General features: G+C 56.8%; 3 protein-coding genes across 3 annotated transcripts; all 3 read right to left on the reverse strand.

Moving 5' to 3' along the window:
* Positions 1-8,966: 8,966 nt before the first annotated feature.
* SRXN1 (sulfiredoxin 1) lies at positions 8,967-11,201 on the reverse strand. The gene is made up of 2 exons (XM_084646247.1): positions 10,797-11,201; positions 8,967-9,782 (listed from the first exon to the last, which is right to left on the reverse strand). Exons 1-2 carry the CDS (start codon positions 11,025-11,027, stop codon positions 9,579-9,581), a joined length of 435 nt encoding a protein of 144 aa, XP_084502373.1. The 5' UTR covers positions 11,028-11,201; the 3' UTR covers positions 8,967-9,578.
* Positions 11,202-20,405: 9,204 nt separating this feature from the next.
* On the reverse strand, positions 20,406-31,202 carry SCRT2 (scratch family transcriptional repressor 2). Its single transcript, XM_084646341.1, has 2 exons — positions 30,838-31,202; positions 20,406-21,658 (listed from the first exon to the last, which is right to left on the reverse strand). The coding sequence occupies exons 1-2, from the start codon at positions 30,977-30,979 to the stop codon at positions 20,952-20,954; spliced, it is 849 nt and encodes a 282-aa protein (XP_084502467.1). The 5' UTR covers positions 30,980-31,202; the 3' UTR covers positions 20,406-20,951.
* A 31,603-nt stretch (positions 31,203-62,805) lies between these two features.
* Positions 62,806-65,396, reverse strand: SLC52A3 (solute carrier family 52 member 3; the record flags this gene model as incomplete). The annotated part of the gene is made up of 3 exons (XM_084646399.1): positions 62,806-63,018; positions 63,231-63,354; positions 64,360-65,396. The coding sequence occupies 3 exons, from the start codon at positions 65,394-65,396 to the stop codon at positions 62,806-62,808; spliced, it is 1,374 nt and encodes a 457-aa protein (XP_084502525.1).
* Positions 65,397-69,732: the final 4,336 nt, after the last annotated feature.

The following is a 69,732-nucleotide window of genomic DNA, read 5'->3' on the forward strand; positions in this document are numbered from 1 at the left end:
CTCCTCCATCCATCCCCATCCACACCATCTTCTCCCCCACGTACCCCTCCAATCATCCCTACCCACACCGTCTTCTCCTCCATCCATCCCCATCCACACCATCTTCTCCCCCACGTATCCCTCCAATCATCCCCATCCAGACCGTCTTCTCCTCCATCCATCCCCATCCACACCATCCTCTCCCCCACGTACCCCTCCAATCATCTCCAGCTGCACCGTCTTCTCCCCCACGTACCCCTCGCGCCCACCCCTATCTGCCAAGGCAGGTCACTGCTGACATGATGCACCTCAGTGCTGACCCGCAGCACTCCCTGTAAGTCCAGATGGATGGGCCCGTTCTAGCGCTCTGTCTGTCTGTCTGCCTGCACCCAGCTGGGTGGTATCTGTTGGGGTCACAACGCAACAGTGAAAAGCAGCAGTTGCCACTGAAGGGACCATGTCCACCCTCTCTCCATGACCCGCTCGCTTTACCCCCCGGGTCCCTTTGCAGCCAGCCCCACCGAGCAGGGACGTCCATCTCTCCTGAACGGGGCAACGGGGGCAGGAGGCTGAGCTCAGCCAGTGCATCCCCCTGGCAGCCCAAGTGCAGACATGGTCTGTTTGCAGAGGCAGATGGGACCGTGGAAGAGCAGGATTCGGCAGCAGGTCGTTTCAAGCCCAGCTGCTCCCTGGGGTTAGCTGGAGGAGGAAGCTCTGGGGGAGGTGCATGTGTGGGCTGGAGGATGGCTGGGGCTAGGGGATTTGTGCAGCTTTGTTTCATCCCTGCCAGTGGAGTTACAGCTTCATTGGGCTCCATTTCAGCCAAATCCTGATGGTAAGGGGCATAAATCCAAAGAAGGATTCTGGGACGAACTGGGGTTGCTGGATCGGGGTGAAGCCAGCCCCCGGGGGCCCACACACCCAGTGTCTGGAGTGAAAGTGATCGCCCCAGAGGTGCTGAGTGGTGGGAGCAGCAGTGTCCCTCCTGGTGAACCCTCTGCCTCTCTCGGAGGAGTGACCAGGTGCGGGAGGTGGAGCTGCGGGCAGGATTCCTTTGAAAGTCTCCCTCTGCAGCCACCGAAGGAGCCGCCACCTCCTTCCCTCTCTCTAACAAGAGGAAACTTTTTAGCACGCCACAATTCTTCAGAGAAATTTATGGCCCACGAGGGAGTGGCCTGCCAGGGCCCTTCTCTGCCCGAATGGCTGCAGCGCTTCCTCCGAGGGGCCGAGAGCTGCTTTGATGCCACGCAGGCAGGCCTGCAGCTCGAGCGCCAGATATTCGGCTCCTTCCCCTGCAGACGCACACAGGCCCTGCACCCCATCCACCCCTTCCCTTCCCTTCCCCTCCGACGGCTGCTTACGGAAATGGCTCACTCGCAAGCAGGCTGCTGGTGGCAGCCGGTGGGAGCCCCCGAGGCAGCGTGGCACAGGCTTGTGGAGGCAGTCCACCCATGCCCGGCGAGCCAAAGGCCCATCTAGCTAGCGTGGTGAGGGGCAATATGGCAGCTAGGCAGGCAGCAAATCATCTCCCTCCCCACACGCCCGCAGCTCAGAGGGCACTGCACGGAGCTCACTCTGTAGTAAAAGATCCCTTAAAATCTAGGTAAACTGGATTAACTCCTCCTCTGGAATCGCCTCCTTTTATTCTTTCTGTAGCCCCCCCCCCCCGCAAATCAGCCTTGTTAGACAGGCTCTTCCCAGAGGAGTATTGTCTAGTGGTCAGAGCAGGGGCCCGGGGCCCAGGACATCTGGCTTCTATTCCCAGCTTTGGCGAGTCAGGGTGCCCTCTCTGTGCTGCGGTTTCGATACAGTCTCCATCGGAGGGTATCGTGACGCCTGGGGGGTGTTTCTGGAAGGCTTTCTACCCCTGGCCTGGGGTGTGCAGAAGTGGAATGTGGGGTTTGCAGAACCCACCTTTAACTGACTTCCCTACAGTCCCCTAGTTGGAGGGCAGGATGTCTCAGCCCCTGGGGTGCAACCCAAAGTGGGTCCCCAGAAGGTGTCAAAGGGGCATGAGGCTGGCTGGGCTGCACTCCCCACTCCGGGGGTTGTGCCCTGGTGCCCAGGGTGGCAGCACTGCTCAGATTTGGCCTAGCTACTCCTCTTTCATGATGGCGGGGTGGGGGCAAATAGGAGTGAGTGGTGCTGTGACCCTCGGTGCCTAGGTTGCAATGCCACTGGAACAGATTTGGCCCACCCGGCTGCCCCTTCAGACCAAGGCCTGAGCAGCACTGTAATTCCCTCCCTGCCCCAGCCCCAGCCAGAGCTCGCAATGCCCAGAGCAGAGAGCTGAGTCCTGCCTGCCCCATGGGACAGGAGCTGGGAGGGAGCAATAGGTACCACATTCTCCGGGAAGCACCAGCCGCCAATGTACCCTTCACCCTGCAGCCAGACAACACTCTGTCTTCCATATTCCCTGTCCTGCCCCCTGTCAGCTCCCACCGATGTACCCCTTGCCCACAGCCAGGCAACTCCCCCTACATCAGAGAACCCATCCTGGCCCCAGCCCCGCAGGTCTTCTCCCACTGTGCCCCTAGCCCCTTCTGCCCCGATCTCCTTTCCCCAGCTTCCCTGTTTTCCCGCCAGGAACCCAAATCCCCTCCACCCCTTTACCGTCTGCTCCTCATGGGCTGTGGGTGGGGGTTGTATGTTTTTTGGGGAGCTATTGGCTGGCTGCACTGCCTGCAGACTTCTCTGCCCCCCATTCCTTCCCCAGCCCCCCCATTGCACCCCATGCCTCCTGTCCCCATTCCTTCCCCAGCCCTCCCATTGCACCCCATGCCTCCTGTCCCCATTCCTTCCCCAGCCCCACCATTGCACCCCATGCCTCCTGTCCCCATTCCTTCCCCAGCCCTCCCATTGCACCCCCATGCCTCCTGCCCCCATTCCTTCCCTAGCCCTCCATTGCACCCCCATGCCTTCTGCCCCCCATTCCTTCCTCAGCTCCCAGACTCCCAGCTCCATTCTCACTATACCTCCAGACCCCCTGATCTCCCCATTTCATCTCCAGGCCTCCAGATCCCCCCTTATCCTCTGTCCTTCCTTGGCAGTGAGTGGGGTTTGTGTTTTGGGGGGTGTCTTGGCTCACCACCCCTCCCCCAGTTGACATTGGGGGTTACACATCTGATCTGGAGCATCTGGAATCTTAGCTCTAAGCTCCCCCTTCAGTGGACCCCTGCTGGGTGGGAGCACTGGGTCTGGTGGCATCTGCGGGGGATCGTTAGAGGCCATCAAGGTTTACAAATGGGTCCTGAGCCCATAGAGGTTAAGACACTCTGTTCTCGGGCCTGCCTGCTCTGCCATCAGCATTGCTGCCAGAGCTGGAGTTAGCCTCATAACCCTTACTTAGACCTGTGAATTCTCTATTGTCATTTCTTTATCCTCCCCTCCGTCCACCAGCACCACAGACAAGAGCAGGATGAGTTTGGCTGCCCATTTCCAGGACAGTTAGTTTTAATGTATTTCCATTTAGTGTTTGAAATGTGTCTTTTAGGGTCCCTTTTGCAGGTGCAATTGTGCCACTAATGAGCGGAGCTTCCCGCGACTGGATATTCTTGGGGCAAAGAGGTGTGTAAGCTTCCAGAAATGGAGAGACGCATAAGGCCAAATTCAATCCCTTACCTAGGGCTCAAAGCAGGTGCGGAATAAGAGCTGTGCCTGCAGTTACACTGAGTGGAATAAAAACCATCAGCTTGTCCTGCCATGTGAACGGTCCCCAGCTGTGTTCAGGAAGAAGTTTCCACCCATGACTGCTCAATTAGGTGCATCATGGGCGGCTCATGCCTTCCTTGGAAGCCCCCCGCAGGGACCACTCTCAAGCCAGGCTACCGGATGAGACGGGCCATTTCTCTGTTCCGCTCTAGCGGTCCCTATGCTCCTAGCCCTTGTGCTTCCACAGGGGTCCCCGGTTTCTCTGCCGGGGATTCCTAGGACTTGGCAGGCTCTGTGGCCAAAGGGAGAAGCAGCATTGCCCTCTCCTGGCCTCCAGCTGTTCCTAGACCTCTGCAGGGTCGAGGCTCCTCCAGTTTTTACCAGGCTCACTGTGCTTGGCTGAGAAGGAAAATTCGCCAGGCAAGGGGAAGGAGGGGCAGGCTGAGGGAGGCTGAGCGGATACTGAGCGGGAGAGCAGAGTAGCCTGGGAGGTGATGTTTGGAACGCTCACCCCGAAGCTCTTTAGGGGGTGTGTGGGGGGCGGGGGGTAGCGGTTAGTGCATCCAGGCTGGGCTCCATTTAACCCCACTCTGCCTGCAGTGTTGGGAGAGTCGCTGAGTCCCAGCTCTGTGTGGTGGAGGAGAGACTCGCCGGGCCCCTGAGGGGATGGGCACCAAGGGGTTTCAGATCCTCAGGGACCAGAATTTATAGACGTAGCACATTAGCAGCGTCTTTAGGGCTGGCTGAGGACACCCTATGGGAGCAATGGGGCCCAGCGGAGAACTGAGCGCAGCTAGGGGTGTTCCAGGGCCGGCTCTGTGCTGGGGGAGGACAGAACACGCCGCACTGAGTGCACCCCACGGCAGCGGAGTGCCATCCGGCCCTTAACGAAGGGAGTCCCCCAGCGCAGCTGGGACGCGCCCCCAAGGTCACGCACGCAGTGTCAATGGCCAGAACCCAGGAGTCCTGGGGCCGGTCTATCTAAGGTACTTCTGTAGCCCCTGTTACCATGGTCTCCACGCACTCCACAAGCATCCAGGTATTTCTCCTCCCAGCACCCCAGCCGGGCAGGGCAGGGCTTTATCCCCACAGTACAGATGGGAGCTGAGGCCCCAAGAGGCTCTGTGACATGCCCAAGGTTGCGCAGGCAGTCTGGGGTGGAGTAGGATAGTGAAGCTGGGTTTCCCAATGCCCAGGCTTGTGCCCTAATCACTGGGCTACCCTCCCTCCCCAGAGGAGACGAGTGCTGCCAGCCAGGCATCCGATCAGTTCCTTTGGGTGCCGGGGGCAGCAGGTCGGAGCTGGGTCCCGGGGCACAGCTTGTTCTAGGGGTGGGGGCAGCTCAGCCTGGGAAAGCCCGGAGTGGGACAGGGCAGGAGGTGATTGCTCACTCCCCAGGAGACATGAGAAAATGGGGTCATTTGTGCCCACTGAGCAAAGATCTGGCCCCGGGCGGGAAGATAAATACAAGCAACCCAAGGCCCTGCTGCTCCTGCCATTAGTGGGCTGACAACGGGGTAAGGCTGCCATCTGCTGTCTGCTCTGGACGGCAGCAGAATCTCATACCCCATCTATACATGGACCTGTGTACACCTACTGCATAGACACCCCTGTACCCCCCTGCCTCGGCTCACACCTACCGCACAGAGACGCCCCTGTACCCCCCTGCCTCGGCTCACACCTACCGCACAGAGACGCCCCTGTACACGCCTGCCCCGGCTCACACCTACCGCACAGAGACGCCCCTGTACCCCCCTGCCCCGGCTCACACCTACCGCACAGAGACGCCCCTGTACACGCCTGCCTCGGCTCACACCTACCGCACGGAGACGCCCCTGTACCCCCCTGCCTCGGCTCACACCTACCGCACGGAGACGCCCCTGTACCCCCCTGCCCCGGCTCACGCCTACCGCACGGAGACGCCCCTGTACCCCCCTGCCTCGGCTCACGCCTACCGCACGGAGACGCCCCTGTACCCCCCTGCCCCGGCTCACGCCTACCGCACGGAGACGCCCCTGTACCCCCCTGCCCCGGCTCACGCCTACCGCACGGAGACGCCCCTGTACCCCCCTGCCCCGGCTCACGCCTACCGCACGGAGACGCCCCTGTACCCCCCTGCCCCGGCTCACGCCTACCGCACGGAGACGCCCCTGTACCCCCCTGCCCCGGCTCACGCCTACCGCACGGAGACGCCCCTGTACCCCCCTGCCCCGGCTCACGCCTACCGCACAGAGACGCCCCTGTACACGCCTGCCCCGGCTCACGCCTACCGCACAGAGACGCCCCTGTACCCCCCTGCCCCGGCTCACACCTACCGCACGGAGACGCCCCTGTACCCCCCTGCCTCGGCTCACACCTACCGCACGGAGACGCCCCTGTACCCCCCTGCCCCGGCTCACGCCTACCGCACGGAGACGCCCCTGTACCCCCCTGCCTCGGCTCACGCCTACCGCACGGAGACGCCCCTGTACCCCCCTGCCCCGGCTCACGCCTACCGCACGGAGACGCCCCTGTACCCCCCTGCCCCGGCTCACGCCTACCGCACGGAGACGCCCCTGTACCCCCCTGCCTCGGCTCACACCTACCGCACGGAGACGCCCCTGTACGCGCCTGCCTCGGCTCACGCCTACCGCACGGAGACGCCCCTGTACGCGCCTGCCCCGGCTCACGCCTACCGCACGGAGACGCCCCTGTACCCCCCTGCCCCGGCTCACGCCTACCGCACGGAGACGCCCCTGTACCCCCCTGCCCCGGCTCACACCTACCGCACGGAGACGCCCCTGTACCCCCCTGCCCCGGCTCACACCTACCGCACGGAGACGCCCCTGTACCCCCCTGCCTCGGCTCACACCTACCGCACGGAGACGCCCCTGTACCCCCCTGCCCCGGCTCACACCTACCGCACGGAGACGCCCCTGTACCCCCCTGCCCCGGCTCACACCTACCGCACGGAGACGCCCCTGTACCCCCCTGCCCCGGCTCACACCTACCGCACGGAGACGCCCCTGTACCCCCCTGCCCCGGCTCACACCTACCGCACGGAGACGCCCCTGTACCCCCCTGCCCCGGCTCACACCTACCGCACGGAGACGCCCCTGTACCCCCCTGCCTCGGCTCACACCTACCGCACGGAGACGCCCCTGTACCCCCCTGCCTCGGCTCACACCTACCGCACGGAGACGCCCCTGTACCCCCCTGCCCCGGCTCACGCCTACCGCACGGAGACGCCCCTGTACCCCCCTGCCCCGGCTCACGCCTACCGCACGGAGACGCCCCTGTACCCCCCTGCCTCGGCTCACGCCTACCGCACGGAGACGCCCCTGTACGCGCCTGCCCCGGCTCACGCCTACCGCACGGAGACGCCCCTGTACCCCCCTGCCTCGGCTCACGCCTACCGCACAGAGACGCCCCTGTACCCCCCTGCCCCGGCTCACACCTACCGCACGGAGACGCCCCTGTACCCCCCTGCCTCGGCTCACACCTACCGCACGGAGACGCCCCTGTACGCGCCTGCCTCGGCTCACGCCTACCGCACGGAGACGCCCCTGTACCCCCCTGCCCCGGCTCACGCCTACCGCACGGAGACGCCCCTGTACCCCCCTGCCCCGGCTCACACCTACCGCACGGAGACGCCCCTGTACGCGCCTGCCCCGGCTCACGCCTACCGCACGGAGACGCCCCTGTACCCCCCTGCCTCGGCTCACGCCTACCGCACGGAGACGCCCCTGTACCCCCCTGCCCCGGCTCACGCCTACCGCACGGAGACGCCCCTGTACCCCCCTGCCTCGGCTCACGCCTACCGCACGGAGACGCCCCTGTACCCCCCTGCCTCGGCTCACACCTACCGCACGGAGACGCCCCTGTACGCGCCTGCCTCGGCTCACGCCTACCGCACGGAGACGCCCCTGTACCCCCCTGCCCCGGCTCACGCCTACCGCACGGAGACGCCCCTGTACCCCCCTGCCCCGGCTCACACCTACCGCACGGAGACGCCCCTGTACGCGCCTGCCCCGGCTCACGCCTACCGCACGGAGACGCCCCTGTACCCCCCTGCCTCGGCTCACGCCTACCGCACGGAGACGCCCCTGTACCCCCCTGCCCCGGCTCACGCCTACCGCACGGAGACGCCCCTGTACCCCCCTGCCTCGGCTCACGCCTACCGCACGGAGACGCCCCTGTACCCCCCTGCCCCGGCTCACACCTACCGCACGGAGACGCCCCTGTACACGCCTGCCTCGGCTCACGCCTACCGCACGGAGACGCCCCTGTACCCCCCTGCCCCGGCTCACGCCTACCGCACGGAGACGCCCCTGTACCCCCCTGCCTCGGCTCACGCCTACCGCACGGAGACGCCCCTGTACCCCCCTGCCTCGGCTCACGCCTACCGCACGGAGACGCCCCTGTACCCCCCTGCCCCGGCTCACGCCTACCGCACGGAGACGCCCCTGTACCCCCCTGCCCCGGCTCACACCTACCGCACGGAGACGCCCCTGTACCCCCCTGCCCCGGCTCACGCCTACCGCACGGAGACGCCCCTGTACGCGCCTGCCTCGGCTCACGCCTACCGCACGGAGACGCCCCTGTACCCCCCTGCCCCGGCTCACGCCTACCGCACAGAGACGCCCCTGTACCCCCCTGCCCCGGCTCACGCCTACCGCACAGAGACGCCCCTGTACGCGCCTGCCCCGGCTCACACCTACCGCACAGAGACGCCCCTGTACCCCCCTGCCCCGGCTCACGCCTACCGCACAGAGACGCCCCTGTACCCCCCTGCCCCGGCTCACGCCTACCGCACAGAGACGCCCCTGTACGCGCCTGCCCCGGCTCACACCTACCGCACAGAGACGCCCCTGTACCCCCCTGCCCCGGCTCACACCTACCGCACGGAGACGCCCCTGTACCCCCCTGCCCCGGCTCACACCTACCGCACAGAGACGCCCCTGTACGCGCCTGCCTCGGCTCACACCTACCGCACGGAGACGCCCCTGTACGCGCCTGCCCCGGCTCACGCCTACCGCACGGAGACGCCCCTGTACCCCCCTGCCCCGGCTCACGCCTACCGCACGGAGACGCCCCTGTACCCCCCTGCCCCGGCTCACGCCTACCGCACGGAGACGCCCCTGTACCCCCCTGTCTCGGCTCACATCTACTGCTGACACCTGAAAGTCCGCACACCTGCCCAGGTTCAAGCCTCGGGCATATGCTGCACCTGTGCTGTGTGATTCTTGCACAACGGGCAGCGTTCTCTGCCGGCTCCTGGACACATCGCCACACGGTGACACACTGGATCCCATTCAGTTTTATTACATAAATAGGTTAAAAGAGTTTCCCCCTGCAATAAAATAAATCCCAAGTCTCCCCCACAGCCCCTCCTTTCCCAGCTGAGTGCTGGGACATTCCTGACCTCCCCTCCTTTCCCATAATATCTGGGCTCTGGGGTCAGAGCCCAAGCCCTGTGTGGCCTTGCTCCTTGCCGTCCCATTGAGTGTGGGAAGCGAGGCTCCCTCACGCTTATGATCGATAGACACTCCTGCAGCTGCAACCCCGTCCCATCTCACCTGCAGCCGGGAGCATGGCCTCTGCATAGAGGCATTTCTGCCCAGCCTGCTTCATGGTCCCTGTTAGATCTCAGCCCCTGGGGCGACCAGCAGCAAAGACATGCAGAAAACCATCCAGGGCTTAGCTCCCGTTGCAAGACAGGTGTCCCAGCTGCTTCAGCCTGGGACATCCCAGGTGGCAGGTGCAGAGTCCCTGGAGCCTGGCAAAGGGCTCCCCCTGCAGGTGAGGTTGGGTGTGGAGGGGTCAAGCGGGCAGCTCCCATTCCTGGGGTTGATAGCAGATCTCTGATATAAGGTAGGCGGCTCTGGGCTCCAGGAGTCAGGCTGCCTAGCGAACAGCTCCCGCCGCTGGTCTGTTGCAGAAGGTCTGTTCTGACCAGTGAGCAGCTCCTAGTGCAGGTCAGGGGTGGAGGCGCCCAGGTAGGTGCGAAGGTCGCTGATGTTCGACGGGATGATTTTGGAAGGAATGGTCTCCCTGTTCAGCCGCTTGTATGCTGCATAGCGGTGACACCCCCCGAAGGAATAGAAATAATCCCCCCCTTGGCTGCCTTTGATCCAGAGGATGTCTATGGGAGGCACCTTGTCTTCTTCCTCCTGGGGAGCAGAGAGAGAGCTCGAGAAATGATGTCATAGAATCATAGAATATCAGGGTTGGAAGGGACCTCAGGAGGTCATCTAGTCCAACCCCCTGCTCAAAGCAGGACCAATCCCCAATTAAATCATCCCAGCCAGGGCTTTGTCAAGCCTGACCTTAAAAACTTCTAAGGAAGGAGATTCTACCACCTCCCTAGGTAACGCATTCCAGTGTTTCACCACCCTTCTAGTAAAAAAGTTTTTCCTAATATCCAACCTAAATCTCCCCCACTGCAACTTGAGACCATTACTCCTCATTCTGTCATCTGCTACCATTGAGAACAGTCTAGAGCCATCCTCTTTGTAACCCCCTTTCAGGTAGTTGAAAGCAGCTATCAAATCCCCCCTCATTCTTTTCTTCTGCAGACTAAACAATCCCAGCTCCCTCAGCCTCTCCTCATGAGTCATATGTTCCAGTCCCCTAATCATTTTTGTTGTCCTTCGCTGGACTCTCTCCAATTTATCCACATCCTTCTTGTAGTGTGGGGCCCAAAACTGGACACAGTACTCCAGATGAGGCCTCACCAATGTCGAATAGAGGGGGACGATCACGTCCCTCGATCTGCTCGCTATGCCCCTACTTATACATCCCAAAATGCCATTGGCCTTCTTGGCAACAAGGGCACGCTGCTGACTCATGTCAAACAGCAGCAGGGAGTTAGCCCCCTCCAACCCATCGTCCAGGGTCTAAAGACTCATCCCCTCAACACCTGGTCACCCCCGCTGAGAGCTCCCCCACAGCAGTGCCTGCTCAAGGCACGTGCTGACGTTACACTGCTGGCAGTGTTGGTGTAACCCCGTGTCACCAGCACACTCTCAGCGTGAACGCAGGAAGAGCAGTCACAAGCCACTGTGCCCCTGCAGCGCATCACTCGGCCCAACTCTGGCACCACTGGCATGGCCACCCCGGCGTAACCTGGGTTTAGCAGGTGGCCCCGTTCTCAGCAGCCCCAGGATGTGTGACCCTGGTGTTACCTGGATGGTTTTCATGAGGCTCGTCACCTTGCTCTCCTGCAGGACCGAGGGGATGGGTCTGATGAGCACCCTCATGGGGACATTGTGTATGGTGGGGATGTTGTCGGAGTGGATGCTTCTGTTCCCCTGGTCTTCTTCCGCTGGGCCCGTGCTAGCCATCGCTGTGGCCCAGCCCCTGTCAAGAGCCCCTTGGAGCACGCGCCACTGCCCACCTGCCCTCACCCGCAGCATCCACTGCTGCCCCAGAGCCCCACGGAGCGCTGCCGGGAGGCCTTACGCTCAGGCTTGGATTGCACCGTTTGGAATTGCAGGGCAGTGCAGAGGAATCTGTTCCCCCAGCCCAGCTCCACCTCGTCTGGGTCACCGCCCCCGGGTGGATTTCTCAATTGCACAAAGCTTTCACTCTGTGCTTTCAGCCTGGGGCTGGGTTTTGGGTCACCTCCCCCCACCGCTGTGTGTGAGGTGGAGAGGCTGTTTCCGGCAGGGCGAGGGCGGCTGAGTCACAGTGAGTTTGCAGTGTGCAGTGTGCTTCGCCCTCGCCCACGGGGCAGCTGGGAAGCCAGTTCAATCATCGCACCCCTGGAGGCAGGACCTGCCTTCCTCCGCCGACTCAGAATGAACCGGTAGAACGGAGTCCGGGCATCCCACGAGGAGTCCGGGGGATGGGGCCGGCCGAGGGCCTGTCTGCTCAGTATGGACCTTAAAGATCCTAGGCTGCAAGACCCAAGAGCCCGGTGTCTTTAACCAAATCATTATCTCCTTGCCTCAGCCTGGCCTTTGCCCACACCTGCCCTCCACCCCAGAGGTGGCTGCCTCTCAATGTCTCGGTTTGGGATTGTCCAGCCCCACATGCACATAAACCTCTGCTCCCAGGGTGATCACTGCCCTTAGCCAGGGAGCTCCTTGCAGCAGGGGCTGTGCAGTGTGTCGGGGAAGTGCCTGGCACGCAGCCAGTGCTACTGTAAATAACTAACCGTACGGAATGACCGTGGGCCCCAGGACTTCCTGAAAGCAGCTGGCAGTCGGGACATGCGCCTGCCATGACAGTTACGGCAGGGTCAGCGGCTGCGGTAGTGGCCGCTGGCTGGGTGGTTATAGACAGGAGCCTGTCAGTCTACAGCCCCCCGCTCTCAGCTCACTGCCCTGTCGCTTTAGGGATCTCTGGTCTGGCCGGCTGCCTCTTACCTGAACTTTTAGGCTCCTGAGGTTTCCTGTGGGTGGATCGCTAGGAGGAGGCCTGTAGAACTACTGTCCTGTTTGCTGTGCAGGGACGCTAAAGATCCCCCGCCACTTTCGTCCTGAGCCAGAATTTTGTCCCTGGCTGAACTTTTCCTTCCCCTGCTGCATCAGCTGTTTCCATTCTCCACCCCAGAGGTGGCCGCATTCCAGTGGCACTGAATGACTCGAGGACCCCTGAGGACGGACGGGGCGGCATTAAAACAATACAAGAATATGGGATTGAGCAGCAAGGCATGAACGTCGATGTCCCAGTCGGTTTATATGTGAGGTTGGAGTAACAAGCGAGGGCACCACACTGAGATCTACCTACAGCCTGGGTCCAAATAACGGCACTGGCCCAATCACAGCTCAGTCCTTTGTTGGGTCATCGCCCTAATCCTCTTCTTGTAAGACATCCGCCCAAACGGTGCTCAGCGGGGGCAGGCCCAGGAGGGGGGATGAGTCTGCCGTCCCCTCCCGCTCACGCCTGAAGGAAAGGTGGTGCCCAGCCCCTTGTCATTACTCCTTGTAACTGGCACAGGTGAGAACAAAGCTGATCGAGGGCTGGTGGGCGTGGCCGATGAACCAAGCCAAGTAGCAGAGGTGACTACCTAGCAAGGCGGGTGTGAGTGCAAGCAGATGAGATGCATTTTGGTTTTGATCCTAAAGATGCATACACATTTAGATAGCAAATTGAGCACAGGCCTTGTGCTCCTGGCAAGTCTTGGTGTCACAAGCGGGTGCACACGCAGTGGAGACACTGCGGTTCATTCGGCAGAGACTCCAGAGCCCACGGAAGGTACGTCTACACTGCAAAAACAAAAAGTCCCACAGCAGCAAGTCTCAGCCTGGCTCAGCTGATTCAGGCTCAAGCTACGGGGCTAAAATGAGCAGTGTAGACCTTCGGGCTCAGGCTGGAGCCCAGGGTCTGAGACCTGCCCCCTCGCTGGGCTTCAGAGCCTGGGTTCCAGCCCAAGCCCGAACATCTACATCGACGGGCCACGAGTCTTTTTTTGCAATGAAGACATAGCCAGTTGGGGCTCCAGCCCGCTGGTTCCAGCCAGCTGGGAAACCAAGCAAGGATGAACCTGTCTTGCCACATTGCGTTTAGGAAAGTCAAACATTCCCCTACCCATTTGCATTGAACTCGGGTGGGGATTGATAGAGGCACGGTCTGAACACAGGTCTAGGTGCTAGCATCTCCTGGGGTCTAATTCCCAGCTCTGACACTGACTTGCTGGAGTAGCATTGTGCAAATCACTCACCTCCCTGTCTTGTTACCCACCTGTAAAATGGAGATGGTCCCTACTTCCTGGTTGTGGTTACATGTTTGGCTGAATGTGTGTGTTCTCTCTGTGTGCTGCCCCAGTTCTGTGCAGACAGCTGACACAGGAGACCTCGAGTGAACCACTCAATGACCACAAGATCCGTTAAGGAATGAAGGAGCCCGGCCAGGTTTATTGTCGATGAAGCACAGTAATAGCACCTGGCAGACTCTACAAGGATACTAAGATGTGTGTGCCCATGATAATGGATGCAGCTCAGTCAATGGTGGGACTTTCCACTGCTCCCTTGTCTGGCCAAAGATACTTCCTCTGAGATACATCTTTATACCTTGATACAAACAAATTACCTCCTGTCATCCTGACCTTATTTTTTAGGAGGGGTCGATGTGTTCCTCCTATTCTTGGGGAATATTTTGTACCATCCTTGATATCAGGATGTTCTGGTACCACTTGATATCGGGATGTGTTTGCATGAGTACTCTGTACTTAGCCCTTCTTTGGAAGGTGTATTTCTGCAATATTAGTCCTGTTCTTGCCAGATTTTGTGAGCAGGTCCTGCCTTATGCCAGGCCTCTGATACAAGGGCTTATGTCTTAGGCTCTTTTCCTACTACACCGATCATGGAGGTGTTTGGAGGATCCATTTGTAAATGCCTGGAAGATGCTTTGAAGATGAAAAGTGCAGGAGCTGGCTGTCTTATTACCCAGAGTGGAGATACCTGCTTACCTCCTGCCCAATGAATTCCATGCCCTTATTAAGGTATTTAATTACTGCTCTTTATTTATGATTGTATTTATTATTAGTGCCCTGAGGTCCCAGTCAGTATCTGGGCCCCATTAGATTACATAAACACACAGGAAGATGTGATCCTTGTCCTGCTTATTTAAGAAGATCAGTGATCTATGGATGATTGGAGAAATGGACACATCCAAAATATGGACAGTTTTACATGCACGTTTATATATTTTAAAAATAGAGGAAAACAAAAGGCCCTTCAGCCTGCCCGGAAGGGTGCATGGAGGCTCACAGATCAAAAGACGAAATCCTTTCCCCAAAAGGTCCTTGGGCAACACATCGGAAGGCAGGCCAAAGCAAGAGTAAGTGGCTGTGAAAGGTGGTCCTGTGCCAAGCTGGGTGAATAGTTAAAAATCCCCTGCCCCCAAACTGGATTTGCAAATACTTTCATGGCTGAAAGCACTGTCCTCATTTAGCTGTGATTTGTGGGGTTGTATTATCGACTCTTTCTGAGCATTTGGACGGCTGCAAGGTATTCACAGAAAGAGTCCCAAGTCCCAAGAGTTTCATGAATTTTAGCAGCCATGATGACTCATCTGCAAAATCATAGCCTGATTCAGAGTTCTCCTAATTAAGATGTTTCCCAGCCAGCCAGCCATCAGGAAGCAGAAAGAATACATTTTGATTCCAGTGACTCACCACATCATTAGTGAATTGCCAGAGGCAAAGTTCACCGACAACTTAGGCCTGGTCTACAGCTAAAACGTAGGTCGCCCTAGCTTTGTCACTCAGGGTTGTGAAAAATTTTGCACCCCGTGCAATGGAGTTAGGTTGACCCTGGACTCAGCGAGGTCAATGGAAGAATTCGTCCATCGCTTTAGCTACTGCCTCTCAGGGGCGGGTGAACCACATTGCTGGAACCCCCCTTCCGTCCACGTACATAGTGTCTACGCTGCAGGGCCTTAGCTGTGCCGCTGTAGCTTCAGTGCTGTAGACCCACCTTGAGAGGCTGCAGATGATTCGCTAACTCTTCGGAGCACATTTGCAAATAACAAAGCCACTCAAAGAGCTGGGATTGCAGGTGGTTTGCTCGACACAGAGGAGAGCGGCTGTGAATGAGGTTTATTCCCCAGGAGCCGGCTCCAGCGTTTGTGAGGGCAGCAGCCAATGGAAAAGCCCAGACAACTGAAATGTTCAGGTTTCAAACCTGCCTTCTGAATGTTTAATGAGGGCCCGGGCTCCTTCCCTGGGATTTTTTGGCATGCGTTTGAAGATCTCGAGATCCCTGTGGGGCTGACTCTGGAAGCGTTTTGACTGGAGTGCTGCTATTTAAGACTTCACTTCTCTTTATTTTCAGGTCAGCGCTCTGCTGCTGCTCCCAGCCTCGCGGGCTCTTTCATGAGCGGGGTGGCATTAACATAAATCTATTGCTCACCCCAGCGTGAGCTTGCCGGGGCTGCTGCTTGCAGAATTTCCAGCTCCCAGAAAAAGGAACTCAGAGGAGCAGCAACAGAAGCCACAAGGACACCTGATTGCTCTCCTTGCAGTGTGTATGGTGACACCCATTGTTTCATGTTCTCTGTGTATATAAATCTCCCCACTGTATTTTCCACTGCATGCATCCGATGAAGTGAGCTGTAGCTCACGAAAGCTTATGCTCAAATAAATGTGTTAGTCTCTAAGGTGCCACAAGTCCTCCTGTTCTTTTTGTGGATACAGACTAACGCGGCTGCTACTCTGAAAAAAGGACAGCAAAGATTCCACTGTCGACACCAGGAGAGCAGCCCGTGACTGAGCTGTAGGTCACACCAGGTCCCTGTTGCTCCCTTTCTGCTTTTTGCAGGCGCCTTGGCTTATGCCCCATCTGTGCAATGAATTTGCAGAGGCAGGAGGAGAGAGCCTGCGTCTGGTTGCACCCAGGAAGCGCCCGCTTGAGGAGCACTTTAGATCAGCACATATTGGCAGAAGCAAGAGCAGGATAAGGCAGAGGGCTGCGAGATGGGGGCATTGCCGTGTCAGGCTGGAGAAAAGTGCAGGGAAGCCAGGGACAAACCCATGAGGGACCTTTCACTTGCTCTGTGCCCATCCCACTCCCTTGTCCTGTGCCCCTGCTCACAGAGCGCTGCCCTGCCTCACTCCAGCTGCCCGCGCTCTCACTCCAGTCACAAGACACCGAGCGCCCCCAACACCCATTGACTTCAGTGGGTTGCTCGGGGCTAAGGAGGAGGGAGAGGCCTGTTTTGGTGCATTGTAGGGATTTTATATCTTCCTCTGAAGATACAGACATTGGCTGCACTCAGATACCAGATGGACAATTGGCTTGTTCTGCTACAGCCATTCTCATGCTTCTGCAAGGGGCAGGAGATGAGCGAATGGGGCCTTCAAAGGGCTGATGCACGTGTGTGCCTCAAAGGAATGCAGGAGAGCCAGGTGCCTCTCGGACCTTTCCCTTGTGTTTTTTGTTTATTTACCTGTTTTGTTTTTGAGATTCTAAAGCTGCCTGCAGATAAGTCAATTCATGTGTGGTCTTTGGCTCAGATACGCTTGTAACCGGAAGGGATTCTTGCTATCTATTGCACAGTATATGAAGAGTGGATTTTTAATTTCCTCTTCGTTCTGCAGGAAAAAAATTAATCAAAGGAATATCTCATAAATGAAAAGTAGCCCTGGCAGGTGTCTTGCTGCTTCTCAGGACAGCATAAAAGATCCTGGATCAGCAGTGGTTGAGCAGGGAAGTGACAGCTGATGCCCGAGGTATTTACAGGGACGGTTTACTAAACAAATCACTTGTCCTTGGACCTGTGGGTTCAAATGTGATGCACTTCAGGCCTTGTGACAGGTGTGTTACATTTTTCTACTAGTTTCCCCAGCTTTAGCCTGCAACCACCGCTCAGCCATACATACAGATCTCCAGAGACATGTGTCTGAGTAGCAGAAGTCCCTTTAATATCCCTGAATTGCATTACAAGTAATACTGCAGGTGGCCGGTTCTCGGTAGACATGTCTCACTGTGTTCTGCCAAATACAAAACCTGGCAGAAAAATCAATCGTGCACGGAAAATTATTGCTGTCAGATTTCCTATATACAATATAAACACAGAGCAGGGACTGGCCCTCCTGTCTGTCCCCAGTGCAATCAAACCAGGGGGGCTGGCTCACTCACAGCTCCAATGGATAAACCCTGAAAGAAGGTGCTCCACCTTCTGTCCCCAGAGGAAGGTAAGTTATGACAACTGTGTTTCCACCAGGGAAGGGCCCATCAGAGAAGAATACCCACAGTGTGTGTGTGATGCAGTGCTCGTGTAAATGCACGTGTGTATGTAGGCATGAATCAAAGTGTGTGAATGGCACTGCATGAGGATGTGTGAGTGGGAGAGTGAAACTCTGCATGTCTACCAGGGTGTGTAGGTGTGTAGAGGATGTGAGTAGCACGCAGTTCACATCTGAGGTTATGGGCTCAGGCGCGGCCGCGTGTGTGTGATTAGCTGAGGGGGCGTGAGGGCAGGTAGGATTGTGCCTGTGAGGTTGGGCACCTGGTGCTTATGTGCAACTATGCAGGTGTGCGGAGCTGCTTGTGCAATCAAGGTGCGCATGCATGAGCGGGTGGCTGGTGTCCTGTGAGGCGAGGGGCACAGAAAAGACTGCAGACATGACAGCAGATGTGAGAACACGTGTGTACAAAGAAACGTGGGAGGCTGTGTACTGTGAGAAGGGCATGGGTACATGTGTGTGCGTTCCTACATACGTGAGGCTCTAAGAGCTGGGCATGTTGGCATGCCCCTGTTGTGGCTGAGCCCTGGTCTCTTGGACCAATGCCCTCTGACACAGACAGCGTGGTGACTGACAGTCTGTCACAGGCTCAGTATGTGAGGTAGGAAACAGGAAGTGTTGTGGTGGCAGCCACCTGCCCCAGGGGCATTGCCTGTGATGGGGAGGAGGCACGGCATGCCCGTAGATGGTGCAGTCAGTTGTGATGGGGAAAGGTTGGAGCACACGGGAATGGCAAAGAGTGCTCTCCACTTGGAAAGTTGCATAGAAATGACTGTTTTATTCCCTGCGCAGCCTGGAACCCTGGCAAAGGGCAGGGGAACCTTCTTTGGCATTGTGGAAGATGAGGGAGAACAGCTTTGCCTTGACCAGCCTGCTCCCAACTGGCAGAGTGCAGAATCCCTTTCCAAGTGGCAATGCAGAGCTGTGGCAGGCTAGCTTTAGTTTCTCCCACCAGCTAAAAGTCTGGGGTTGGCCTCCCCGTCCCTCAGTCTGGGAATAAGGGAATTCCCCCAGGTCACCGAATGCCCCACATCTCTTCCACTCCGAACTCTCGCCCTGGGAACAGCACAGATCTGCATGGAACCTTCAGACCCTCAAAGGACACATGCAAAGGGGCCCGCAGGGTCTGGTGCGGCCCCTTCTGTCATGACAAATAAATAGCCGAAAGCATAAATTATAAATAATATAAATTAGAGCATTTAAATAGACCCCCCCCCGAACTTTACAGTAGCACTGGTTCTCTCCCCTTTCACTGGCCTCTGCCAAAGGGAACTCCAGCTCTGTGACGGAGGGAGAGGTGGTTGGGGAGGGACTGTTCTAGCCCCTGAATATCCCAGTCTGTCTGAATCAGCAGGATGCACCATTGATCGGGCAGTGCGGGAAGCCCATTGGGACACAGGGGGCTCGGAGCACGGTCCACAGCGAGACGCCTTACTGTAACGTGGACTGAAGCCCTCCCTCCCCCCACAGTTTGAGTCAGATTGGGTCAGGGTGCCACCCTCTCAGGCTTGGCCGCCAGCACAACGGCCCAGCTCGGTGTGGCCACCTCTCAGCACCAACCCGCAGCGTGACACTGCAGCCTCAGGGGGAGCGTCGGGATGGGTGAGGAGCGGGGCCGGCCCTTCCCAAACTCAGACTGGGACTTAACACCCTGTCACATCTCGTCTGGCAGGAGAAGGCCATCAAACCTGAGTCTGCAGGGAGAAGCGTAGGTAGCGATTTGGATAGCAGGGGAATCTGGCTTTGACATCACGGACCAGCTCACAAAACCCATGCTTAAGGACTTTTCCCTTGGGCATGTTGGCTGGGGTTTTAGGAGGTTTTTCTGCCTTCCTCTGGGGCATTGAAGGGAGACCAACTGGGCATACCCAACAGGATAGATAGTTCTGGCTATGGCATGTGGGCCGTGGGCACTGGTGGAGCTTAATCCTTCCTGGCGTCTTGTCCGACATTGCCGTGAGATTTGGGATGGATGGAAACCGCAGAAGCGTTAAGTTTTGCTCCCGTTTCTCTCACTGTAAGGGTCTCCCACCATAAAGCACTGGATTGTGACAGCTGCACAACTCCCCGGAGAGTCGGTAACTCACTCGAACAAGGGAAACTCTCTGCCTCCCAGAATGGCCCTCCAGTTGCTGGGTATGTGTTTGCAGGATTGCCAATCCCCCAAATCCTGAGATGTGTTTTAAAAATCACGAGATTGGTTTTAAAGCCTCCTGAATTTGGGGTTTTCTTTAATTTACCTTCTGGTTTTTGAACATCTAGGGGACGCTCAGGTTAGGGTTCTAAACTTTTCTCTGCACCAATAAGGGCTAGAATCTTCCTATATGTTTTAAATGAAAGCTGAGATTCTGACATATTCCCCTGACTCCAGGAGCTGGGGCTTGCCCCAACACCTGAACTGCCAAATGGGCACTCGCTCCTAGAGCCAGGGGATGGTGAGATTTTCTATCAGTCCCATGGCTGCGGCGGGAGGGAATTTGCCCTGGCTGGCTCGCCCTGCAGCCCTCCTGTCAGTCACAGAGCAGAGCACCTCCAGAGAGGCGCTCCGAGGGTAGCACAGACAAGCCAACAAGGACAGAACTCAGAGACATATGCACATAGGCTCACCCCCTTCCACCGGCCCAACAGCCGCACAGACACCCCTCTCCCTCACAGGCCCAACAGTCACACCAACATCCTTCCACTTCACAAGCCCAACAGTCGCACAAACACCTCTCCCCCCTCATAGGCTTGTCAGTCGCACAGAATTACCCCCTTCCACAGGCCTGTCACTCATGCAGCACCCCTCCTGTCCACAAGACTGCCCTCCCAGAAGCCTGTCCGTTACATAGACTCCCCCATGCCCCAGCCTGTCAGTTGACTCCCCCACCCCCTCCCCACAGGTCTGTCAGTCGCACTGACGCCCCTCCCCCAGGCCTGTCAGTCGCACAGAACCCACATGCGTCCTGGCTGACCCCCTCGCCTGCCTTGTTCCCTTGTCAATACTTTTACAATTTCACAGCTGATGCATTTTGAACCCAGTGAGTTTAGCTCCTGAGGGAGAAGATGACAAGTTTCGTTTCTCCCCAGTCGATTCCGGCAGGGAGAAGAAGCAGCACTAAATAAATACAGCAATAAATTAAATAAATACACAAGGAGCTTCCCGAGGTCCCTTGGCCTGAAAAGGAGCTAGGAGCGAATCCCACGGGGAGGAACTTTGACTCGCCAGCAAAGCAGCTCCAGAGACAGTCCTGCCCCGATTCCCCTGGCCAGCCAGGAGCTGTTGTTTCCACCAGCCGCGAGGGGAAGAGATGGGAGTGGGGGGATGAGGGTTGGAGGGTGGGAAACGGGTGAGCTGTGGAACTGGCGGTTGGCACCATTTGAGATTTCCATCCAGAAACATCACCTGGTCGGTGAAGGAAAATTCCTGGGACCCCCCAGCCCCACATGCCCTCTCCACGGCGGGAAGCAAGTCCTTCCTGGGAAAACTCATCCTTCCAGCAAACACGGCTGGCCCGAGCTGCAAAAGTCCCTGCTGCATCTTGCGCTCTGAGTAGCCCTGATTCCGCTGGTGGGAGAGTGGCGGGGAGGGGACCCCCTTCCTCCCAAATGTCGGTGGCTTCTCGTCTGCCCCGGCCTTTCCTCTCCCCTCCCCGGGGGACAGGGCTCAGTTCTCTATGGCACAGCTGCGTTCGGAGCCCTTGAAGCAGGCCGACTCGCAGTGCTTGTTGAGGTACGACTTGAGGGCGAAGGTCTTCTCGCACTGCTTGCACTTGAAGTGCTTGAAGGCCGAGTGGGTCTGCATGTGGGCCCGCAGGTTGGAGCGGTCGGCGAAGGCCTTGCCGCAGTGGGAGCAGCCGAAGGGCTTCTCGCCCGTGTGTGAGCGCATGTGGCCCTGCAGCAGCCAGGGCCGGCTGAAGGCCTTGCCGCACACGTCGCACTTGTGTTTCAGGTTGTGGGTCAGGATGTGCATGGCCAGGGCGGGCATGGAGACGTAGGCCTTGCCGCAGGTGGGGCACTTCCTGGCCATCTTGCTGTCCAGGCTGCGGTGGGTCTGCTTGTGCCGGCTGAGGTTGGAGGAGGTGGCGTAGGTCTTGCCGCACTCATTACACGAGTGGCGGTGGGTCCCGCGCCGCTGGCTCTCGCTACGTCGCCTGGAGCGGCCGTCAGTGATGAAGAAAGCATCCATGGAGTAGCTGTCTGTGACTGCAGCTTCGCCATTGAAGTAGCGGGCAGAGAGGCTCGACTGGGGACTCTCAGGATCGCTGTACTCCTCGTGAGCTGGGGCGTAGACCGGGTCTGCAGACACCAGCTGAAACCTTTGTTTCTTGTCAGGCTCATAGTCGGAGGGCGTGAGGCAATGTTGGCTGTACCCTGCAGGAGACAAACACAGATGGAGATCACCATCTACCAGGGCTTCTCCTTCCCTATTTGTATGTCCCAGCCCTTTCCTAACTGTCCCATCCCCATGAGACCTGGACTTCCCTGGGGCAGCCTTTACCACACTGCAGACTTGCAAGAAAAGTGTAGGTGGGTTTTGGATGGAGGTGGGCAAGCCAAAAGAGCCAAGTCTGGGTGCTCCTGGACTTCTGATGAGGGTTCAGAATCTGACCCTGCACCCAAACTTGGTCCTGGCCCGCAGTCTCTGTGGCGAGCCAAATGAGAACCTTCGCCCCGGGGGAGCTGACAGCACTGGAGAGTGCTGAAAACTAGATGAGGAGTCAGAGTCAATATCTGAGGGGGATCCACTCCTGAATCCTGACAAGGACTTGGGGAGTGACTGGACCCACAGACGCTTTCCCAGCATTCCCCTCTTGCCTGTTGCAAGGTGGAGTAGGACGTGGGAGGTTTAGTCCAAGCTGTATGGCTGTCCATGCAGAACTGACCTGATTAGCAGAGCTCAGTGTAAAGGGCCTTGCTCTCATATGGAGTGCCCAGTAGCCAAGGCCACATTGGCCCTGTTCTGAGATTGGGGTTTTATTCCAAACCGAAATCTGGTTCACCATAACATTTGCTAACATCTGCGAATCTGTGGGTGCAGCTGGGCCTGGCAGAGTGCGCTATTCGTCTCCTGGCCTGAGAGACAGGAGTCCTTGGGCCACAGTCCCGGAGTCTGACCCAGTCTGTCTCGATGTGCAGCCACCCTGTTCCCATTAGACCTCACGCAGGGCACCATTCCTCAGTCCTGACCCAGCCTCCGTCTATTATCTCTCCTGGCCACACACCACCCAACCAGCTGCTGAGAGAGCCACAAGGAAAGAATCCTAGGCCCGGCCCCTGGTCCATTCACTCCACCTGCCCTTTGAATCCAGACTGCAACCAGCCCCTTTTGGGTTCCATCACTTCCCAGGCCATTAGACAGCTGCTGATGCTTAATTCCTCATTGCTCCACTGTGGCAGACACTCGCAATGAGCTGTGCAGTCTCTCAGTGTCCTCTCCCCCTCCAGAAACCTGGGGAAAACTGGACAAGCCCAAAGTGAATGATCAGGAAGGGGCTTGGGACAGAACACAGAGGCCACCCTGTCTTGCCCTCCATCCCCAGCCATTTCCCCTGGAAACACAGGCCCAGCTTGCTCTCAGCGATATCAGTGAGCGAGCAACCTCTAAATGTAGGAGCATCTGTAGGACGGCTTGTTGGTTGTGGAGCTGTTTTCACGGCGCATCCCTCAAGAGAATACCAGATTATCGGTTTGACTCTCGCCAGGTGCTTTACTGACAGGGGGAGACTAGAGAGACACAGCGGCACAGAGCCCGAGAGCATGACTCTCCTGGCGACACAAAGGGGGGATGGATGTTGGAGGTTGGGCTTGACTGACAGCAAAGGTGAGAAGACAGAAACGCAGCTGTAAGGAAGCTGCAGGCAGTGAACAAAAGACCAGATGCTCCTGGCAACAAGCAAGACACATGAACCCCCTTAAAAGGAAAGCTAGTAGGGAAAGAACCGGGCTCAGGGATCTGGAAACTCCAGGAGGCTTGCCCTCCCACTTGGAAGAGTCAAAGAGTCTCTAGTGGAACTGCTGGAAATCAAAGCCACCCACCTGGAGGGACTTCAGCTCTGAAATGGTTCTAGCTTTCTGTGCTGGATACCTGTCAGTGGGAATCCAATGGAGCAAACCTGCCTTGCCTCTCAGGGGGTTCTCCCTGCAGCATGCAGGGTGCATGCAAACATTGATCCTGGCTCAGTCAGGGTCCATGGTTAGGTGGACTCCCTCCTGCCCTGTGCTGATCTCAAACCCACAGAGCGATTTCTGCAGGGTCTGGTGTGCTTGTTCACAGGGAAACATTGCCACTGCAGTGCCATGCTCTGCTTCTGTGCCCCATTGGCAGGGATCCAGGGGGGTCCACCCGCCAAGTGAGAGGAGAGGATCAGGACCATACAGTGCCTGGAAAGGTAAAACTCTCTAATGAGGTGATTCATGAGAGGGATATTTTTGATGCACTTAGCAGCCTTCTGCAGTGTATATTTCATGGTGCATCTTTAACTTAGTGGTCTCAGCCTTTTCCAGACCGGTCCCTCATGTTAACAACAGAACAAGTTTGGGGACCCCCTTATCTCCCTAGCTATTGAGAAATGGAGGGTGGTTTTGACTCTCAGCTTGAGAACCCAGGATCTGACTACAAACTCTACCCATCTGTAGGAGGCAAACCTCTCTCTGCAACCTGGATATAAACACCAGTGCCTCCAGGCCATGCATCCCGGGTTTATTATAACTGGGACCTAACAAAACAGCCCCACAGACACATGGTGTGAAACTGTAACACTCTGTGCAATAGACATCACCTGACGACTTAGTGTATTTTGTTGGTTTGATGATCTTTGACCTCTCTGAGCTGATAGAATAGCTGATCTTTTGGGGACTTGGGATGATGTTTAGCTGTCGACTAATGATTGACACGTCCACTTAAAATACTGAGGGCTGAATCCATCACAGGAAGCTGTGCAGCGGTGCACCCACAAAGCCTCCTATTTGTGCATGCAAAACACACGTGCCCCTCTGAACACGCAATGGGCTGGCTCACATGTGGCTGGTGCAGGTGGCCCTGACTCAAAAGCCTTTGGAAGTGTGACTTCTACAGCTCATCCACTGCAACACAGTACGTGAGGCATTGAGTTGCTTCTGGCTATCCCATCTCTGAAATGAACATCCCGGGTCTGATGAGGCTGGGTTAGGTGCCGCTGTGCAAACCCCCCAGCACATGCATTCTCACCCCTGTCGGTACGATTCACTGGCCCGATAAAGAGACCCAGATGTTCAGGCTACGAGCTGGGCTCAGTTTCCCCATTAGAAATGTGGGTGCCACTGCTGAAAGCAGTGCAGGCGGCTCTTGCTGGCGAGACATGGTAAAATATGGAAGAATGAGCCAGATTCTCAGCTGGCATAAAGTGGCAAAACTTCATCGACTCCTAAGGTAACCCTTCAGCTGAGGAGAGATAGAAAAGTGTTCTTCCACGGGCATCAACCTCTCATCTGTATGCTCCGGCACTTAGTTCAGACGAGCCAGGGATTTCTGGGTACATTGATATTCAGCATGTTGATTTGCAAAGACTGATGGCTGTCTGATGTGTACATGTCTATCAATATTCTCCTCTAATAAGGAGAGGGCCTATTCCGTCAATTGTTTGTTCTCCATAGGCCTGTGTAGACCCACCAGGAGGTGGCGCTCAGAGGCAAAGGTACTCTGACGAGCGCATTAGCAGAAGTAACTTCATTCATGGCAGCACCCGGCTTGCAGCTTGCAGCACGGAGAGGAGAGTGTAGTAAGGGCCGGAGCTAGACCTACTCCTGTGCAGTGCAGCATGTACCAACGATGCTCAGCGTGGCAGGTCGGGGGGCTGAGCCCTATCTATAGAAACCCCTTGAGTTTTGAATTATAAAAAAAATGAATGGAAGCGAGCCTGGATTTGGGCTCCTCCCCACCCTCCATGAAAAAAGCCAGTTGCCAGCTGGGGAACAGGTGGGGTATTTCCCCAGAAGAGCTTGAACTTGGGGCTAAGGAGGCAATTGGGGTATAGAATTGTTTTCCGGGGTGCTGGGGGAGGCATCAGAAAAAGGTGGGGAATCTGCCCTGTGGGGGGAGGGATAGCTCAGTGGTTTGTGCATTGGCCTGCTAAACCCAGGGTTGTGAGTTCAATCCTTGAGGGGGCCATTTAGGGATCTGGAGCAGAAATTGGGGATTGGTCCTGCTTTGAGCAGGGGGGTTGGACTCGATGACCTCCTGAGGTCCCTGAGATTTTATGAGGGGTGGGCGGTGGATGCACTATATGGGGTTCACCACAATCTGGTCACCACAAGACCAGAACCAACTGTGCTCGTGCTGAAAGACAGGCTTAATTAATAACCTGGATCAGCCCACTCGATACCAGCTCCTGCTTACTGGAAACCTTTCCTCCTTGCACCAAACTGTTTGCACTAATTCACCACACTCAGTGCCTACTTACAATCAATGGCCATGACATGATTTCCCATTTAACAGCACTTGGAAACCACCAGTCACCTACTCCACCGCATGCTCCATGTCAATGAGTTCATGTGACACTAGTGGCCCCATCTTGCCACCACCTAATCCTAATCAATACTCAGCTTTTCTAGAGAGTGCTTCTTTCTCGTCCCTGGATTTCATAGTTTCTGAATGAACTCATGAGCTTTATTCCCATTTTACAGGTTGGGCAACTGACTCACAAGGGAAAGGGACTTGCCCCAGGTTACATAGCAAGTCAGTGGCAGGGCTAGAAACAGAACCCAGGTCTCTGGAGGGCCCATGTCACATTCCATGCACCAAACCACACTGTCTGTGGGGGAGCAGAGTTGGGCTGAGAGCTGTCAACCTCGCTGCATGGTTTGTATGTCTGACAATTACTTGAAACCAAGGCAGGGAGGGCCTGGCCAGTGATTTTGCCTAACTCTGCTCAGGGTTAACTGCCACAAGCACTAGCCACTGGTCTACATGAGCACTGCCCCCGTTGCCAGCAGCTGGGGAGTTGCACCCGTACTCCAGCAACGGTGGGAGAGTTTCACAAGATGCTCAGTGGCTTGTCCATGGTCCCAGAATTAGTCCATGGCAAAACCAGGAGCAGAACCCACGTCTCTGGACTCCCACCCCTGTGCCTTAGCCACAAGACCTTCCTTCCTCCTTTAACACTGACATCAAGTGAGTTTGACTGCAATTGGATCAGACATTGTTGTCGCTTGAGCACTCTATTCCTAACCGCCTTGGGGTGCCTGATGAGAATGACCCCAGGTTTCCCCTGTTTGTGGCGACCGAAAGGCACTGTGTGGAGGAGACACGCTCAGGCTCTGGTTTGAGGGAGGAATTCTGATCTTTGCTTTAACTCTGGAAAGGGCAGTGTTTGTGCAGAAAGGGGATAAGGCCCTGGTGGGGATGGGAAATTCTTCTGCACGTACCCCTCACTCAGGGCAAGCGACTGCATCTCCTAAGGCAACAATTTTACTCCTCACAAGTAGTTTTAAGAGCCAGTCATGCCAAGAAGGGGTGCATACAGTGGTATCCAGGCTGGGGGGGGCGGGTTCTCCCTCCTGGCCTGCTTCACTCTAAGTGCCAGGTTATAGTGATTGCTCGAGTGTGACCTGCAGTTTCCCCGGGCCCTCAGCCTGCCTAGTTATTGATTTTTTGTCCTCTCCCCAACCTACGCTTCCTTGGCTTCCCAGCTCTGAAAAGACTTGCCTTTTAATCCCTGGAAGCATATTTCTGTCATCTCCTAAGAAGCAGCATCCCCTCCTTGCCTGAATGTGGTGTAAACCCCACCCCCACCCCCACCCCGGCTCTCCAGTGGTCTTCCATCACTGCATGTGTCTGATGGAGCTGGCCACCTGATATTTCCCCTGCCCTGGATCCTTCGCCCTCACCCCAGCTCTGCTATGGAGCTGCCTTTCCCTCCCTCCCTCTCTCCTTGTTTACAGAGCGCAGTCACACTCGCTGGGCGAAAAGCCCTCTCCTCAGCAATTTTTCACACTTTCTCTGGAGCACACAGCAAGGTTATTTCCAGGAGAGCGGCACCAACAGCTTCTCCCCGGCTGGCGTGGATTCCTTTCCCTTACATCACCCAGCGCACAAAATATTTCGCACACGTTTTGCTCCACACACACACAAAGGCAGGGAGGAGGGGGATGGAAGGGAGCAGAAAACCTCCGAAGCCGTACAAGCGTTTGTGGTACCGTTACGGAGGTACCCTACATTCCACCCTCTGTCGGCAAGGCGCAGCCTGGGTTTGTCACAACCCGTACAGCCATGGCATGAGCTGAAAATACCCCCCCCCATCCCCGGTGTCAAACCGAGAGATCCGAAGTGCCAACCACAGTACTAAATGCGCAGCCCCAAGTGCCGTTTGCTGTACCCACATATGCAATCACTAATGCCAGTGGCAGCACCAGGTATTCCTCTTCTTTTGGGCAGTAAATCAATGTTTATTGGTCCTCTTCCAGCTGGGTCACTGACTGGATCTGAGAGGATCCAGAGGCTGGAGATAAACAGACTATGTTCCGTTAAACTAAATGTATACCGAAAATACTGAATTATGATAACTCTTTGCACTTCTGTAGGGCCTTTGTGGTGAGGAGCTCCAAGTACTGTACAAGCAATAATGAGGGTAGGTAAGTGAAATTACCCCCATTTCATGGATGGGGAAACTGAGTCACAGAGAGGGTACGTGACTTGCACATTGCCATACATACTGAGTTAGTGACAGGAGTGGGATTCAAATGCAGGGGTCCTGACGCACAGGGCCAGCTTTTGGCCACAGCATCCTCCTTCCCCTCCTTATTTATTTATTCAGGTCTTCTTCTAGGTGCCTAGTGGTACTTACAAATAGAATTAAACGCTACCCCCTGTGCAGGATGGTTGGGTCAGTGGTGCTGTTAGGACACATCAAAACCATCTGGCAGACAATTCATTTCTGTAGAGACCAAACCCCATCCATGGATGTGCCAAGGCCACCTGACTAACTCAGAGGAAGCAAATTCAGACACGAGAGCTTTCCACTGAGTGTGCCTTCTGTTGACCCCAGATAGTTCCATCCTAGGAAGCAATGGCCCAGTTGGCCAGATGATGGTCTATGCGTGATGAGATGGATGGGAAAGGGCAGTTTCTCAAGAAATGTTGGGAATCCCAGGTCTCCTAATGTTGTGGTGTGAACCTGAAATGGGGGGCAGGCCTGGCGGGGTTGTGACAGACTGAATCTCAGAGCACCCTGAATCTCCACTAAGATATAGCACGACCCTTGCTATTTCTCTCTGAACCTGCAGGGAGAGGTAGACAGGTCATCTCAAAATCACTCCCTCTTCTGGGGCAGCCCTGCAGCCTTCTCAGCGTTGTGAAGAAGTGTCTCGATGGGGGTGAAGCTGAGGGAGTCTTCTAATGAGTGGCTGATCTAGCACCCCTCCATGTAAATGACAAGGTTCACATTGACTGCCTTGTTATTTGGATTGAGCCCCGGCCTGCCCTCCCAATTCCCCCAAGCACCCAGGGCAGGCAGGAATGTCACCTTGGGCTGGGTAGATTAGGGCTGGGCATGGTGCTGCAATCCATCCAACACCTCCCCACTTTGCAGCTCACCTCCCCTGGAACCTCCAAATGCCTGGAAGCAGCAGAGGTTCTCTCTACTCCACCCTCTGAGAAGATATCTGGGGGTGCTGCATGACACAGCCCTGGGCACATCTGGGGAGCCTCAGGGGCTGCCCTGTTAGTCGTTTCATGTTGGAGGAACATCTGACTAGTACGGTATTGCCATCATGCCTAGCATTGCTCGCTCCCGCAATGGTGTTGGGCATTCTGGTTATAGGGACACATGTTCAGGGCCTTCTAATGGAGCTTGGGGTGCCCCCACCCCATTTAGTTCAGCCTGACCCTCCTACGCTCCCACTCACCACCACATGCCGCAGGCTGGAGCGTGGGGACACTGGCCATGCCATCCCTCTCCTCCTCTGTTCTTTCCCACTCTCCACCTTTCCCTGCTGCTCTCCCTTCCTCGCTCTTCCATTCTGTTCCTCGTTTACATGAAGCCAACCCCAGGCAGCAGCAAATAGTTCCCTCAGGTCTAGCTGGTGAGGTGACAGCCCCTCGGAGCCATCGCCTGGCAGGGGCTGTGGAGTGCAAACCTGCTGGCAGTGCTTTGAACAATGAGGCCCCTTGGGAACGTGAGTGCCCTTGACCCCATTTCCTCCCAAGATGTCCTTTCTCCCTGCCTGGATCAGCTCCTGTCTCCTGGGGAATTGCTCTCGCTTGTCAATGCCACCACTTGTTCTGCAGTGAACAAGGCAACCAGGACATGACCCTGAGGCGAGCCCAGTGCAGGGTTTAAGCCCAGCTTCAGCCATTGGTGCCCCAGAGGAAAGCTACAACACAGGGACATTTCCAGCTCAGAGGAAATCTGGGGGGCTGCTCAGGCAGAACAGTTGGCCCCTCTCCCATGTCCTTGGAGGGTAACGAAGTCCGGCTTAGCAAGACCCCTCCAAGGGAAGCAATACCCCTAGGAGCAGGAGAAGAAATTTTGCAACAGAGCAACTTTGAGCAGAGGCTGCTGGGTTCTAGGGTCACCTTGCTAAGGGAGAGACACGTCTGCACACGCCGGCCCACACAGTACACAACCACGGGCACACCGCCCGCAACACAACGTACGTGCATAGCCCCCAACACAATAGAGAAATGCACCGGTACACCCCATCTGTGCAAACCCACGCACACACACCACAGGGCACACACAGCCCATCCACACAAAGGTGTGCACCCCCACACAACAAAACACGTCATGCATACAAACACGGCACAGTATAATACACATATGCCAGCACATGCACACCCCCCCCAACCCACAGACACACGCATATGTACAATATAGGGCACTCATCCCTACACACCCACACTGTAACTCACACCACACAGAGGCACACACACATAATACTACAAACAGAGGTTCACTTTTAAATGCACATGCTTGTGTACACCCCCCCCATGCCCCCCGCCAGCTGCACCTACAGAAATACCCAACACCCTCACAGGAGACGCCACTTTTCAAGTCCCGGCGGCTGCCCGGGGCCCGCTCGGCACGTGGCCTCCCGAGTTCGGGGTTCGAACCGCCCCACTCCCGAGCCGCGAAGGGAACCCTCTGGCCGGGCATTTCCTGCCCAGTTGCAAACCCAGCGGGCCGGTTCATGGTCCTAATTATTCTTTAGAGGCGACCCGGAGTCTCTCTCTTTGGAGGCTGCGGAGGTCCGGAGGCTCCTGCGCACAGACTCCCCAGGGCCCGGGGTCAGCTCCACTCCCGTCAATTACAATCCGCTGCCCCCCTGAAAATAGGAGCTGCGGTGTCTGGGGGGAGGGGGGGCGTAGCCTCCCAATAATACGCTCCGCTGTGTCAGGGACACAACCCCCCCTCCGACAAGCCCCGCGGCGCGGGGGGGATGCTGAGCCCGTCGGAGACGCCCCGCCTGGTGCAGGGGACCCTGGTTCCCGGGTGATGCGCACTGCGGGGTAGAGGGGAGCCTCCCCCGGTTCCAGCTGCCGGGACCCTTCTCCATCCCGGGCCTCAGCCACTTACCATTCTCGGCCCCGGGGCCGCTGCCCACCCGGGACCCGGCCAGCACATAAGCAGCTTCCAGCGGGTGGTAGCGGGGAGCCGGGACCTCGCAGGGCTGGAGAGCGTCTGCTTTGATCTTCTTGACCAGGAAGGAGCGGGGCATGGTGCGAGCTGGGGGGCTTCTCTCCTGCGCTCCGAGGGGATCAGCACTGGACAGCTCCCTGCGCCGGCGGCGGGCGTGGGGGGAGCCGGCTGGCGCTCGCTGAGCTCAGCACTCAGGGCCCGCGGTCTTTAGATGGGACGCAGGCTGGAGATCAGGCGGTGCTTTGCTGAGGAGCTGAATCCATCACGCGTCCCCCAGGACAATCATCGCATCCCCGCTGAACCGGCTGCGCAGGGTGGGGTGGGGTGGGGTGGGGGAGAAAGGGAGGAGGGAGAGAAAGGGGAAGAGACAGAGAAAGTGTGTGAGTGTGCGTGTGAGAGAGAGTGAGAGGCGAAGGGGGAGAGAGATGGGTAAAGTGGGTGAAAGAGAAAGAAAAAGGGAAAGATGGAGAAAAAGTGAAAGGAGGAGGGGCAAGAAGGAAGACAAGGGGGGGGAAATGGGGGGCGGAGAGATGGCCCACTGCCCATCTGCTTAACATTTAGACACACAGCCCTTGGTCTGAGTCTCAGTTCAAGGGGGGGGGGCGGAACAGGTGTCAGGCGGGGGCGGTACTCAGCTCTGAGACATGCTCCAGAATAAAGAGAGAACTTCTTCAACACACACACACTGGAAAGGCACACCACCCCGGGGCCAGGACAATCATCCACACTGTCCTGCAACCCCATGTTCTGGGGCAGGGAATATCCAGCCACGCAGTGAGAGCCCCAGGCAGTTCATTCTCCCCCCGCTGGGCGGGTGGGTTTCTTTAATTCCCTTTCTTTCCTCCAGTCCAGCCACAGGCAGACAATGGAGACGCGTGCATGAGGAAGAGGAGAGAGGAAGTCTGAGAAGGAGGGGTGCAGAGGGAGAGAGGCTGTTCAGATGAACTCTCTGGCTCTGTTTCCTTTGTCTTGGTGCAACCAGTGTGTTTTAAGACCCTGTGAATAATACAGTCTAGCTCCATATGCTGGGGGAGGGGAGTGCATTTTGATTTCCCAGTTCAACAAAGGTGGGCAATAAACAGTGACCCAGGCAGATCTAAAACAAAAAGAGGGGCTAGTCTGTGGTATTGTTCCCCTTTCAAGAAGCTGGGTTCTTTGCCTTCGCGGCTAGAGCCAAGCAGGTTTCAGGCAGGCTTCTGCCTTCTGCAGAATGTGTTTGCTTTGCAGAAATGCATGCACATGGCAGGTTCAGGGCACCAGGAAAGAGATTCTGCGAGGACAGCCTTGGAGAGTCTCAGCACTGGCTGGGCAACCAGTGTTCGTTCCTGTGGCCCAAAGTTAGGCCAGAATCCCAGGGAAGGGAGGGGGAGTAAGGAGTTCCAAACTGTCCATCAGTTTATTAAATGCTTTTGGCCTGCCCTGAATTTGTCACTGCTTGGGCCAAATTGTTGACTGGTGTCACTCCACTGAAGCCAATGGAGTTACACCAACAGTGAGTTTACTCCCCTATTGCAATAGTGCAAGAATATCCCAGCTAGCGGAGGCCCCGTCAAATCCCCTACAAGGAGCTGAGTTAGCACAAAGTTTCACATTATTTTCCTCCTCCCACCGTTCCAGGAGTGTCCTCATATGACAGGTAGATAATTTGCTTCAGAAACACAATTTCAAACTCAAGTACTATAAAAGCCCTTGCAAATACGGTCCCTTTCTGCTCTACATTGAGCTGATCCAAAGGGAAATCCCACTTCAGAACTTCAGTATTTATACAGAGAGCTCTGATGGGTACGTTTCTCAAATGGCAAACAGGAGACACACCAAAGAACCCCTGTCACCTAGTGGAGGGGTTTTGTGTGTAAATTTTCCACATCCCTCAGAGACACTCCTGGGGTTTATGGACCTCTCTGGACTCAAGAGCAGAGCCTGTCGTCTTCTGACAATTTATCCCTGAATTTCTAGATGGCTCACATTTAGGGAATTTTGTTTCTGAGAATTAAGGAGGGGTAAAATATAGGGCTTCTGATGAATCACCTCATCCGACCTCAGCTATGAAGCCACAGCCCCTAGACTCGATTAAGTGTGAGGCTAGGAGCTGGGAGTGCCTGAATTCTAATCCTGCATCTGCCATTGCCTTGTTCTGTGGCCCTGGGCTGCTCCCTTGTCCTTCAAATCCATTCTCAAAACTAATGTCTGCTACAGACCCACCCCACCATTAAATTAACAAACAAACAGGACAGAGCCTTCCTCTGGATCCTCCAATGCACTGTGCTTTGTGTTGCCTGTGTACTATGCTTGCAAGCTCCTTGGGAAGGGACCAGGGTGTCTTCTGCACTTTGTCAGCACTTAACTAATACTAGTTCCTGATATATTTGCCAGCAGCCACCGAGAGCAGAGCCTGTATGATGGGGACACTTACACACTTCACAGGACTTGGCAATGGAAAATGCTCAGCAGTATAACAATCAATGAGAATGCCAGCCAAATATTCGAGAGAGACAAGGTGGGTGAGACCAGCACGGTTACAACTGCACTGCAGTCAAATGTCGATCCTTCCCGCATGAGGCAGGTCAGCTGCAGCACCTGGGCTAGGGAGTCAGCTGTGGTGCAAACAACTTCCCAAGCTTTTCAGGCCCACTTCAGGGGGCCTGCGCTTTGTTTCCAGGCTGAGACAAGCGCTGCTCCACTCAGCTGCTCACACCTGGTTCAACGAGTTGTTTAAACTGTCCCCAGCCTGTTATAGGAGCTGTCCCAGCTGGCCCTTAGGGCCTCCCATACAGTGTTATTAGACTGCTCGCTCCTCTCATCTCTCTCTCTTGAGGGTGCTTTGGGCTGTCCTCTCCTGGGGTGTAGTGTCTGGTCTCTATCCAGACTGATCTAGAAAACCTGAGCTATGAGGAAAGATTGGAAAAACTGGGTTTGTTTAGGCTGGAGAAGAGAAGACTGAGAGGGGACGTGATAATGGTTTTCAAGTTATAAGGAGGAGGGAGTTAAATTGTTCCCCCTGTGCTCTGAGGCTAGGACAAGAAGCAATGGGCTTAAATTGCAGCAGGGGAGGTTTAGGTTGGACGTTAGGAAAAAACTTCCTGTCAGGCTAGTCAAGCACTGGAATAAACTGCCTAGGGAGGTTGTGGAATCTCTGTCATTGGGGATTTTTAAGAGCAGGTTAGGCAAACACCTGTCAGGGATGATCTAGATAATACTTAGTCCTGCCTTGGGTGGAGGGAACTGGATGACCTCTTGAGGGCCCTTCCAGGCCTACATGTCTATGATTCTATGATAGAGACCAGTGATGGGTTTACTATTATTTATATTACAGCAGCACCTAGAGGTCCAGACCTAGATTGTACAGCACCTAGCACAACAGGGCTACATAAACACATTAGAAACCGTCCCTTCCCTGGAATACAGTGGCCCCTAATCTATCCCCCAGGCACAGAACCGGTTTCATGAGTCCCAGTCCAGCGTCTCGTCCACTAGACCCCACTGCCTCCAGAGTGTCCTAACGCTGCACAGAAATGGGCTGTGATCAAAGCAGGCCTGTTCTGAGCTCAGGAACAGACTGGTCTCATTGACAGAAGTTTTGCATTTGACCTGGGCCTGGGAAATGCAGTGAAACACCTTGTACCGTCTAGTGCAAAGGAGCCTCGTTGTTCTGTAGAGTGGTGAGATGGCTCCCGCTGCCTAGACCACGCCACATGCTCCCACCTCTCACACTGAGAGAGGCCTGCCTCTTTTACCCACTCAGACTGGGCTTAGGGGACTATTTGGTCACCCTCCACCTTTGGTCACCAGGCAGTGGAGAATTGCATCACTGTTGGGATGGGCTAAGTTCATGTGCGGGTGTCCTGTGCAGAGCAGCTGATCAACCTGGAAAACTGTGTTCAGGAAAACTCAGAGCACCATCCTCTCCACCCAAACACCCTGGTGTGAACCTTTCCCCACTTAGAAATTCTCTTCTTGTTCTCCTGCAGACTAAACTTCTTTCAGAGACCCAGGGCTTGATTGTACTCCCCAGATCCAAAAGCCCTCGAACTTTGGTCTGGATTCAGATCTGAGCTTCTCAAATGCCACTCTCTCTATAATGGGCCAAAGCAAAGCCCAGGATTCAAACACCCCCTGCGCTTTGGGGAAGTTCAGATCCAGAGCTGCTCTGGGGCTTCGACTTAGCTCTGCTCTTGGTCTCCTCTCTGCATTTTTCAGAAGCCTCCGACCAGGCAGGCTGAAAGAACAGTCCCCTCTCCTTGTGACATCACACCCCATCTGTCTCTCCAGCAAGGACCCGTGACATCACAGGCTGGACAAGTTCAAGGTCGCAAGTCCCCTTAGGATGAGCTGAGGTCACATCCAGATGGCATCCCTTTCAGGGCTGAGCCTGGAACCTTTTATTCAGATGCCACTGGTTATGCTTTGGCCTTCCCTGCCCCCTCCATGTGTGGAAGGATCCCTGTGCTTTCAAGCCCTGCGTCCCTTATTTATTTATGTGTGTGTGTGTGATTTCCTTCCTTGAAGGCACGTTAGTAGAATAGGCAATTACTCACGCCCTAGTTGTGCCGGGATGCCTGCCTGCCCAGTGTCCTGTGATTTCTCTCTCCCCGGCTGTGGTGTAATAAGTGAGGTAATTAAGTGTAAATGACAAGGAGCGGGAGGAGGGAGGGCTGAGGAGAGGGAAGAATAGGAACTCCACTCTTTTCAGAGGCAGGGGAGTGAGATAATGTATGTTAATAACCTGCAATCAGTCCTGCTGAGCTGTGCAAATACTGCTGACTGCTCTGTAACCCACCCCCCAAAGAAAGAGAAAGAGGGAGGCAGAGAGAACCGAGAAGAAGGAAACGGATCCTTTCTTCTGAAATACCACTGGGCCAGCTCTCCATTCGTGGCGTTCTGGGCAGCTGTATGGAAATAATTTCCCTCTCGCTCTATTTGAATCTGATTCTTTCCTGTGTCTCATCTCGGGGGGAGGGGGAAGTGGTGCGGGGAGCAAGCGGAGTGTCCCTGTAGGGTCACAGGGAATCCTGCCAGAATGGGCAGGCGCTGGGCTTTGCAGGCTACGTGTGGAGGGAAAAGCCCCACAGGCACTAGGCTGGAGGCGTGCACTGAACAGAGATGAGCTTTTCTCTGGGAGCGGCTGCCTGCGTGCCCCGAATGTCTGGGAGAAGCACGTGTGGGTTGGCTAGGAACTCCAGGACTTTGCGTGTCTCCAGCTGGAAAGAAACGAGCTCACCAGTCTCATCTGGGTGGACCCGGGTGACGGAGGGGAGCCTGCTGACCACTTCCACCAGCCCCAGCAAGTCCAATCCCAAGGCATTCACCCTGTTGCAAGCCTCCCCGCCACCACGCACACTGGAAACGGGGCTTGCATTTCTGCTGAGCCAGTGCCAGGGCCCAGGGCTTTGGGTGCTCTTGGAAAGGACCAGTGCTGCCTTTACCTGAAGATGAAACAACCCCACTCAAGGGGCTGAAGCCCCTTCCCCTCATCGCTGCCATGGCAAGGGAAGAGGTGGGAACGTGAGAATCTGCTGCAGGGAGCAGAAGGGTGCAAACCAGGAGGGAGAGTGACTGGCAGGGTGGGCCCAGGCATTGCAAGAGTAATGAGAGGGGACTGAGCAAAGCCCCACTGAGGCTGGCAGGGGAGATGGCCCGGGAAATGGGTCATTCACAGTGTTTGAGGCCACAGGTTACCAGTGTTTGTTTCTTGTATTCCTCTAGCGGCCTGAGGTTCCAGTCTGGGGAGGTGCCCTGTGCTGTACAGATACCCAGCAAGAGGTGGTCCTTGCCCCACAGAGCTTACACTAGAAAGGATGCTGCATTGTCGGGGCTGAACTAGATGACCTCTCTTTAATGTCTATGAGTCCAGGAAGTGCAAGATATACTGTCTTCAGTGTTCCTTTCGCACACTCCAGGGGCTGCAGGAACTGAAGCCTAAGGCCCAGACTTGGACAGTCACACGCAGGATTTGTGCAATTGCAGTGATGGAAGTCTGGGCCTAAGCTTTCCTGACAGGCTTAATGAGACAGGAAACCATGGGCAGTTTGCTGCCCTTGGCACAATTTGCAGTGGGGCTTGCAGGGTTAATCGTTCTCCTCCTTAAGTGGAGGAGTGACTTAAGTACAGTACAGTACTCCTTAAGTACAGGAGTGACTTAAAAACAAAAACCTTGAACATGGAGCTGCAGGAGGCAGCTGAGAGAGCTCACTGGCACAAACTCAGCTTCCAGAGCTTTGCTCCGTGACTCCCATTAAAGCCAACGGGACATGTATAGCTCGCAGCCTCCAGGGGATAGACATGGCACTTACCAGAGACGACCTGTGACTGCCGATAGTGGGGGGACAGACAGAATGAGGGCAGCCATGGGGGCGACCTTGCCCCCACCCCACACGTCCCCTCTGTCGCTTAGTGTCAATATATTGACCATTGCTCATTTCTGTCTTCTGCCCAGCCTGCCTCTCCTGCTTCAGATCCCTCTTAAAAGCCTACCTCCGTGAGCAATTCCGCCTCCGTGCTCCTCCTCACCCATCTCCACATCACCTGCTGCCGAACATCTGCCTTGTAGGTGTTTGTCTTGTTGCACGGAGGACTCAGCGCCTGTTGACGCTGGTGAGGGTTTTGCCTGAATGAAGACTGAGCTGAAGTGAGATACGGATGACAGGAGCTGGCCTTACCGCTGGGAAGCACTGTGTGAACTTTGGGAGATACGAAAATTCTCTTGTCACGACCAAATGTTCAGCCCGGCCTCTGATTTTGCACATCCAATTTTGCTCAAGCAACTGACTGCACCAGCTGAAGTGAGCGTGCATCTATTTTGCACCCAGAAACAGCCATACGCTTTGGGCCGTGGGCTGCCCCAGTGCCTGATTTGCATATGGAAATGCCGTTTTTGCACATGTACTGTGGCGGGCACAGTCAGTTGCACATGCAAAAGTGGTCAGGCGAAATCAGAGGCGGACTAGACGCTAGCTGAAAAGTGGCCCCTGGGTGGGGGGTCTCTGGTGGCCAGGCAGATATGGGGGAGGTGATTAGGGTGCAGGCAGTCTTCAGTAAGGCAAAGGGGAGACATGGCTAGGGTTGCAGGCTGCCTCCTGGGCAGCGTGTGTGGCCACTGCTCCTCTGGCTTGTGTCAACCCCACTTCCTTCCCTAGACTCTAGGGGGTCACTGCCCAGTCTGATGTGCCTCGGGCCTTACACCATTTGCATTTCTCATGGAGGCTGATGCTAGGAGGGGCTGGTGGGGGGCCGAGCTCCCAGGCAGAGAGGCACGTCCTCACCTGTTCTGCTGCATGTGTAGAGCAAACCTGCCCAGTGCACTGAACAATGGCCAGTGAGCTCCGGCTGCAGGAGGCGCCGTCCCAGAAGCATGTGGCCCTGATAACTCGCAGTCACTCACAGAAAGGCTCTTGCAGAGGGGCTTGCCAGGGGCTGCAGCCGCAGGCCAGAGGGTGACTGCAGCTGACGAGTCTGTATGGCCGGAGCAGGGAGCTGAGGCTGTGTCTGTGTGACAGGGACGGGGGGCGGGGTTGTCAGCCAGCCAGCCAGCCCCAACAGCAGGGACCTAGTAGGAGCAGGGGAACCATCTCTTCCTGTATGTGCAACAGCAGTGGGAGACAACAGCCACGAAAGGGGTCACCCTGCTACATGCTCACCAGCCAAACAGTGGGCGTCTGCTGGGCTCCGTCTCCTGAACATAACACAAGGGACAAAGGCCACGAGCACTTCACTCAGCTGGATTTGCAGCTGCTTCCTCTGTGCGTGGAGGGCAGCATGGATATTCAGACAGCCTGAGACCCCTCTCCTTTCCTCCCCCCACCCAAAAGGGAACAGGTCCTAGATCAGATGCAGCCCCCTGCCGCCGCACAGCATGCTCCACGTTCCAGGCTGTCTACACCTTGGCTTGGGATTCTGTGGGGCTATGATGCTTCTTGGGGCTGACACCAGCTGAACCCATCAGGATGGTTCTGAACTGGCACAGGGGCTGGTGTGCCATGCTGCCTGGAAGCCTGGGGGCACAGAGGGCTGAGTTGGAGCCCCAGACTCCATCCCCAGGGTGGCAGGAGGCTGTGTCACAGTGCCAGGGGTGGGGTGGGGCTCTCCCCCTTGGAGATGGTCTGAGATCATCATCTATATTTCGTACACTGAGGCAGGAAACCCAGCTCACCTGTGCCCCCGGCTCCCAAGGAGTCCTGTGCCTCGCGCTGCCCTGTTGGAGATCTGTGCCGGACCCCAGCTCATTTACCCCAGCACTCCCATCCCGACTAGCCCTCTCCCATCCTTCTGCTGCCCGGGCTGACAAATGGTTCCTCCCAGCCTGCCCTTTATCCCTCTTATAAGCGTGAAATGAAACATGGCTGGGACCCGTTGTATAAGGCTGCTGCTAACACAACACCTGTCAGCGCTCAGCCTCACTCAGGATGCCGGCCAGTTAATCATGCCCGTGCCGGGATTCGTAGCCAGATGGGCACAGGGACAAGCAGACAGGCAGAGCCAAAGAAGGTGGGAGACGCAGAGGGCGCTATAAATCTAGGCAGGGGACACAAGTGGGATTGAGAGATGGGCATTGCAGGGGGTGCATTTGGGTCCCCCACAGGACGGGTGCCTGACAAAGGGACAGGAATGGGAGTCAGGGGCCCAGTTCCCGATTCTCCCATAGTGTGACCCTGGCCAGTTACTCCACCCCCTGGCCTCCGGTTCAGATAAACCCAGTGCCATGGTGCCACGCCATGGCCTAGCCTCTCCTGCTTCCTGCTCTGCGGAGCCTGCAATGGCCTCTCCTGGTGGGAGACGGACGGTGCTCTCGGTGCTGAGGATAACTGGGCAACCCAGTGTCATCCAGGGCATGGAGATTGATGGCGAAATGCTGGTGGCACCAGAATCAGCTTCACTGGCTCTTGCTGAGGGCCAGAGGCTTGGCGGCTGCTTTCACATCTGGGACTGGGAGGCACCATGCTAGGTGAGCATCCCGAGCTTCACTGCACTGGCCTGTGCCCTAGGGCAATGAGCAGCGCCTTCCCCAGCTGGAGTGCACAGAGAGGTGTGGCACGGCCTGAGGCCAGAAGACGACATCCAAGGTGCATTGCAAGACACAGCAGGACCATAACGAAGGGGACAGACTTCCCAGCCCTGCCCTGCTGTGCAATACACAAAGCATCTGGCTGGCCTGCCTGGGACACGTGAGGAGTCCTGCGCCATTCCACGCTGTGATGGGATGAGGTGCCCCATGCTGCAATGGGCTGGGGTGAAACTGGGCTCAGGACATGGCCCAAAGGGGCCCGATGCCAGCACGATGGACATCTCTCCTTGGAGACCTGCGGAGAGTAGGGGAAGGGAGAGAGCGGGAGCCGTGGAGCCATGCATCATCCTTGTAGTGCAGACCAGGGCCAGGCCAGAGTTGGAAGGGGGTAAGTTGTCCTCCCCAGGCAGACAGGCCAGTCCCCATATCCCAGCTAGCGCCTGGCTGGCAGTTTCTGATGGGGAGCCCAGGAGCAGGGCTGGAATCCCAGCTCAGCACTGAGGTGGACTGGCAGAGCTCGGTGGCATGAGAGCAGGGGCCGAGGAAGGAGGCTGGCAGACGGCCCGGGGCTGGAATAACATGACTTGCACATGGCAGGATTTAGGTGCCGAGCAGAGCTGGGCGGAGGGCCCGGTCGGTGGAGCTGGAGTGGAATGCAGGACGGAGGGCCACTGGCAGAGGAGCAGGGAGGCACAGGGCTGGCGTAACCAGGGCAGTGCTGGGCAGGGTGGAGGTCCGCTGACAGTGGTGTGTGGAGAAGCTTGCACAGCAGCACCTGCCTGCACCATGCCTGGTATCCGACTCACTTTCCATGAACGCTTCAATTCGCTGAAAGAGGGGACAGAATCCGTCCCCTCCTCTGCTGCCTGCGGCTGGCACGTTAATCACCCCACCTTTGTGTTGCATTTCCCTCTGTTGGGCACACCTGTCCCTGCACCAGCCTTCCCTGCCTCCCTCAGGCTGCTGGTAGCCTTGATTTAAGAGTGGTTACCAGGCCCCCCAGCACTGCTCAGGATGGGGTTTCCCCTTTACATCTCACCAGCTGGAGCTGTGTTGTTTGGTGGGAAAACCTGGCTCTGTGACTGAGCTGAAAAGAAACCGAGAGGTGCCTTTAAATGAGAGCAAACCATCCCCCTCTTTGTAGGGGCAGCTGGGGAGAGCTGCTCGCAGGACCTCTCCAACGACAACCTGCACAGCACACAGAGGAGGTGCCAGTGAGCCAGACCAGCTAGCCCAGAGCCTTGGCGCCGACATTGGCCAGCACCTGCTGCTTCAGAGTGCAAGGACCCTTGCAGTAGGTAGTGATGGGAGAACCTTCCCTTCTAACTCCTGAGAGCTGAAGGCTGGCTTGTGCCCCAAAGCAGCCTTTCCCAAACTCTTGTTTATTTGGACCTTACCGTTTGGAACTCTGGATGCTCTCGTTATCCAAGCAAACATCCAAGGCTTTTTTCAACTGAGCTAAGCTCTTGACCTTGATTAAATCTTGTGGCAGAGAGTTCCACATACTAATGGTGCACAGTATGAAATAGCAGTTCCTTCGCTCAGTTTTACAAAACAATTTAAAGGCTCTGCAGCACCCCACCTTATGCCCCTCGCTCCCCTCTGCTTTCCAGTGCCTCTCACACCCCACTGATCCCTCCAGTCCAAACTGGATGCTGCCTCTCTGGAGTACTTAGTGGTAAGAACACGGGGGAAGGGGCAGACTTAGTTGTTGCTAAGGCTGGGCGTGGGAGTGCAGCAGGTCTCTTTGGTGAACACGTTGAAGGAGTTTGAACTCCAAACCTGGCTCTGGATCGCAATTTTGCAGATGGCTTCCATCTTTGTAAACCAAAGAGCCAGTTCAGCTCAGCCCCAAGTGAACGGGGGTGGGCGTGTATGTTAGTAAATCCATCTCTGAGCACTGCATGCTCTCTTTGTCTGGCATCATGTCAATTACAAACACAGCCCTGCCAGGGACTCTGGGCACAATGTGGTGGTCCCCTAAGCCCGGCTACACTTATGGCTACACTTAGACTAGGTTAACTGTGCTAACCTAGACTTCAGCCTTGGTATGAAACATGGTCAAGAGTCAGTCTACACTGCAGGTTGCAACCACATAGATGCTGGTAACAGGGTTAGGGAGAACCACTTCCCTGGCATGGCTAGATCTACAGTGCAGCCACAGCCTCTGAGAGCAGCCCTGAGCCTGCGGCTGTTCTTTCCCAGACAGCCACCAGGGCAGACCCCAGCCTGCCCAGATGTAGGGACCCCCCCCCACTGCACTAAACTAGTGCTCCCCACTGCTGTCCCTCCAGGAGATAACCCTGAGCATGTCTACCTGGCCTCTAGGACTGTCTCAGGCAGGAATCCCTCTTGGATATGTTGCTCTCAGCAGCAAGTTGGATGCTTTGGTCTCTTTTCTAATTGAACCTGAATCCTGCTCCTGCCTGTGGCTGGGGAGGGCTCCCTACAGGGCTCAGCACTCAAAGCCTCTCATCTGTGTGTCATTCAGAGCCACCCCTCTGGAGCCCTTGGAGGTCACTGGGTACAGACTGTCTAGCTGGGGCTCCATCAGTCTCTGCTATCCAGAGAAGAGCATTTAGATAAATTAAACCAAAATAAAAGCTGGTGCACAGAGATTCAGGCCAGTGTAACTCAACAGGTGCCAATGTGTGCAGACCATGCCCGTAGCTGGGGTCAGCAGATACAACTCATTGGCTCATCTGGAGTTCCAGCCGCCCAATCTGACCCTTGTCTTTCCCTTGTGTGTCTTGTGAACATTTCCTTCCCTGTCTCCCAAGGGAGGGATGAGGATGATTCTTGCTGTCCATCAGGATCTTGGCTCCAGCCTGCCCCTGCTTGGTTCTGCTCTGAAGAGGACTTTCCATGCCAAAAACCTTTCAAAACCAAATGGGGCCCAGGCAAGGGCTCACTCAGAACTGACTCATCCAAGGAGCCTGACAGATGCCCTCTGTGCCATGCCAGCCTCGCTCCTGGATCTCTCGGGGCTCTGTCTCTTGGCGGCGCCTGGCACCTTCTCCGCCAAGTCATGACAAAGAGGAGATGCCCTGACTTGCCATCTATCCACACGCCACAGCCACAGACCTGAAATCAGGCTCAGGATTCACTTCATCAATACAGGATACATTCCTGCCTTCAAAACCCATCGGAGACATCTAATAACATTCATTATGCCCAGCCCTTGGACGGGGCCAGGTCTTTGCAGCTGAGAATCCCACAGACCCTGGCTGTGGTGGGCCAGGGGTGTCAGCCCTGGGTTTACACAAGTGGGAACTGAGCTGCAGACTAATTCAGTGACTAGCTCCAGGCTGTGCGGTGAGTCAGGGGCAAAGCTCCAACTCCCAGTCCCTTGTTCAAACCGTTTGCTTAGGCTGCTGCCCAGAGGCCATGCTGTGCAAAAGGCTCATTTGGCCGGGGAAGCATGGGCACTGCCAGAGAGGGCCCTCTGGGCATTTGCATGGTGCCATTTTGGCTACAGGGAGTCGCAATGCAGTGAGGGCCCATGGACTAGCAGGTGAGTGGGATTTAAGAGTTAGTAGTGAAGAGGGATATGTGGAATAGTGGGGTTCCAGCAGATGGCAGTAGAATGGGGTACAGTGGGGAGCTGCATAGTGGAGTTTCGGTGGGGAACAGTATAGTGGGGTCCCAGCAGGGGGCAGTAGAACGGGGTCCCAGGAGGGGCAGTAGAGCAGGTCCCAGTAGGGGGCTGTAGAGTGGGTCCCAGCAACTGGCAATAGAGCGGGGTCCCAGCAGGGGGCAGTAGAGTGGGGTCTCAGCGAATGGCAGTAGAGCGGGGTCCCAGTAGGGGGCAGTAAAATGGGACCAGCAACTGGCAATAGAGCGGGGTCCCAGCAGGGGGCAGTAGAGCGGGGTCCCAGCGAATGGCAGTAGAGCGGGTCCCAGCAGGGGGCAGTAGAGCGGGGTCCCAGCGAATGGCAGTAGAGCGGGTCCCAGCAGGGGGCAGTAGAGCGGGGTCCCAGCAGGAGGCAGTAGCCACGTGTGGGTAGAAGTACAGAATTCCATTTTCAGCACCTTCCTGTGCTGGTTTCCGTTGTGCCCCCTCCCCCTTGGGTCCCAGGTCCCCCCCCCGCTCTGCAGTGACCCTGGCCAGCCCCGGCCCAAGGCCCGTGCGTCCCCCGCCAGCCGCTAGCTGGAGTGGAACTCGTTCAATTACGCTGCAAAGATGCAACCTTATTGTTGGCCCTTTTGACAAACAGCGAGTCAAGGATCAAATTAACTTTTGCACACTTCATTATTCCCTCCCCCAGCTCCCCCAGCAGCCGGATCCCACACTCCTGGTTATTGGGCAATTAATCTTCGCACCTTACAAGCCAATTGGCTATTGTGTGCCCGTGAATGAGGGGAGCGTGGGGCACAGGCGGCCCTGGCTGTGGGTCTGTTCTGTGTGATAAGGAGCAGGACAAAGTCCCTGAACTGCAAAGCAAATGCCTTCCCCTTTGTGCTGAGCTCTGAGAGACAGGGCCCAGCTCGCTGGCTCTGCTGCCATCTGTTTGCACAGGACAATCCCCTGGCGTGCAAGGGTGTGTGTATGTGTGTGTGTGGGGGGGGGGGGGGATGATGCCAGGAGAGTGACTGATCTGTGGCCTTTGAATGGAGTCTCCAGAAGAAAGCTTCATGACCGAGGGCTATGGAGCCACCGGGCAGCTAGACCCTGTTGCTAGAATGGGCTGATCTCAGTGCCCCCCCAGCTGCAGGGCACTGGGATCTGGGTGGGGGGGACGGGGACACCACTTGGCAGCTCCATCCCATCCCTAGGTAGGAATGATGGGAAAGCTTCCTGGCCTGCCAGAAGAGCTCCGAGTGCCTGGCACTGGCCTCCCAGGTTGCCAAAGCAGCACCCTGGGTTTAGCTAAGCAACCCCCACTCCTCCACCTGCTACCTGCAGGGCTGAGGGGTCACTGCCAGAGCTGCCCGTGGGAATTTGGGGCCCATCAGCAAGGTTATTCTCAGTGGGGTGGGGGAGCCACTGGTTGTCTCCTCTCCACTCCCTTCCTGCCTAAGGCTGCAAGCACAGCTCCAGCGAAGGGCGTGCTGGTCAATGTTTTGAGCCAGCAGCAGCCTGCAGGCTCACGGCACCACGGTCCACATAGGAGTGTCCAACAGAATGGGGGACCTCACCTCAACAATGTCCTACAGAATGGGGGACCCCCTCAGCTGTTGGTCTGACCCCCCAAAGCCCGTTCTACATATTGGCTTAACCCTGGGGTTCGAGAGCAAAGGCCGACCAGCCAGGAAAGTGGCTAAGTGACCAGGTTCCCCCGGGATAGGCTCTGGGTTTGGATGCTCTGAGGCAATGGGGAGGGAAAGTACTGAATGGAGACCGGGCAGCTCAGTGACAGGGGAGGGGGCAGAGCACAGACCCTTCCATTCAGTATCAGTGACAGAGGGTGCAGAGCCGAAACCCACAGCATCTATGAAAATGCCTGTGGCACCTTTTGCTGTGCAGGCTGCCAGACATCACCCTTTCACCAGCATTTCCTGCAGCCCACTGCTGGTTTTGCATGATCCCTCTTGGTTGCTGAGGTGGGGAGGGGAAGCTGGAGGGGGATGGGCGGTGGAAGGGACAAATCTCCTCCCATTCCCTGCATGAACCCCTCCCCAGGACTTAGCAGATGACTGGCCACAGGTGATGCCGGCATTGCAGACCCCAGTGTAATTGATTTGGAGTTGCCCTGTAATAGCTGTATGATGGTTGTGGGGATGTTTGCTGTACGGATATATTGCTTTAATGGGGGCTGCTGGGTAGAGCAAACAGGAAGGGAAAGATTGGCTCAAGATAAGGTCTTTCCTTGCAGACACTTGTAGGCTGTTTAAAGATGATGCCAGGACAGGGCAAGGCCTGGGAAGACATGAGATCAGATGAGCTCTAGCCAGGTTTAACAAGGGACTCTCTTTCAAAGGAGCAGGTGGGTGTTTGAGAGACCCACTCTGATACCCCAGGCCCACTGGAGTCTGGAGAAGTCAGGCCTGCCTAGGGGAGGGGATGAGAAACACGTACAGACCCTTTCTTGTTTTAAATCCTCTTTCTTTTATGCTTTGTTTCTGTTGGCAAATAAACAAGACTGGTTTAAGAAGGCTGGGCACTTCCACTGATGAGCAGAGGCTCCTGAATGGAAGAACTGCAGGTGTCGAATTCAGCTGGACCTGCTATGTAAGCACGGTTGAGACACAGAGCCTGGGAGAACTGTGTAATTCCACTGGGGCCAGATGAAGGCATGAGGCCTAAGACCCGAGGGGGGGCACATTTAGAGAGATCAGAAAAGGGACAGACATGCAGCTAGCCCTCTAACAGTGCACCAAGCTTCTCACATCTCATGGCCCTGCGAAGTCCAGCTATGGACTCATAGGAACCATTAGCCAGGACCATGAGAGCTGCACCAGTGTCCAGCACCCACGACACTTTGGGGTGGTCAGTACCAGAGCTGAATGCCATCAAGTGAACCCATCTTCCAAAGCAATGGGTGGTTTGGACTTTGCCTAACATGGTCAGTTTTTCATTCCGAAACTGGCAGTGTGTGGGGTGGATCCAGGTCCCCTGCCCCAATCTTATTCCCTTGGGGTGCAGCTCAGATAAATGGCTTCCACTCTGGTCCATCTCAGTGTGGAGTCCTCCTATGATCAGGGCTGTGCCTCAGCCCAGAGGGGATCAGCTGGGTCTCGAGGGCTTGGATCTAGACAGTGGGAGCAGGGAAGTGCCGTGTTGGGCTGGGATGTACCAGCCACATGCCAACGGACCCCAGCTGACTGGCAGAGAAAACTTGCCATGCCACAAGCTCCTGCCTTGCTGGGCAGAGAACTGCAGCGATAGCTACAGTGCAGGACCAGCCCCGCAGGAAAGCAGTGGCACCAGGGGAAATAGCCTCTTCAAGGCTAGACTTTGCTCTCTGGGCTACCAGGGAGAACTCGGTGTCACTTCAGGAGATCAAAGGAGAGGACGATCTTGCCTCCCAGAGGCACAGTATAAACTGGACCTTTCCTGTCCTTCCCTAGTCTCTGGTTCAGCACCCTAGTACACGAGTGAGGTTAGACACACACACATTGCGATGTTCCTGAATTCATGGATTGCGTGGGATCAGGAATGACCCAGCTGGATGCTGCAGTGCCAGATCTGAACTCGTGCGCAGGTGAACTGCCTCGGAAGATCAGGTTCCCTAATTTTGTTCAGGACAGCAGGGCCCCATCTTGCAGCCGGATCTGCAATCAATAACTCTGCAACGTGGGCCTAGGAGAGAGCTAATGGAATTAGGAAGCTCTTGTGCAAACTCCCCGCGCCTCCCGAAATAGACCTGGCAGTACTGACGTCCCCACATTGCGCACTGGGTGTTCCTTGCTCAGTGGCCCAAATGCAACGCTGCCGTCAGGGTGAGCAGCGTGTGTCTCCCCTCGCTGTTCCCTCTGTTTGAAAGCAGGGCTGGCTGGGAGGTGGGAGCCCAGAGACAGCAAGTGAAGGGGGTGGCTCTGAGCGCTGGTTTGTTTGCAGCTACGCTATGAAGTTCATAACCACCTTGTACATGTCAGTAATGGCTGGGGAGCTCACAGCATCTCCGGCTCCAGCCTCTCAGCAGGGGTGGTTCAAGGCGCATGGGGAGATCCCGGCTGTCATCGCCAGCAGGCGGTGCTGCAGGAGCACGGTGTTCGAGGAGGTTGTGCGTACGTGTCTTTGCGCAGCAGTGAATATCACGGGCTGTGTGCATTGCGGGGTGTCGCACACAGCAGTATACACTCTCACCGCATGTCAGTGCGTGGATGTGGGGGGAGGGACAGCAGGGAGATCTGGGCGCGTCATTCCTTAGGTTCTTGGTGTTTGGAGTAACTCCTCCCCAGCTCCAGCTAGCCCAGTCCCCGTGGTGGCTGTTGATTGTGGTAGGAGTGTGCTGACGTGAATTTTTATGAGACTAGCGCTCAGACCACAAGACTGGGAGCCAGGAACCCTTGAGTTCTGGTCCTGACCCTAATGCTCATTTATTGTGGAATCTGGGGCCGGTTTTATTCAATATCTTCATAAATGATCTGGAGGATGGTGTGGATTGCACTCTCAGCAAATTTGCGGATGATACTAAACTGGGAGGAGTGGTAGATACGCTGGAGGGGAGGGATAGGATACAGAAGGACCTAGACCAATTGGAAGATTGGGCCAAAAGGAATCTGATGAGGTTCAATAAGGATAAGTGCAGGGTCCTGCACTTAGGACGGAAGAACCCAATGCACAGCTACAGACTAGGGACCGAATGGCTAGGCAGCAGTTCTGCAGAAAAGGACCTAGGGGTGACAGTGGACGAGAAGCTGGATATGAGTCAGCAGTGTGCCCTTGTTGCCAAGAAGGCCAATGGCATTTTGGGATGTATAAGTAGGGGCATAGCGAGCAGATCGAGGGACGTGATCGTTCCCCTCTATTCGACATTGGTGAGGCCTCATCTGGAGTACTGTGTCCAGTTTTGGGCCCCACACTTCAAGAAGGATGTGGATAAATTGGAGAGAGTCCAGCGAAGGGCAACAAAAATGATTAGGGGAATGGAACACATGACTTATGAGGAGAGGCTGAGGGAGCTGGGATTGTTTAGCCTGCAGAAGAGAAGAATGAGGGGGGATTTGATAGCTGCTTTCAACTACCTGAAAGGGGGTTCCACAGAGGATGGCTCTAGACTGTTCTCAATGGTAGCAGATGACAGAACGAGGAGTAATGGTCTCAAGTTGCAGTGGGGGAGGTTTAGATTGGATATTAGGCAAAACTTTTTCACTAAGAGGGTGGTGAAACACTGGAATGCGTTACCTAGGGAGGTGGTAGAATCTCCTTCCTTAGAGGTTTTTAAGGTCAGGCTTGACAAAGCCCTGGCTGGGATGATTTAACTGGGAATTGGTCCTGCTTTGAGCAGGGGGTTGGACTAGATGACCTTCTGGGGTCCCTTCCAACCCTGATATTCTATGATTCTATGATTCTATGATTCTTGGGCAAGTCACTTAGGCCCACATTTTAAACACCCTTCGCCCCCCCCCCCCCCACACACACACTTTGTGTGCTCAAGCTGGGTCTGCTCAGAGGCAAATTCCTGATTTGTAGTCATGCTTTGGGCACACTCTCTGTGCAGCTCTGACAGGTGCTCCCATGCACACCCTCACTTCTCAGAGGAGCTTAAACAAACAATCGGTCTCTCATCTACCCCCCCCCGGGCCCACCCCCTGCACAGGGGGATAATGAGACTTCCCTGCTGCAGGGGGATGTTGGGAGCATTCTTTAGACCACTTCCCAAGATGAAAGGCAGAAGGTACTGAAACAAGTCACCGTGCTGTTAGTCTTCAATTCTAGGGGAATTTTGTTTTGCTCTCACAATGCTTTTCCCATGCACAAAGAACAGGTTACTTCTCTAACTGGGTTCTGGTCTCCTGCACACCACCTCCTCATGGGATGGGGTGGCCCGGCCCTGCACAATCCATGCCTCAGTTTCCCTCCTTTCAGGGCACCTCAATAACCCCCCCCCCCCGCAGCCTTTTCTCATTTATTATCCCAAACCAGCCCAAATAAAGTCCTCAAAGTCCATATAGTCACTCTTCCCTGCTCTCCATCAAGCCCCTCACAGGCTTGCCTGCCACACCTTTCCCTGGTTTGCCGGGCTGCCCCCAGTCCTACCAAGCTGGGGTCTTTTCTCGCCTACTGTCTCAGGGTCCCCTGCAGGAGCCTTCTACTGGCTGCTAAACTCTCTACCATAGCTCACTAGCCTTATCTACCCCAGCAGCCTGATTGAGCCACTTGACCCTCCTCATCATCTATGACCGTCTTCATTCTTCCACCCTGGGGAGGGGAGTTGGCTATGTCACAGGGGGGGCTGGGACCCATTTCCTTTTAAAGGGCCGGCAACCCCACAACTGCCTCCTTTTCAGTCTGGATGATCCTTAAGATGAAAGAAGCCAACATGCAAAGAAAGAATACATGTAAAGTCTCTGAGCAAGAGCAATGCAGTGATTCACTCATACAGTCTGCATCTGGACTGAACATAAAATGGCAGCTGCTTTGCAGCAAAGGGCCAAGGGCGGGGGATGGATATAGGGAAACTGAAAGGTGCCACACACAGAAAACAGAAAGATACGATCTCCTTTCAGTGACGTAGCTACGCAGAGTGGTCAGGGGTTTGTACAGTGCCTAGCACCATGGGGTCTGGTCCGTGACTAAGGCTCCGAGGTGCTACGGTGACACAAATCATAATAACAGCTAATGGGGCAGGGGGCTGACGGGCAAGCGGAGACAGCTCAGGACGGACATCTTTCTAAAAGCTCTGGTTTAGCGCCAACACCAGCCCTGGGCTGGACGCCGGGATCCAGGGGGAGGTTCTCTGGCCTGGGCTATGCCGTAGCCCAGATTAGGCGATCCTAATGGCCCCTTCTGGCTGAATGCTTTTCGAGATAGGCTTCATAATCAGCAGGGAGAGAGGAGCCCCCGCGGCTGGAATGTGGCTTGCCAGGAGGGGACATTTCCCGCACATTGGGCTCACGCCTGGGCTGTGGGAAGCATCCCTGGCCCCTGAGCTGGACTGGCAGCCCCGTTTGGAAGTCCATCAGTAGCGGGGATTCTGAGGCTTTCAAGGAGGCAGGTTGAGGGAAGGGAGTGATGGGAAGTAGCAGGAGGGAAGACAAAGTTTGACAGAAAGCTGGAGGCCATGGGGGTGGGATGGGAAGCTGTCTCTGAGCCTGCAAGAGGAATTAAGGGGGATTTCCAGCTAATGCTTCTCCTCCAGGCACTTTGAGCTCTGCAAGGAGAGCGCTAAGAGGAAACTGATATATTGATTGGAGGAGGGGGTGGGGGGTGAGGCAGGAAAAGGGAGGGGGATGGGCCAGGTGGCCCAGAGGCTTATGGGAACCTGCTTGTTGCAGGGAGATGCTTTTCTGGCCGGTTCCATTTCCCTGGCCATTCAGCTCGAAGGCAGTGCGTTTAATTGCCACCGTCACGTTGCAGGGGTTAGAAACATCTCAGGAGTGAAGTGACAGCCTCATGTCTAAAGCTGTCTGAGGGGCGGACCTGCCCCCTCATCGCACTGGTGTCTGGACACCTGGCAGACCAGTCCTCTGACAAGTCAACACATTCCACCTGGAAATCTCCAACCTTGATGGACACCCCCCAGCCCCCGTCTGATTACTAACACGGGGCACTTTCTCTAGCACCTTCCACTCAGCGGATCAGGGGGTGCTTTGCAAATGCCATGGTGCGATTTAAGCCTCATGAGAGAGGTCAGTCTCATCGCTCTCATTGTGCAGATGGGGAAACTGAGGTGCAAAGCGGGGAAGAGACTCGCCCAAGGTGACCCTGCCAGTCAATAACAGAGTGGGGATATAGAATCCAGGTCTCCTGACTTGTGGACCTCGACTTAAGCAAAAAGCCACCCAGCCTCCCTGATTAGCTAATGGAAAGAGGAAGGACTGGCTGAGTGATTGCTGCAGTCACTTTCTCCAGCACACTGAGCCTGTAGCCGGCCATGGACATGCTGCAGTTCTCCTGGGCTGATCCACTCTTTGTCCTTGTTCAATGGATTCAGTGCTCGATGGGTCGTTTGTGGCAGCCCTGGTTAGTGGCAAGGGGTCTAGCTCAGGGCGGAGAGAGACACCACCTCTCAGTGCACCAAGCCCCTCACACCCCTGCACCCCGTCTGGACAGAGCTGCTGGGGCTCAGGGTGGGGTGGGAGGAGGGGTGGGCTTTCTGAGACCGGGCCAGTGCCTCAATCCTTCAAGGTACATCGGGCAAAATGCCCACTGAGCGGGGCTGTGATGGAGCAGGGACCGTATATGCTCTGCTGCTGTTGGTCGCCTGAGCAAGCTGCAGTCTCCTTACCTTGCCAGCCGTGTGTCAGCCCTAGGAGCAGCCCCCACACTCCCTGCCCCTCAGGGCACGAGGGGTCTGGCTGTATCCCCCCCCTCACTCTCTGCCCCTCAGGGCACGAGGGAGTCTGGCTGTATCCCCCCCCCCTCGCTCTTCTGTGCCTCAGGGCACGAGGGGGTCTGGCTGTATCCCCCCCCTCGCTCTCTGCCCCTCAGGGCACGAGGGGGTCTGGCTGTATCCCCCCCCCCGCTCTCTGCCCCTCAGGGCACGAGGGAGTCTGGCTGTATCCCCCACCCCCCGCTCTCTGCCCCTCAGGGCACGAGGGGGTCTGGCTGTATCCCCCCCCTTGCTCTCTGCCCCTCTGGGCACGAGGGGGTCTGGCTGTATGTCCCCCCTCGCTCTCTGACCCTCAGGGCACGAGGGGGTCTGGCTGTATCCCCACCTCGCTCCCTGGGAGAGAGGTGAAGGGGCTGAGGTTTCACATGGGCACTGGGATAATGAAACACGGGGCGCTGTGTGAGAGGGCTGGGGCTGCAGAGGAGAAGGCTCTGTGCCAGCAATGGGGAGGCTGCGTGGAGAGGTGCAGAGGGGGCAGCCTTGCGTGACAAGGAGTGGGAAGGTGAGGGATTGGGGACGAGGCCTGTGGGGTTGGCTGGAGCGAAGCCAGGGAGCCTTTAGGCACCGAAGGGTGGGTTTGCAGAGCATGCTGCAGCCATGAGCTCCCTCCTTGTTCCTCCCCACGCCCGGCCAGCGGAGAGTGCCCCGGGCTCTGCCCCCGGCTCTGCAAGGTGTTCCAGGGAAATTAGCCCCTCTCTGCCCCCTTCCCACAGGCAGCATGGGAACAGCTGGAGCCCCCCCCAGGCCGCCTGTAGCCTGTGTCTTTAAGGTAAAACAACAGACTGTCAGGGCCTAGCAGCTCATCTCCTGGAGGAGAAACAGATTGTGAGACAAAGAGCCAGGACAAAGGCTGAGCTGCCTGATGCCCCCTGGGGAACACTGTGTGTGAAAGGGGGGGGGGGAGTGTCTGGGAAGGGTTGGTGGTGTGTGCAGGGGTGGCCCTGTGTGTGTGTTGTGGGGATTCTTTCTTTCCATGTGGAAGGTTGAATCTGTATCAAGCCACAGGATTTAACTGCCCCAGAGAGGGAAGCCCAGCCAAGCCGCCAGGGACTGCATTGGGCCCTCGGCCATTACGTGGCCCCTTTAGCTCTCTCTGCGGCCTGGGGCTGCTGCCCATCTAGGATTGAGAGGGGCTTGCCCCTGTGAACGGGTAGCACCAGGCCCAGAGGAGGGACTGCAGCAGAGGGCTCTAGCAAACAGCTGCAGGAGGGGTGCTGGCTGCCTTGGCCCCATTACACCTGTGAGATCATTGAGGCCTAGGAGTGGCTGGACTGTGTCACCCGGGACAAGCTGGAGCCGGGCGTGTGTTTGTGCCTCCCTGCTAACGCCTCAGATGACTGTGGTAAGGCCCAGCCATTCTGCCTCCAACTGTTTCACAGAGATTCATGCATTTAGTCTCCTAATGCCCCTGTGAACTTGGAACCTTCACCCCCAATTCATAGCGGAGGAAACTGAGGCACGTGAAGGTAAGTGACTTGCCCAAGGCCCCCTTGCAAGTCTGTGGCAGAGCTGGCTCCTGTCCCGTTGCCTGAGTCTGATGCACCAGCCAGCAGAGCCGCTCTGAGGGAGGGGTCGCTGGGCAGCGCTGGTACTCACTGGCACTAGCTCCAGGCACGGGCAGGGCTCGGGAGTGATCAGCTCGGCCGGCCCGCACTGCCGCACACTCACCGATAGAGCCCAGCGCTGTGGGGACCCGGGGCGGGTTACCCCAGAGCAGGAGCAGCAATGGACATACACACTGGGCTGGGCTTTAGCAATAGAAACCATCCCTAGGCTGCTTGTGTGTGTGGACAAGGCCTGAGAGACCAGACCGGCCAAGCCTACGGGAGTTTCCTTTTCTATCCAAAACTCGTCGTCTCTCCAGGAGCCCTCTCCCGCGGCCTGAGTCTGCACCCCAGTCAGTCAGCAGAGGAGTAACCTGCACCCACCAAACCCACCTTGGTGCTTGCCCTGTGGATCGTGGCAGGTGCCAGGGGCTGGGCAAGGAATGGGCCAAGATACCTTTTGTGACGGCACCGTCTGCAGGCATCGCTTGGCCCAGAGATTTCAGACTGCTTGTGAGACAGCCAGGGTCCGGCAGGGCACTGCCACGAGGAAACTTGCAGCGGTGGAGTCCTGGCTGGCGCTGCTTGGGCACTGCCATATGGAGGCTGGCACTGCAGTGACTGGACAGTGGAAGTGCTTTGCCCGCAGCTGCAGTAACTGTCTCGGCATGGCTGCCCCAGGGGCCCCGGGTCTCTGTGCGGGACAGAGATCCTGCCCTCCTCTGCCTGCTGTATCCTCCTCTGGCTGAACACCCTGTAAATAGCCGACTCGGTGCCCTGATGCACTGTGGACAGGCAAAGGGTCAGAGCTGGTCCCATGCCCGACAGGCACAGAGGGTGGCAGAAGACTCCAGTGTGGAGTGGGGGACACTGGTCCCTCGCAGGGGTCAGCACTGGGCCTGCAACCTTCCCTCCCGTGTGTACAGGAGCTGGGCTTAGTCTCCAGCCCCCAGAGAGTTCTGGGCAGTGAGCTCCCTGCTTGTCCCAGCCTGGCATGGACCTGCTCCACCCACTGAAGTGTAAAGACCCCGGTGTGTGGCGGACTGGCTCACGTCTCCTGGCTGCTCAGCCTTGATTCCTACAATTCTGTGTCAGCCTTTTCCAACCAAATCCAGAGCCCTGGACTGAGCCACAGCTGTCTCCTGGACCATGGAATCGTGCCCCTGCAGGCCACATCCAGCCAGGTCCCCCCACCCTTCTCTCCCTGAGGTGGCCCCCCAGCCGCCCTTCCCTTCTGCCTGATGCGCCCCCCGGGGCACACGCTGTGTTTCTCCGCTGCCGAGGAGCAGCTGGAATGCCAGGTGCACTCGAGGCCTCCCAGCCCGCACGGTATGCCAGCACCAGCCTCTTGTGCCGCAGGGTGACAGCCGATCCTGGCCCCTTGCTTGGCAAACCCAGTGCCGTAAGCCACAGTCTCAGCAGCCTGGGCAGAGCTTCCCTCTACTGCTGCACGCCTCATGGCTAACGGCAGGGCGGGACCCTAGCACCAGCCCTGCATCTCTGCCCCAAGGGCAGTTCCTCTGTAATGCAGTGCTACCCTGGCTTGTGGGTGAGTGGGTGGGGCTGGGCACAGGGCCTGGGGTCCTTGAACATATGGCACTGAGTTCTAATGTGGAGCTTAGAGGAAATGTACAGTTGTGTGTGTGTGTAGCAAAGGGTGGGCGCTTAGGATGTGGTTGGGGATCTGGGTTCTATTCTCATCTCTGCCACTGACTCGTGTGACCATAGGCCTCTCAGAGCCTCAGTTTCTCCCTCTGTACCCTGGGAATGATCAGACCAGCTGGCTGGGGCCTTGTGCGTAGAGGTGCATGCATGAGATGTGCCAGCAATGTGACCGCGATGCGAGCGTGGCCCTGTGGCTGGTGTGAAAAGGGTGTAAAGGAGAAGCATCCGCCCAGGTAGCGCTCTGCCTCCCTGTGCTTACGCTGGTCCCGAACACATTGTTCTGCGCTCCTTGTGCCACCACGGTACCGCTCGAGCACACAGGGTGTTACAAGGCTGGGCACACGGCAGACAACCGCCCTCCACTTCTGCCAGGCACCAACACGCGCCTGAAGCCGCTGGAATGGTCACATCCCAGCAGCTGACCCAGCTCATTAGCCAGGTCAGTCCAGCGTGCTGGCCGTTTAGAGCAACAAGCCAAACTTGCTTCAAACACCAGCTCCGCAGCGGCAGGGCCGTCACCTGGAGTCACGCTGGAGCGCGTGGGACGAGTGGCTCAGGTCAGCCAGCTGCAGAGCAGTCGGGACGCAAAGGCCCGTCCGTCGCTGGATCAGCCGCCTGATGCTCATCGGTCGCCTGTAACGGCTCCGGTGCAGTGCAGACCCCAGGCCTCATTCTGCTCTTCGTGACACCAGGGACCCGCTGACTGCCTCGGTGCGACAGAGCCAAGGCCGGTTCGTAGTGTCTCCCCAGACTGCAGGTTAGTGCCCGCATGCTGGGTGTGAGAGTGTGCACCCGTACACTCACGCACGCTGAAGCCAGTGGAGTCACCCCAGAATTACATCAGGTGCGGTAACGGCAGGCCGGGATCCCAAGCCTGGATTTCACACATGTCTTGGGCATCTGAGACCATCCTCTGGGCTGGCCTACATAGAACTACATAGGTGCACTGCAGAGCTTTGGAGCTGGAGGAGGGAACGAGGGGTCGGGCTGGGGCTTTATGGCAGGGCAGAAGGCACACCCGGGGTGGGGGCACAGGGCTCACGCCCAGGGTGGGGGTACAAAGCCTCAGGCCCAGGGTGGGGGTACAAGGCTCATGCCCAGGGTGGGGGTACAGGGCTCACACCCGGGGTGGGGACACAGGGCTCAGGCCCGGAGTGGGGGTACAAGGCCTCATGCCCGGGGTGGGGGTACAGGGCTCATGCCCAGGATGGGGGTACAAGGCCTCAGGCCCGGGGTGGGGTACAGGGCTCACGCCCAGGGTGGGGGTACAAGGGCTCACACCCGGGCACTGGGGTTCGGGCTCCACGTCAATCAGCAGCTTTGGAAAAATGTGCTGCAGGATCAAAACGCCAGGAACTCCCCAGCGCTTCACTGCAGCCCAGGATGTCGCCCCCCCTACCCCATGCCCAGCCAGGTGAGCTGTAAGGCAGGGGGATTCCCTTCCTCTGGGGAGTCCAGCCCGGCTGCCAGCCCATCCCCACCGGCCGTGCTGCCCACGCCAGCTCGGAGGGTGGGCGCTCTGCCATTGCAAGGGAGCAGGTTGCACCAAAGGGCCTGGTTGAGCAAAGTGTCCCCAGGGGAGGCTCGCCCAGGTACCCCCACACCAGAGCGTTACCCCCCAACCCCTGCACATGGCTCCCTGGGGATCAGACCCTTTCTTCCTTGGCATGGAGCTCCCGGTGCTCAGGGCTGTTTCTTCTGGCCCCATCCCTTGCCGGCTGGCAATTCTGAGCCCCAGGCCCCATCCGCTCCCTCAGCACAACCTGGCCTGACGCTGGGGGAGCGGCTGGAGTTGCTCCCCATGTTCAGGCTCGGTGCACAAGGCCACCCTGGGCCTGCTCTGTGGGTGGGGGACACGTCGGCCTGCAGGGGTGCATGTGAGAATGCAGCCAGCTCCCCCTCCTGCCCCGCACGCTCTCCTGCTGGAGCAGGCTGAGGGGCGGGGGCAGGCCTGCAAGCAGATGGGCGAGCAGCCAGGCGGCCCCCTCGCTGCTCAAGGCCGCAGGGGGATCTCCGCCTCGAAACTGGGATGTCCAGGTGGTGCTGGCCCTTTCTGGCCAGCTGCAGCCTGGGAGCCGTGGGACAGAGCGGGGGGCTGCGGGGAGGCCCCGGCCCTGGGCGTTTTGCATCTCAATGCCGCCCGCCACAGGGGCACAAAGGAGGCTGAGTCGGTGGCTTATTAGCTCCGAGTTAATTAGCCAAGAAGCCCCCAGTTGGGGGAGGGGAGCAAGGCACACCCTGGTGGCGGGAGGTGTAGAAGAAATGAGTCGTCCCCCCCGACCCAGGAGGTGCAGTGGATGTTGTTTGTACCCTCCATGCCAGAGGCAAACGACAGGGGATCCCTCGCACATGGGGCGCGAAGCTATAGCGGGATATGGGGAAAGCGCCGCACTGGGCCTGGGGTATCAAGGCGGGGATGTGACAGGGGCGGGACTCCCCTTTCTTCCACCGGAGGCATTCGTCTGTCCCATATTGTAAAGGCTGGGACTCCCCACGCCCACATTGAAACACCCAACTCCCCTACTGCCTTTAGCAACCTGTGCAATATGCCCCCGGAGGCTGGGGGGCACCTGGACAGGTCCCCCCCCAAGGCACCACTGACTGCAGGTTTCTACTGCCCCCTGGTGGCTATCAGGGAGAAGGGCCTGCCACCCAGGCAGGAGCGGCTGGTGAGATGCTCTCTGCTCCCCAGCCTTGGGAAGGGAGGCTGCTGGCCTCTCTAGGCAGCCCTGCTCCCTGGGACGCTGCTGGGTGCGTGCTCCGGGCAGCCAGCAAACCCGCCTGCACAGCCGGTGCCTGCTTTTTGCTGGAAGGGAATTGTGTGCTGCTGGGGAAGCGGCTGGCATGGGGCCCTCGCCTCCAATTCATCCTGAGCGTTTGTAGGGTAGTAGCATTTCCCGGCCCCCGCCAGGGGCCCGCTGGGCAAGGGGCACAGCCACGCCTAGCCAAAAGAGCAGACAGCTGCACACAGGCAGGGGGTGCGGGGGGTGCACAGCCATTGCCTGTGTTTGGGGGCATCGCGGCAGGATTTCTCTGCCAGTACATCCCGCTGGGGGAGGAACACTTGCTGACCCCCCTCCCCCAGCTGCCTCCAGGCCCAGGCTCATTAGAGACTGGTGCAACAGTGTGGCGAGGTGGGGGCCCTTCCATCTCCCCCCCGCCCCCGATCCTGTGAGCAGCAATCTCCTGGCTGCTGCACTGCTCCTATGGTAACTGGGTCACCCTGTGTCTCCCTTTGCTGGGGCTGCTGCTTCTGCCAACTCTCCTCCACACCCCGTGATTGATGATCTGAGCAATGCAGCTGACACCCCGCTCCCTAATTGTGATTAACTGCGGGGGGGGGGGACAGGGCTCCCTCCGCCATTGTCTGGCTCCCTCTCCCCCTTTCCAAGGAGCACGGCGTCCGTGCGCCATCAGGGGGGTGGGGGAGTCGGCGGTAGAACAGCTGCACGCCGGGGCGAGGCTGCCCACGTTGGGGGAGGGGAAGGGATGCCCCTCCGTGCCTCATTCCCGGAGGACTGAAGATGCTGCAGATCAACCATGAAAGAATTAACGTGTGCATGCTCCAGCTGACTGAGGAAGGATGGGTTCCAGGGGATGAGCCGCTGGGCACAGGCTCTCACAGAACCCAGCATGGCAGGGGCACAGGGGCAGGGCTTGCTGCCAGCGCTCGGCCCCCCCACGTGCTCCGACAGCAGGACCAGGGGCGTTAAGTGCCCCTTCCCTTGCAGTCACAGCTGACCTTTTTCTGGCCTCCTGCATGTGGGCTAGAAGGAAGGTTCGCGGATCGGGGGAGACGTGATTAATTAAGCCCCTGAACTTGGCTCTCCTCTCCCATCCACCAGCACAGCGCTATCGGGGCACCCCTCATTTGCAGCTCTGTCAGGCCCCTGGCCTTTACCTCGCTCCCAGAAGAACTGCTCCCCGAGGTGCCCTACACACTGGGAGCTGTAAGGGGCCGCTTCCTTGGGGGCTAAAATGCAGCCAGTTCTGGGTAGGATCTCCCAGCAACAGTGTTTGGGACAGGACAGGAAGAGGTCCAAATATATGCCATTCAAAAGGCAAAGACCTGCCGGTACTGGAACCAGGGCATGGGGCTTGGGTGAGCTCTTGAATGACCAGGATCCCAGGCTCATTTGTGGGCCCTCTGAACACACAGACCAGGGCATTGGATCATCTGGGACTCAATATCACTTTCCTTAGCAGTGTCCCATGCAAGAATTGACTGGCCCTGGCCCAGCTTAGCTGCAAATCCAGCCAGGCCCTAGCCCAAGGTGGCAATGGCCATTTATTCTCCTGCAGGCCTGCACCCTGCTTGACCTCCGTACCCAGCGTTGTAGCCGGGACAACCAGCATTAGGCCTGACCAGCCCACCTCTGCCTTCTCTCTCTGTTCTCTCGGGCTTCAGTGACGCCTGGTGGAACAAGCTGCGCTGTGGGTACCGAGGTTGTCCCAGTCAGGGTGAAGATCCGCAGCGGAGCGCTGTATGCAAAGGCCATGTCCTATTCAGAGTCAGGAAGGCCTCTCCCTTATGCTCACAAACCTACAGGATTCTTGCAAGTGCCTGGCATGACTGGCACAGGGCTGCCCTGTGTATCAGTCACCTTGTCCTTTGCACAGGGATGTTTGTGGGATGCAGCTCCTGGCAGGGCTGGATTCACCCCATACAACGTGGCCATGCCAGAACCGGCTGAAGCTGGTTTTCACCTGGCAGATGCAGTGCAACTCAGGGGAGTGGAGTACCTGGGGGCGGGGAGTACCGGTCTAGACAGCACCTTTCACAAATTTAAGGCACTCCACAGAATTACAAATGATGCCAGAGAAATGCAGCCACGTCTGGGGTGGGAAATAACAATACCAACAACACTACGCTAGAGTTCAGGACAGGAAGTGAAGAAGAAGAATATATCCCATTGAAACGAGAGGGGAGTTTAGGTAGGAATGACACCCAGGTAGGAATCTGGCCAGGATGCCAGGGTTGGCAAATACATTGGGCTTTTCAGTGGCTACAGGGGGTCAAGGCCTGACTTTTCCATCTCATCTGCAGCTGGTACCATCCACATCATGCCATCCATTAACCCTAAGCATTCCTTACTCTGAATGGGATTTACAGAGGAATACCACTAGCATCACTTAGGCTTTTCGGTTGAGAGGTCTCTATCCTGCTACTTGTCCATCCTGGCTCAGCTTAGCTAGCAACACAGCTCTGAACAGCTCCCAGCCTGTGGCAGTCTGGAGTCTTCCGCTCTGTTCTGGCTCTCGGACGGATGTGTTCAAAGAGGAGATGGAATTGTTTGGGCTGCTTTTGGGACAGGCGTATGTGCTTTAAGTCCAAGCAGAGACAGGCCTGACCCCAAGGGGGCAGCACACAGTGTCTGTCTGTGCCAATAATCTTGCAAATTAAAGATTCCAAGCTCCGAATTTCACTGTTGTTGCCCCATAAGGTGGGAATTGCAGAGATTGCACAGTTCCTGGTCTGATCTGGTTCCCGATCTCAATTTATCTGACCAGTTTGAGGAAATGGTTCCCACTTTGACACCTCTCTTGAAAAAGAGAGACATTCCATTCGATACCTGGAAAGATACTGGACCAAATTATTAAACAATCCATTTGTGAGTACCTAGAGGATAACAGGGTGGTAAGGAATAGCCCACATGGATTTTTCAAGAACAAATCATGCCAAACCAACCTAATTTCCTTCTTTGACTGGGTTACTGGCCTAGTGGATGGGGGAAGCTTGTAGACATGAGATATCTTGATTTTAGTAAGGCATTTGACACAGTCCCACATGACAGTCTCTTAAGCAAACTAGGGACATGTGGTCTAGATGAAATTACTATAAAATGGGTACACAACTGGTTGCAAGATCATACTCAAAGAGTAGTTATCAGTGGTCTACTGTCAAACTGGGTGGGGGGGGACATATTTAGTGGGGTCCCGCGGGGTTCTGGTGCTATTCAATATTTTCATGAACAACTTGGCTAATACAGTGGAGAGCGTGCTTATAAAATGTGCAGATGACACCAAGCTGGGAGGGGTTGCTAGCTCCTTGGAGGACAGGATTAGAAATCACAATGACCATGGCAAATTGGAAAATTGGTCTGAAATCAACAAGATGAAATTCAATAAAGACAAGTGCAAAGTACTACACATAGGAAGGAAAAATCAAATGTACAACTACAAAGTAACAGCCAGGGAATAGCCAGCAAGGTGATCATCCTGCTGAAAAGGAGCCGGGGGTCCCAGTCGCTCACTGGTTGAATGAGTCAGCACTGTGCTGCAGTTGTGAAAAAGGGCAAAGCTAATGCCGTTCTGGGGTGTATTAGCAGGCATGTCATATGTAAGACACAGGAGGTCATTGTCCTGCTCTACTTGCCATTGGGGAGGCCTCAGCTGGAGTCCTGTGCCCAGTTTTGGGGACTGCACTTTGGGAGAGATGTGGACAAACCGGAGAGTGTCCAGAGGAGAGCAAAAAAAATGACCAAAGGTTGAGAAAACCTGACCTGTGAGGAAAAGTTAATAAAACTGGGGAGGTTTCGTCTTGAGAAAAGATGACTGAGGGGAACCTGAGAACAGTTTTAAGGGCCAGTGTAAAGAGGACGGTGACCAGGTGTTCTCATGGCCACTGAAGGTAGTACAAGAAGAAATGGGCTTAGTCTGCAGGCAGGGAGATTTAGGTTAGATATTGGGAAAGCTTTCTAACTCTAAGGGTAGTTTAATTATGGAACAGGCTTCCAAGGGAGGTTGTGGAATCTCCGTCAGTGGAGGTTTTTAAGAGGAGGCGGGACAAACACCTGTCAGGGATGGTCGAGGTTTACTTGGTCCTGTCTCAGCCCAGGGGCCTGGTCTAGATGACCTCTCGAGCTCCTCTCCAGCCCTACGTTTCTATGATTTCTATAGTTCCCTAAACTCCAGCAGGAATGTTATGAGTGTCTCAGAACGATAGAATGGAAACCACTCAGTAAAATTTCAGATGAAAGGGAACTGGGACAGGAGGAGATGGGAAGAGAAAGAAGGAAGAAGTGATCCATCTAACTCAATCGGGAAAAATAAAAGTTGACTTCAGCTGCTTTATCAAGGCAGGTGACACAGACCCAGGGCATGCCACGGGGAGCAGAGTCAATGTGCACAACCAGATGTCAGGCTTGAGCAGAGCTGGAACAAGGAGAGAGTCACTTGCCTCCCAGAAAGCGCACAGACTGGGTACAGCACCTGAACTGATGCCCTGGGTCATCGAGATGTGGGGAATGCTCCATCCAGAGCCTGCCAGCCGCGCTGGATGGAGATGGATACACTGTGTTTTGTAGGGGGACTCCGCTGTGCACAAGAGACCCCTTGAGTACAGTCTGTCCATGCACTGGGCAGAGCTGAGAGCTAGTTGCTTCCTCCCAGATCACGTGCACTGACCCGTTTTGCTTTAAACTTCCCAAGAGAAACCACCACTCCCCTAGCCTGTCAGGGAGGGCTTGAGGGGCAGCTGTGGCATCCGTTCAGCTGTGTGGGTCCATTGTCCTTGTGCAGCCAAAGCACAGTGGGCGTCGGCCCTGGAGCCAGCACTGTTTGCATGACTGGTTGGGGTGTGCTTTGGCATGCAGTGTTTGGAGAATATGGGCTGCAGCATGGACATCCATCAAGCTCACGAGATCGGGGCGGAGGTGTTTTATGCCCAGTATGGAAGTCACTGGAGTCAGTGATGTCCTTGGCCAGCAAGTCCCTTGCCACAGCTCCTCCCCAGAGCACCTCCCCTGGCCCAGGCTCACGCTGGACACTGCAGGCTGCAATAGTCAGCAGATTTGAAGAAGCTATAGACGTTCACCAGGGGGAACATGATGAGGGCCCCCGTCAGAGACCCCAGCTGCTCTACTGCCCCATACCACACGAGGGCGCTGTGGCTCTGGCTCCGCAGGATCACCCCGGTCATCACCTTCACGTAACTGAGGCTCCCCATGAAGAACACCCAGGAGAGGACCTGTCAGAACAGAAAGAGAATCCCCGGGTTGGGTCGCAGATTCCTGGCAGCAGCCGTTTGGACAGGGATGGGGGCTGGGAGTGGGGACAGGCTGAGAGCAGGGGAGAAGGGGAAGGCACCGGTGCGGGATCCTGGAGCCGAAACAGAAGGGACGGTAGCAAAGACCTTCCAGAGACCGGGGGTGGGGGGAGACTTCAGCGCCAGCTACTTACAATGATAGCTTGCCCCCAAGCCGCGTGCTGCAGGAGGGGGCATGGGCTCATGACAGCCATGGCCATGTTATAGGCCCCAAATCCTGTCCCGGCCACGGAGAGTGCCCCCAGCAGGGTCAGTGACCTGTGTGAGACACACAAAGAGTGACTCCCAGCCGGGCATCCGCACAGCTGCCCCGGCTCAGCCCACCCTGCCCTGCAAAGTCTGCTGGAGTTACAGCTCCCAGAACTTGCTGGGCCCAGACATGGACGAGTCCTGCCCACTGCATGGAGACTGAGAACTGCCTCGGTCTGCCTGTCCGACATCTGGGCAGCTCCGAGGGCCTGCAGGCAGGAGAGCAAAGGGTTAAGGGGACAAACAAACTCCCCTGGTATTTCTATGGGGTGGGGGGTGTCTTTCCTGAAGCAGTAAATACCTCTGCTGCTTTGCTGACTGGGCTGTGACCTGCGGCTCACACAGGTACCAGGGTCAGCAAGGGCTTCCCAGCCAGAGCCAGCTGCCCTTTGGGTCTGCGATCCCCACCTCTCCCCTGGGCTTAGCAAGAGGAGAGCTCAGAACTAGAGATGGCAGGGCATGGCCCAGGGCAGGGGAAGTGTGTCTGTAATATTCCTCGGTTGCCAAGGGAGTGAACCACAGGAACTGAGTTTGTATCGGTTTGCGTTTCACTCCCCTGGAGACCTGGAAAGCCCCAGAGATGCGTCTGGGACAGTGAGTGGAGCTGGGAGGGCCATTTGTCCCCAGGAATGACCCCGATTTCCAAACCTGGTGGCCTAGCATTCAGCTCTGTCCTAAATCCACACTCTGACTTGCTGAAGTGCTGAGCAAACCCGGGGGGAAATCAAGGCACTTACGGACGCCTAGGTACAGACTCAGGAGCCTAACTCTAGACTCCCATAACTGCCCCTCCTGGCCAATGGTCCCTACGTATGCAGCCGGTGTGTGGCTGGCGAGGGGTTGTCTCAGCGGCCCTGATTCCTGTCGGCGGCATTCAGTGTCCATGAGGGGGTGCTGAACAGTCTGGATGGGTGAGGAGCCCCTGTGGGTTCGGGTGTCGCACAACCCGGCTCACTGTGGGAGTTGTAAATCAGGGGCTGTTTGTGCTGCCGAGGGCATTGTGGATGCACCTACCTGCTGGGCAGAAACATGGCAATGGTGCAGGCGAGCGGGTTAGCCATGGAGCTCAGGGTTGCAGAGAGGTGGTAGGCCATGTTGCCATAGGGCAAGCAGGAATAGGCTTGCACGGATGGCAGGATCCCGTTGGTTAGGGAGTTCACCCAGGCAACAAGGAGGTAGATGAAGGCAAACTTGGCCAGAGAGTAGGTAACCTCTGGGTCTGTACGATGGGATCCCTTGTCGGAGCCAGCTGCCTTTCCTCCCCTTGGGGAGTCTCCTCCTGCAGATAGCCTGGGCCCATCCCCAGGGGCTTCCTGAAGTGAGTAGAGGGTGATGTTACTAGGACACAAGTTTTGTCTTGACAGCTCCCACGCCTTGGGCAGCCTGGTGAGGAAGAAGAAGGCTACCAAGCAGGCGACCATCATGGCGGTCAGGAGGAGGAAGAAGACCAGGGTGGAGAAGTTGGCTGGGAGATACTGGGTCTCCATTTGGAACTGGCTTCCCTCGGAGGTGTTGTTGCCCATGGTTACGTTGGCGACCCGGGTGACGTTGATGCACTTGGTGATGCCGGCGCCCTGGGCCAGGGCAACGAGGGCTGGGAGGAACCCGCTGAGCCCTTCCCCCATGAAAAAGGTGGTGACGTAGCGGGGCTGCAGCCGTGCCATGAAGGGCAGGAAGGTGACTGAGGAGGTGCAGTCCACCAGCGCCAGGCAGAAGGCGAGGCCAAAGAAGGCCGTGCTGTGCGGCTCCCCAGCGACGGGGGAGGTAAAACCCCACAGGAAGGCCAGGAGCAGGCAGGCCAGGGCTCCCACGATCACCATGCCATAGATGATGGCCACTTCGCTCAGCAGGCCGGGCTTGAACCTGTGCAGCAGGGTGACCAGCAGCGGCCCCACGTTGGCCAGCTGGATGATGATGGTGATGTAGGAGGGCAGGTACCACTGCTCAGGCAGCTTGGTCACCAGCAGGGGCAGCTCCACCCACAGGCCATTGAGGGCTGCCCAGGAGCCCATCCCGAAGACGCACGCCAGCAGGTGGGTGAGCAGTGCCATCGCTTGGCCAGCGCCGGCCACTCTGGCCTGGCAGGGACCCAGAGAATGGAGCCAGGCTGCCTCTGGGGAGGAAAGAGGAGGAAGGGGGGCTTTGCTACTTCCTCAGGGTCAGTTGACTCCAGCCCCGGGCCCCTCCCACTCCGTATAGCCCTGCTCCCCTCCACCCCGCTCCCCGGCGGCCACAGGACTGCTCTGAAAGTCCCTCAGGAAGGTGGAAGAAAGGCAAACTGACCAAGCGTTTTATGGGGCAAATTTTATTCAGCTGGCTTGAGACCCTCAACAAGCCAAGCACACAGTGCTTACCCTGTGGAACTCCAGGCCACAGGATCCCACTGGGGCTGGAGCTAGGCCCTCCCAACAGGGCTGGGCATTTCTAGTGAGAATGAGGGCCGCCCCAGCTGCAGGAGAGAGGACATGGCATTCTGCAAAGGCTGTGAACTCTCTGGCCTCAGAGCTATGAGGAGGCCAGGAAGAGGCTACCCCTGCAGGCAGTTATCTCCTCACTGCCTCCCTCTGGCTTCACTCAGGCCACTGGCCACTGTTGGAGCCAAGAAACTGGGTGAGATGCAGCTTTGGACTGGCAATGCATGGCCTTCCTACTCCCCTGGCCCCTCGCCAGCCCTGAGACAAAGGGGAGAGATGGGCTCCCTTACCTTGCACCCTGGAGAATGGCAGAGGGCCCCCAAAGGCAGCTGATCAATGATCCTGGGGGTTGTACCAAAGCTTGGGTCCTAGCAACTTCCTTTTCCATTGGAGGGGGCCCTGCAGGCTGCCACCCCCGATCTACCTCCCGGCAGCTGGACGAGGACAATTCAGGCCCCTTCCCCAGCTCCAGCCTGAGTTGGAGTTTATCACGGAACAAACAGAGGCCGCATGCGATGCCAGGAGGAGCTAAGTTGGGAGTAAGGCAGGTGAATTCAAATGTCTGACGTGCTGCCCGCAGCTCCACCCTGAAACCAGAGCCTGCGTATTCCAGAAGAGCTGAGTCAGTCGCCCTTTCCCTGGCCTTGATCTGCTCCTCCCCAGCAGAACCCCAAGCTCAGCCTGCCCTGCCAAGCCGGGCCCAGAACCCTGCAGGGAGCAGAGCCACTGAGCAGGCCCCCTGGAGATGCGGGGATCCTGGGTTGCTGGTTCAGGCAATGCTGCCAGAACTGCAGCCCCAGACTCCCCACCACCCCACCGACGTCAGGGGCACCCGGCGTGGCCAGATGGTGCTTACGGCTCCTGCCCCAGTGCCACTGAGAACAAGAGGCCTCATGCTGGCTGGGAGCTGGCTGGGGTTAGTGACTCGAGCCGGGGGTCAGGACTGCTCACCTTTTCCCTCCTTCTCCCCCACCCCCACGCAGTTGGGACATGTCTGACGTTCTCATATTTTACAGGAGTCTGGAGTGGCTGATTCTCCTAGTTCTCTCCCCCGGGGGGGATCGCGGTGGTTGCAGGGAGACAAGGACACGTGGTGCGTGTTGGGCCAGCAGGGAGAAGACCTGCAGAGGCATGGGCGGGAAATGGCTAATCGAAGGCAGAACTGGAGACCTGCGCAGACGTTCTGGGCAGTTCCTTTGTACCTTCCACCTGAGAACCTCACCATTCTTCACACCCAGCGATTAATGAACACTCCCAACGCCCTCTGTAGGGGGTGGGGGCATTTTCCCCATGCCACCGATGAGGAAATTGAGGCACATAGCTGTCCTGAGACGTGCCCAAGATCATATAGGAAGGCAGTGGCAGAGCAGAGAGTGGATTCCTAGCCCTGTGCCTTAATCACTAGACAACACTCCCTCTCCCTTTTTTTGTTTCTTTGCATTGGGTCACCCATGCTTCACGCAACCCCGGTTTAGACTCGCTTGCTCTTGCTGTCTCACACACCAGATAAGGATGAATTCCTTGGTTCAGGTCAGTTTTGTGTCAGCACGTTTGTTACTTTGATTGTGTTGCAACTTCTAAAGAGCCCTTTGGTGAATTCCCCTGCTTTCTCTCCTGTGCATGCTGGTGCCTGGAGCAAGGCCCTTGGATTGTGCTAATGGGCCAGAACAGTAGGGCTAAGTAATAAAACAGACCAGAGAAAAAACGGATGGACCCTTTGACATGTGGCATGGACATATTGGACAGCACAGAGCCGGGCACTCTGGTAACACACTGGGCAGGTCTCCTTGGACCAAGCAGCAGCCTGGCTATTGTAGGCCTCTGCTTAGGGTCAAATGTGTGGGGTTTGGGAGGAGGATGGGGCAGGGATTAGGAGTTAAATTCTCACAATACTGCCCCATCATGGTCCAGTGTCCCCAGCAGGATCTGTGAGCATCCAGTGGGAGAGGCGGAGGATGAGCTGAAGGGCTCCGATACAGACTCTGGTCTGGGTGAAATGGGGACCAGGAGGGGTCTCAGATCTGCAGCAACAGCCTCTTCTAATCCTGTTTCAACGAACTTCTCATGCCCTGGGGCAGAATCCTGGGGGAAGGATTCCATACTGGTACCAAATCCATTGCCAGCTGGGAACATGCCACGCTGCATGTGTTGTGGCTTCTCAAAACATCTGGGCGACAGTGGGAAATAAAACTCAGCTCCAATCCAAAAGGAGAATCTGGACCAGCATTCTTGGGGCCAGGACACACAGTGGAGCAGGTTCGAGTCCAGCCAGGAGAGGGCAGTGGTGCATACACACACTATCACACTGGGTAGAAGCAGTGGTGACATCTGCTCCCTCTCAGGATTGTGTGGTCACCGTTGCAAGTACCATTCAGAGGCTCCAACCCGTTGGGAGGCTTTAAAAAGCAGATTGTAGTGTAAGCTAGTGACCTCAGATGTTTGAAATTCAGGCCTTGGGCTGAACTGGCACAAACCTGGGCCCCATCCCCCAGGGGATTCTCAGGGGGAAAGTCCGAACTTTATTAAAGGCACGGAGCGGTGCCATGGCATGGGAAGTCCATCAGAGTGACAGACAGTCCCGGAGGTGGAGCGGAGCGTTGGACGGTGGATCCAGGCTCTAGTTGTGTGTCCGGTTCAGGCCTGCACTCATTTCTTTCAGGATACAGAGCCGTGTGAGGGATTGTATGCAAACAAGAATAATGGTAGGGGGCAAACGCCAAGGAGAGGGAAGCAAACAAGAATAATGGTAGGGGGCAAACGCCAAGGAGAGGGAAGCAAACAAGAATAATGGTAGGGGGCAAACGCCAAGGAGAGGGAATCTAGGAGCCCAGCCATTGGGAATGCAGGATGGGAGATGGCCTGGGGCAATGGGCAAGGACTGTCATTTGGTTTTGTGGGTGAGTTTTCCGGCTGTGTGCTGGAGAAATGAAACAGCTGAGCCTCCAGGAGCCCGGCTCCAGGCATTGCAGGGACGGTGGGGGAATACTGCTGAAGAAGCTGTTCCCTGGAATGCCCACAAGGTGTCGCTCGCCGAACAGTTTCCGATGGTCCCCAAGACCATGTGCTGCTGTGTGACCCAAAGTGCCCTTGCCCCCTGAGCGGCTCTCCCAAAGGGAATGCAGAAACGCGTCCCCTGCATCCCCAGCCCGCCTGCCTCCTCTCTCCCTCCCCTGATCAGCCCCAGGCCCCTCTGCTGCAGCTCGGCTTGGTGGCTTTATGGATTGGACCATGGCAGGTCCCTGCCCCCAGGAGCTCAGAAACCTATAGCCCCCCTGGCGGCCCTGTTGCTCACCGCCCTGCCTGGCTTTCACCCTCCTTAGGGCTCAGAAGCTGCTGTGTGAGAGGATGGGGCCATTCACCACATGGGGCTGCCACTTAGGAGAGCTGGCGTGGCACCTGTGAGGCTGACCTACGGGGGGCCAGGGCTCGCTCAAAGAATTCTGGGCCCCTGTGCACTATGGAAATCAGCCCTCCCCACCTTTGGTCAAATTTGGTCCCCCTCTCCACCAAGACGGAGGGGTGGCTGGGCCAAACCCGAGTGGCACTGTAACCCCGTGCCCCAGGTCACAATGCCACCTGCCCCAATCCAGTGGTTCAGGGCCTCCCTGAGATGGGACCCTGTGCTAGTGATCCCAGAGCGTGCTTGGTTAATCCAGGCCTGGAGGGCTGGGCTTGGGAGGGGCCGGATCTGTGATTTAGATGGTCCCCATAGCCCGGAGCCCTGCCTTGGTTCAGGCTGCAGCCGCAGCAGCTGGGAAGGAACACACATGGAATTCCACCCCACGTCTCGCTCCGCTCCCTGCCTGGATCCCACTGTCACTAGGGGTGGATTCCCCGAGGCCTCCATCGCTGTCTTTCAATGGAACAGACGAGTGGGAGCATTGCGCACTGGGGGAGACGGTCATTGCTCGAGCAGCTGGATGTGGCTCTCTCTCCAGGGTGGCTTACAGCAGCCCTCTGGTCTAATAACCTT

This window comes from Lepidochelys olivacea, assembly GCF_965140295.1.
Source record: "Lepidochelys olivacea isolate rLepOli2 genome assembly, chromosome: 13".
Lineage (NCBI taxonomy): Eukaryota > Metazoa > Chordata > Testudines > Cheloniidae > Lepidochelys > Lepidochelys olivacea.

What these genes read in the sequence shown, in the direction of transcription:
- SCRT2 (XM_084646341.1), bottom strand. Translation starts at nt 30,979, where the DNA reads ATGCCCCGCTCCTTCCTGGTCAAGAAGATCAAAGCAGACGCTCTCCAG. An exon ending in CGGCCCCGGGGCCGAGAATG is followed by an intron (nt 21,659 to 30,837) that starts GTAAGTGGCTGA and finishes TGTCTCCTGCAG; the next exon opens with GGTACAGCCAACATTGCCTC.
- SRXN1 (XM_084646247.1), bottom strand. Translation starts at nt 11,027, where the DNA reads ATGCTGCGGGTGAGGGCAGGTGGGCAGTGGCGCGTGCTCCAAGGGGCT. An exon ending in GCCTCATGAAAACCATCCAG is followed by an intron (nt 9,783 to 10,796) that starts GTAACACCAGGG and finishes TCTGCTCCCCAG; the next exon opens with GAGGAAGAAGACAAGGTGCC.